The sequence below is a fragment of the Lynx rufus genome, unplaced genomic scaffold, assembly GCF_022079265.1.
Source record: "Lynx rufus isolate CCGP_SWC_20201006 ecotype Redwood Valley unplaced genomic scaffold, mLynRuf1.p SCAF_4, whole genome shotgun sequence".
Taxonomy (NCBI): Eukaryota; Metazoa; Chordata; class Mammalia; order Carnivora; family Felidae; genus Lynx; species Lynx rufus.
The window spans coordinates 84,721,481-84,793,569 of record NW_025814856.1 but is presented as its reverse complement, the minus strand read 5'-3'; positions in this window follow the sequence as shown (position 1 = coordinate 84,793,569).

The window sequence follows — 72,089 nt, the reverse complement described above, 5'->3', positions numbered from 1 at the left end:
ATAATTTCATTTTTTATCAGATGCATATCTAGTCCCAAGAACTGTATCAACAAGACTGCTTCCTTTCAGTTATCCATTATATTCTATGACTATGAATATTTTATTCATGCAAACTAAAATTCCTCATAGGAAATACGTTCAGAATTTTGATCCAGAAGCTGAAATGAATATTTTAATTTATTTTGAAAATCAAGTATGGATAAGTTACAGATGAAACAAACTCCTTAATGCTCTCTATTGACTTATTTTTTTCTTCTATCACTTTAAAACTAAACAATGTCTTTAATAGCTTGTATTTTTAACAGTGAGGGCCTATTTCTTTGGTAATACGGACAATTGAGTACTTTAGGCAATTGATCTTGAATTAGACTTGGTGAGAATGCCAAAAAAGATGCTATCTGAAGTCATATAGAATAGTAGCTGATCAAGAATCCCATAGTTGAACAGCATGTAGTACAATGAAATTGGTTTCCATTTGAAATATAATAACTGTGTTATAACTGTGAAATATTACCTTTCTATCCTTTCATTTACCTCATTACTAAAATGGGTATAACTATTAATTTATCTCAAGATTTTTTTTTTGAGATTTAGTACTTGGATGAAATTCTAACTTCAATTGGTTATGAGTCATTTGATATTAAATCCAAATTTCTACTCAATCTTCATTTAATGAGAGAAAAGCCATGTTAGAGACTAATGGTAATAAAATATACCTCAATGACTAAAATTTATAAAAGTAATCTGTAACATTTCATGCATTCTTTGGAAAAGCTGGGTAGTATTGAACTGTTACCTTTATGTATAGAAAATGGAGTGGTCATTAAACTGTCTAATCTTTGTTGATGAAACATGGCATTAGGACTGTAACATATCAAAGCAGAGAGTTATGTTTCCAATTCATATTTATATTGTGTAATAATGGAAGAAATATTGTTGTATATTAGACTTACAGTCCATTTCATTTCTGACAGTAGTTTGAAAGAATTTTTTATGAGAGAACATAATGAAGCCTTCTCTTTTGAAATCTTCTGACCTAGTTATTATTTCAAACATTACCAATTTATTCTCCTATTTTATCACTCTGTGTTAAGGTTCTAGACTCAATTTATTTATAGAACATTAGAATAAAAATATAAAGATTTTTCTATTACATTATATCCAAGAATAATTTGTTAAGAAATATTTCCAATACCTTTTCTAGTATCTAGAAACTAGATACTAGTTTTCAAGTATCGAGATACTAGAAAAGGTATTGTAAATTTTAAATTTGTAAATTTTAAATTGTAAATTGTAAATTTACCAAGGATTTTGATCATCACAGCTTATCAGAGGACCAACAGCCAGAAAAATAGAAGTGAATTAGATATTGTGAGATAAACACAGAATTTATTTTCATTAAATGTCTTATATTTAAAGCTTACTAAGCTCATAAAATGCAGGCAACATTTCTATAGTTTTCTATCTCTTTATAAAACAAAATGTGTCCTCGTAATTTTTTACTCATTATTAATTTTCATAAACCTTCAGTTTGAAGGTTTATAAATATCCTTTGCATTGTAGTCTAGTTGTGTGTCTTGATAGTACAGAGCGTATATTTTCCTTCAAACCATTTCTTTAAAAAAGTAAAGTGGAAAGTGTATATTTCTTTAAGCTAGAATAGCATCCACCTGAATGATATCTTTGCAGGTGAATTTGCTGTTAGGTTTGCTGTGCTCAATGCTCACTGGTCTAATCAGAGACTCAGGGTCTACACCCAGGGAGAAGCAACTGGCCAGAGGCCAGGACACTGCCTTCACCAGCAAGCTCTGCAGAAGGCAAGGCAAGTACAACTCTCTGAGACTGGGGATGTGCTTAGAAACTGCTAAAATCAGCTGAATGGTAAAACATCTCAGATGTGTTGGAGGAAAACAATAAACCATCAAGATAAACAAGACATCATTAGAGTGCTTGATGGGCATTTCTTGAATAAGATTTTGAGCTGTAAATACTGTGTGTCTACCTCTGCCCATAGGACACAAATGAATTCTGTAATTTGGTAACAAAGTGGAAGAATATTGCTTTATTCTCCACCTGGTTTCCTGGGGGGAAAATAATACTAATTCAAAGGGCAAATACTTTGTTAAACATATTTCTTTACCAGCAACCCAGCATAGTTTTCAACCTTTAAACTCACACATTGCTATTTTATTCTAATATCTTGAGGCTAGTGTTTGGGAAAAGGTGCTAATAAAAACAGGTTTTCCCTTACATTCTCCTGAATAATAAGCCGCCAGTTGGAACGCTTTTCCCCATAAGCCCAGTATGCTATAACAGGCAAATATTTGGAGACCCATTACAACTGAGCACACTAATTTAGTCCCCTTAATATATTCTGGTTTTGTTTCTCAGGATGTCCATGGTATATATTCAAAATAGTGCCTAGGGGCGCCTGGGTGGCGCAGTCGGTTAAGCGTCCGACTTCAGCCAGGTCACGATCTCACGGTCCGTGAGCTCGAGCCCCGCGTCGGGCTCTGGGCTGATGGCTCAGAGCCTGGAGCCTGTTTCCGATTCTGTGTCTCCCTCTCTCTCTGCCCCTCGCCCGTTCATGCTCTGTCTCTCTCTGTCCCAAAAATAAATAAACGTTGAAAAAAAAATTAAAAAAAAAATAGTGCCTATTTTAAAAATACATATATTTTAAAAAACAGTATCCGTTACCATATATATATCCCCCCCAAAAAAAACACAGTAAAGAAAAACAAACATTGCACAATTAAGTATTGTCACAGAATGGATCATATTAGTATCCCAGAGACATGAAATAGCTGTGAGGAATTGTATTGAAAATCCACTTGAGGTGATGGTATGGAACGAGTTTTTCTTGTCTTGCAAGTTTTAAAATAATATTTGAAAATTAAATAGAAAAAAAAGATAGTCTTTAATTTTTTTTTTTCAACGGTTTTTATTTATTTTTTTGGGACAGAGCATGAACGGGGGAGGGGCAGAGAGAGAGGGAGACACAGAATCGGAAACAGGCTCCAGGCTCCGAGCCATCAGCCCAGAGCCCGACGCGGGGCTCGAACTCCCGGACCGCGAGATCGTGACCTGGCTGAAGTCGGACGCTTAACCGACTGCGCCACCCAGGCGCCCCAAAAAAGATAGTCTTTAAAGAAATTCTTCTAAAGTTATGGAATTTCAGAGTTTAAAATGAGTGGATCATAGAGTTTTATGTGTGTTTGTGTACCAACTTCTCACATTTCATAGTATACACTTATAGAAAAAATAATGCAGAGAAGCAAAGGAGTGAGGGCACAAAAATATAGGTGTCAGAACAATGATCCTAATCTCAACTATTTGGTTTTCTCTATACCACACGCTTTAATGAGGAAAATTTAGATTTTCTTTTTTTCCTTTTTGAGATTAATACATGAGTTTTGTACAGTATTAAACTGGCAAAATATGTGAAAATTGGACAGAGCATTCCTTCAGTCATTCCCTTCTTAAGGCAAGTATGTAGATAAGATTGAAATAACATATAATAACATCTATTGAGATACAGTTGGACCATGCATTGATTAATTGATAACATTTGATGAGCTGGCATTTCTCTTGATGAATAACGTAAACATAAAAAATAAAACATATTTCCCACTGTTCTCAGTTCTAGATACTTTTCAATTTTTCAATATATTGCATAACATAACAATATATTGCATCTTATTTCAAAAATAATTTTGATGTATGATTTTTTTATATTAATAGTAAGTACTTTAATCAAAATAATGGCGTTATGCATTCATAGAGTACAGCAGACATCATAAAGAAAAATAGTAGCAATCCTTGCACCCTTGCCATTATTTCCTCCTTCTTCCACTGCACATAGATAAAATCTTTTAGTCATTTCTCACCCTGCATTATTTGTATACATTTCACCAATTTCTTGCTTTATGGAAGGTAAATGTTAGCTGTGAACTCTCCTTCACAGAAGCCAAGAAATTTATCATTTAACTTATGTTCCATCTCTCATTATCCCCTTCTCCCAATATGTTGATAATTTGATAATTATTTAAATTATTTTATTTCTTAGTTGTGTAACTTTATATAATTTGCTTACATGTTTTCTTCATATGCCATCAATTACCATCAAGCTCCCATCTAGATCAGATAAGGATACCTTGTTCTTAATCTTTTTACTTATACTTCTCATGATACCTGCCACCTCTCTTATCAGCACCTTAGCTTGATAGGGTCACAAATAATATATATTATATTCTGTCTTATGCGCTCAAGGTGGAATAAAACTAAAAATACTTTATTTGTATTATGATTTTGTAACATTATTAACTGCAATACTAGTTGTATTTTAATGTTTTTATTTATTTAATTTAATTTTATTATTTTTTTTAGAGAAAGAGAGACACAGCGTGAGCAGGGGAGGAGCAGAGAGAGAGGGAGACACAGAATCTGAAGCAGGCTCCAGGCTCTGAGCTGTCAGTACAGAGCCCTAGGCCAGGCTCCAACCACAAACCCGTGAGACCATGACCTGAACCAAAGTGAGAAGCTTAACCAACTGAGCCATCCAGGTGCCCCAATCCTAGTTGTATTTTAAAATAATGTTTGCTTTCCTAGTGCTTTCTCCTTTTTCCCTCTTGTGCCTTTCTTTTCTGTGGAGCTTTTCCTTTTCCTCTCTACCTCTTTCGTACTTCTCATCTTATTTTGTCCATACTTGGTCCCTTATCTTCCCCCAAACCATCCCCTATCTAAAAGCCAAGAAAGAGAGGGGCACCTGGGTGATTCAGTTGGTTAAGCGTCCGACTTCACCTCAGGTCATGATCTCGTGGTCCGTGAGTTCGAGCCCTGTGTCAGGCTCTGTGCTGACAGCTCAGGGCCTGGAACTGCTTCAGTTTCTGTGTCTCCCTCTCTTTCTGCCCCTCCCCTGCTAGCTCTCTCTCTCTCTCTCTCTCTCTCAAAAATAAACATTAAAACAAATTAAACCAAGAAAGAGAAATGAAATTTAAGTTATGAAACTTTTAAGTATGATTATTCAGATAGCAAAGTAAAAACAGCTGACTGTTTTCTATATCTAGTATAAAAGGTTATACATTTTAAAAAATCTCTACCATTGACAACACCTCTCACCCATCCCACAGTCATGCCATGTTTTGATAAAGAAGTTTTATGTGGACAAAAACCTTCCATCATTAATATGTTTTGATTGGGTGTGTCTATCCATTCATTTAAAACCCTGTACACAAGTACCCCAGTACAGGAAGGAATACTGAAAGGCTCCTTCCTTCTCACAAGAAGGTAAGTTACATAATTCAATAGGAAGATTATTTTGAAAGTTCTGTGTCAAACAGTTTAAGAGGGAGATTCTGGATCACAATCAGATATGGTGACAGTGTGAACGGCAACCTGACGTGAGCTGGTAGCTATGGGCATGGAACTGGACAGTGGAGTCAATTCAAGCTCCCTTAGTACGACTTCTTTGCTCACTCTCAGATCTGCAATGGTTCTCTGTCTCTCTGAAATTTTTCCCAGTGTCCAGCCCTAGCATAATTATCCCTCTTCCTTGTCACTTTTTCTGTTTCCCTCTCTTGGAAATCTTATCAGAAAATTGGATGATTCTTCTCCCTAGAATCCTCACAGAAAGGAACTTACAAAGAATAAGTTCAAATCTTATGAAATGAGGTGGTGGGTGACAGGCGCAGTGGTCCCTATCAAAATGCATTTCGTAGTGAATCTTAAATTAAAAGCATACCTTTTATTTTCTCTTCAATGTTTCTTCTTTTTGGTTTCTTATTTTACTGGGCATAATTTAACATGAATTCTTGATGTTACATTCTAGTTCATGCCAGCTACATTATTCTAAGTTTCTGATTCAGCACTGTTTATTTTCACATCTTGAAGATATTTCTAAATGCTTTAAAGATAGTATTTGATGCACTGGCTGATTGAGTCAGTGCATGATTTTTTTTTCTCACATTAACTTAAATGCACTTTGTATATCATTAAAATAAATTATTCATATGACTTATATTTGTACTTTATAAGACTATTCAGCTTACTCATGAAAAAATACTATCAAAGAAATCTATAGTAGTTTGATTATAGGAAAAAAGATCATTTCAAATGTATCGTTAAAAATCACCTATTAGCAATTTTGATCTCTTATTTTAAGAAATATATGAGGCAAAATATTCTCAGAATAAGAACATAAATGAAAGAGCACATAGGTGGGTCAGTTGGTTGAGCGTCAAGACTCTTGATTTCAGCTCAGGTCATGATCTCACTGTTTGTGGGAGCAAGCCGCATATCAGGCTCTGTGTAGACAGCATGGAGCCTGCTTGGGATTTTCTGTCTCCCTCCCTCTCTCCCCCTCTCCCACTCATGTGTGCTCTCTCTCTCTCTCAAAATAAATGAAATAAATATTTTTAAAAGGAACATAAATGAAAGAGAATTTACAAGTTAGCATCCTTTATATCTGCATTTATTGAAGATTGCAATGATGCCTTATGGGTTGAATAGTGGTTCTCCAAAAGATATGTTCCCTCAGAACCTCAGAATGTGACCTTATTCGAATAAGGTTTTTTGCAGATTTAATTAAGGTAAATATTTTTTTTTAACGTTTATTTATTTTTGAGACAGAGAGAGACAGAGCATGAACGGGGGAGGGACAGAGAGAGAGAGGGAGACACAGAATCGGAAGCAGGCTCCAGGCTCTGAGCCATCAGCCCAGAGCCCGATGCGGGGCTGGAACTCATGGACCACCAGATCGTGACCTGAGCTGAAGTCGGACACTTAACTCACAGAGGCAACCAGGCGCCGCTAATTAAGGTAAAGATCTTGAGATGAGATAGTCCTGGATTAGGATGGGTCCTAAATCCAATGGCAGGTGTCCTTAGAAAAGAAGACACAAAGGAATGCAAAGGGGAAGGCCACATGAGAAGAAGGAGGTAGAGACTGTAGTGATAACACCTACCAGCCAACAAATGCCAGAGATTGCTGCCAGTCACCACAAACTAAGAGAGACTCATGGAAGGCATTCTCCCTCAGACCCTCCAGAAGGAAGCAACACTTTGACTATGGACTTCTGTCCTCCAGAATTGTCAGAGAGTAAATTTCTGTTGATTTAAGCCACAAAATTTGTGATGATTTTTTATGGAAGCCCTAGGAAACTAACATATGCTTTTTGATTATTTATTACCTTATATTAATAGCAGCAATTTAAATTTTTAAATTTATTTTAGAATTCTTAAACAGAATTATTGCTTAACAGAAATTTTCACTCTAACTCTGGTTAGAGTGAATATTGACAAAAGCATATCGTTGTGCAATCACCTCCATGGACAAGACACAAAGTAGTTCCACCATTGCTCACTATAAACACAAAGCACAACAAAACACTCTCATGCCACTCTTTTGAAGGCAAATCTCTTTATCCATAATACTTGCCAATTATAGATCTATTCCCCTTCACAACAATTTTGCCTTTTCCAGAATGTCATGTAAATGGACTTATGCAGTCTGTAGCATTTTGGGTTTAGCTTTTTTCACTAAGAATACTACATTTGAGATTCATCTATACTGGTGAGCATTTCAGCAATTTATCCTTTTTTTTTTTTAATTTTATTCCTAAGACAAATGTGCCACAGTTGTTATTCATTACTTAGTTGAGAGACAGTTATTTGCAGTTTTTGGTGATTATGAATAAAACCTGTATAAATATCCATTTTTTATAAATATAATTTTTTATTTCACTTATAAATATCTAGGTCATATGATACATATATGTGCAACTTTGTTAGAAATTAAAAAATGGTTTTCCATAGTGGCCATATCATTTTATATTTATATCAGCAGGATGTGAAAGTTGTTTTTTTTTTTTTTTTAATTTTTTTTTCAATGTTTATTTATTTTTGGGACAGAGAGAGACAGAGCATGAACGGGGGAGGGGCAGAGAGAGAGGGAGACACAGAATCGGAAACAGGCTCCAGGCTCTGAGCCATCAGCCCAGAGCCCGATGGGGGGCTCGAACTCACCGACGGCGAGATCGTGACGTGAGCCGAAGTCGGACGCTTAGCCGACTGCGCCACCCAGGCACCCCAGGATGTGAAAGTTTTGGTTGCTTTATCTCCCCATCAGCACTTGATTGTCATAAGAGATATAAATATAGGCTTGTACACACACGTACAATAACAACTACAACATCAGATTAAGGGCCCATTCTACATTCTATTCCAATATGACCTCATCTTAAATAATTAAATCTGCAATGATCCTATTTCCAAATAAAGTCACATGCTCAGGTAGTGGGGTTAGGACTTCAATGTGTCTCTTTTGGAGGGACATAAATCAATACATAACAAGTATGAACACTGATAATTTGCTTCTAAAACCTGAGCATGACACTCTTAATTACTACATTTCATTGCCTCTATCTCCTTAAATTATACCAACAAATACTCTTCTTTACTAATGACCTAAAGTATGGTTACTGGGTCAAATTTGACTTTTTGTTTATTAACATTATGTAAAAGACAAGGGTGAAAACAATGTCATCCAAATACAAACTCCCTGATGATTTTGTTTGATGAGAGAATAAAATTAGTAGAAGTTATTCTTTCAAAGCTCATATAACTGAAGACAATACCTTTTTGGTTCTCAATTGTTCATCCAGGGCAGCTCTCCCCCTCTTTTGCAAAAACTTTTACTTCTATATATCTATAACACTCTACCCTTCCTAATTACTATCATTTACTTTTGTCCAACTTACCCAATTATTCACCTTCAGTTACTGAATACATTGACATCAAATCCCTACTTTTCCTGTTTGTTCCAACTCCTACTCACAGCCTGGTTGATTTCAAAATCCATGTAGAAAATTTAAAAAAAAAAGTAGCTTTGACTTTATCATCATTAATAATCTTCAACTATAGTCCATGTTTACTACAAACTTCATAGTTATACCCTAAGATGTCACCCTAAAGTCTTTTATCAGCCAAATCCCACTTTCTGACACAATCTTTTATGGTCTTGCTTTCTTATTCAACTATTTATTAATTGAGTAGTTGTGAATTTCCACAGGGCCTTCACTTTATTGGCCTTTTTTCTCCTTTTCATTTTGCTGGGTCCTTAGTTTACTTCCTGTTGACTTAGAGGTTAAGGTCATGATTCCATTACCCATCATTTTAATCATTCTTTTGGAAATCTCCTAACCCCTGTTTCATTATTTGTTTTTAATACACATACACATCTTCTGGTAAAATCCCAGTTTTAAATAAAATCTGTCTTATTTTTTATATGATTTCACACATATCACTCTATGTGAGAGAATAGAAGTCATACATGGGGAAAATGAATTTTATAGTGATTATTCACCTAAACTAGGCTCCCAATATATTTTGCCTTGATATTTTAAAATATTTACTCTACTTTTCCTGTTTCTAAAGGACTATCCACATTAACTCATTTTCTAAAAATTATGGGTAAATATTTTGAAAGCATATTAACTAAACTATAGAATTTTAAAATACAGTGGTGAGTACTCAGGTCAATTTTTGTTTGGAGGTTTTTAACTGATGAAAGAGCAATATCAGAGCACCAAAGTCTTTTAGGGCACCAGACAATATATAAAACTTAAGTTTTGGTTCATCTGCTATACTGGAGGAAGTACAAACTCAGGTACTGACCAATGTGGAGAGTCTTAAAGAGAACTTCCTTATATTATCCTGGGGCATAAAGGTTACAATCCCAGGAAAAGACCAAACCAGGCCTAGACATGACTACTAAGTACCCTAACCCCAAAAGATAGTAGGAAAGTCTGTTTGAAACTAAACAATGCAGGGGAAGTAAAAGGAAAGGAAAAATATTTTGCAGACATTATGGCCATAGAACAATGGTGCAATGGGTTTTCACCCTAGCTATGTACTTTGAGATATTTAAGGAATTCAATCAATGAACGTGTTTTACCATCATCTCCAATAGTGAGTTCCCCTTAGGCATCAGGCAGAAACAAATTTAATTCCTTTCTGGGAAAAGGCATAGTTACTTTTGGCCTCAGGTTACCTCTAACTTTCTTGGGCATCAACTACAATCAGTTAAAGATTAATAGGTAATTAAAGAAAGAAGATGCATGAGAAAGAACCAGAAAAATCAAGAGGAAGCAACATGAAACTCGCTGAGATAATCAAATTATTAAAACGCATATTTTAGGGGCGCCTGGGTGGCGCAGTCGGTTAAGCGTCCGACTTCAGCCAGGTCACGATCTCGCGGTCCGTGAGTTCGAGCCCCACGTCAGGCTCTGGGCTGATGGCTCGGAGCCTGGAGCCTGTTTCCGATTCTGTGTCTCCCTCTCTCTCTGCCCCTCCCCCGTTCATGCTCTGTCTCTCTCTGTCCCAAAAATAAAATAAACGTTGAAAAAAAAAATTAAAAAAAAAAAACGCATATTTTAAAATAACCTTGGTCACCTTATCTAAATAAACAAATAACATTGTAAGTTGCTCTAGAAGCCTTAAATAAAAAGGATAGGCTCAAGAAAGTCAACCACATATCATACTGTGAAAACCAAAAGGCTTTTATTTCTAGCAGTTGGAGAACAGACTGAGTAGAAAATCTTAATTCTGAGAAAGCTTCAAAACTTCAAGTCTCAACTGTGACTCCTCTTATGTTAAAGCCATGACTCTAGTTGGGAAACTATGGGACCCTGATAACCAGAATGAGAATATTGGAGTGCATATGTCTGGGAAACTTGAAACCCCACATCCCCCTGAATACTTCAGGCCAGATGGAGTAGCCCACTTCTCTGCCTTCCCAGAGGCAGGCAGCACCCCACCTTCTGCCCTGAGATGTACTTAATTTTGCTGAGAATATATAGAAGAAATAAAAGCTAAATAGGGTTGTATATTAAAGAGGGCATTACATATGTTGGCAGGAGAAATTAAGTACTGTAGCAAATCAGATGCTGCATCCAGAGAGAGGTCTATGTCATGTGAGCCAGAAAGAGCTTGACAGTGCTCTTCTGAAGTTGACAGAAACCAAGATGCTATTCTTATCTTTTTTAAAATTTTTTCCCTTTTTCCCTTTTTATCTCCACCAAATTGGAAAAAATAAAAAGTTCTAAATCCTTAGGAAGTGAGTCATTTACATCCAAATTTATCTTACCTGAAAAGCTAACAGATTTGAGGCCTTCCCTTCCTTTCAGGACTATGTCTGGTTATATCCAGGAAAGTGCAAAGATTTCATTTTGTTTTCAGTGATTTTTGGAACAACAACAAAAAAGACATAAAACGGCTAAATATTATATTGCATGATAACAGTATATGAGAGGACCACTAAAGAAAGGATGAAATGATGATGTTTATACTTTTTAAAATTCGTGGCAATTTTGTCTAAAACTAACTTTAAATGAAATATAATTATATAGAGGGGGAAAAGTCATAATAGTTCAAATCAATCTCTTGAAACAAACTGATCACCCAAATCAAAAATTCTACTTTCATCTCAATAGAGGTTGATTGCATTCTGGTGTTAGAATTATTGACACAACCAAAATAACTACAAAAACTGTGTGTGATTTCTAGTTAAAACAAATAGAAATAGCTCTTTGACTTTGTAGGAGTTATTCAAAGTCTTTGGAAATCAATTTGCCCAACTATAAATGACTATTTTGGCAAAATAATTTATAAAATCCTTTCCAGCTTGAATATTTCATGTATTTTTGATGTTTGGAGTCCAATGTATTTTATTATCAAATTCAAAAGAAAAAAAGTAAATCATTAACATTATAGTTAAAAAATAATTCAGAAACCCTTTTTGGCCTTTTCATGATCTATGATATAAAGTTCAAACTCACTTGAACCTCCCATATTGTGTAGTTCCAAGACATTATTGCCTCCTCTAAGCTTCATGTGGTCTATAAAGTAGTCAAAGATGTAGTTGATATGTATTACATCCTATAGTGTTTCTTCTTTTGACTTTCCTCTATTTTATTCTCTTATTTTCCCCCCACTTTTTTTTGGATGGCTTTAATCCCATATTCATCTGAATGTTGAATTTTTCTTTATAAAAGTTTAGATCCAGTGTCAACTCCTTTGTTAAACCTTGCTTAGTCACCCAGCAAAAATGATATTTCTTTACTTAATGCTTACTAATCTGAATTTTAATCTACAATATAACTCATTACATTGTCCTATGATTTTGTTGTATGTGTTTGTGTTTTGCCTTCTCTAGGAGAAAATTCCTTTATCATGTCTTAGGCATGCAATATCCACCTGATGTCAGCCCCATCATTCCCCAAAGGGTAAGAATTAAAGAATATTCTCAGATTTCACAGTGATCTTTAGGAAGGAAAGAAAAGCTAAGAAAGATTATTACAGTTTCATCTAATGCATACTCATGACCTAAATTGTAGGCCAGGTACAGGATTGACAGATCTAATTTAGTCTTAGGTTGTATTGCATGATCAACTCTTCAAATGCTTCTAGATGGTTCACCATTGGAAGGCTCACCACTAGCCATAGTTCTGATCTAGAACTCTGGCCATATTCCTCCGGATGTCTTGACAAAGTCATTTCTTAAGAACAATAGGTTAATTATTGTGAAATGAACTTCACCAACTTAAGATAGCATGATAATAAAAAACAATAAGATGCTTGAAATAGAGGGCACCTGGGTGGCTCAGTCAGTTGGGCATCCAACTTTGGCTGAGGTCATGATCTCATAGTTCATGGGTTCGAGTCCTGCATCGGGCTCTGTGCTGACAACTCAGAGCCTGGAGCCTGCTTCAGATTCTGTGTGTGTGTCTCTCTCTGCCCCTCCTCTGATCATTCTCTCTCTCTCTCTCAAAAATAAATAAACATTAAAAAATGCTTAAAATAGAATTTGTAAAAAGAAAATTCTGGGTTCCATTAAAGACAAAAGAGAATTCTAGGACTTGAGCAATCCAAAGCAAAGGCTTTATAAACTATAAGACATACACAATTGTTTATTACTTTGTATAGTTGTTCTTTTTATCCCTTAATATTTAGAATTAATATTTAAAATAGGAGAACATCAAACCTAAAAAGCACCAGAAAGATACTTTGCATATATAATTACTATGAAAATAACTGGAAAAACTATAGATTGTTTGCTTTATATTTGACTACATAACTATTTGAAACAAAAAAAAATGTTAAGAACTAATACAATGATGAATCCTGTGAGAAAGAAGTATATTAATTTTTGCTATTTCCTTTTGATATTAAAAATGAGGGTGACTTTTGTTTCTTATTTATAAAAGTTCTTTGCTTCAAATAGTAATTACATAATTTACTTGTGACTAATACAAATTGTTAAACCATTATGGTTAATAATATATGTTAATTAAGAAGAAGCATTAGTTTTAAGCTTAATTTCTACTAAACAGTTTAGTTGTTTATGTAGATACATTTCTCCATAGATTTATTAACATTATTACTTCCCTATTAAATCTTACAATATACCCAAACACCATTTTATCATACAGCATTATTTTAAATACAGGTAGTGAAAGTTAATGCTATATATAATGATATAATTCAGTTCTTACCCATTTAAATGTGTTGACATTTAGGGAGCCTGGGTGGCTCAGTCAGTTAAACATCTGACTTTGGCTCAAGTCATGATCTCACGCTTGGTGAGTTCGAGCCCTGCATCAGGTTCTGTGCTGACAGCTTGGAGCCTGTAGCTTGCTTTGGATTCTGTGTCTCCCTCTCTCTCTGCCCCTCCCACATTCTCTCTCTCTCTCTCTCTCTCTCTCATTCTCTCTCTCAAAAACTAAACATTAAAAAATTATAAACAAATAACTGTGCTGACATTTACACTAAGTTACATTTTTTTCTTATACGGAGATGGAAAACAGCAGGGAAATCTGTTTAAGCAAATTTTTTACTATCATCTTGTAGAATTTTGTACAATTTTGTTGTACAAATAGTGTTATAAATTAAAAATAAATCTAATTTATTTTTTATGCATATCTAGAAAGACCTATTCTTAGAAATCATCTGGTCTCAGTGGTGTGCAAGGATCTCTTTTAGATGTTAGGATGCAAGCTAATAAAAGGCTCATCATGTAATTGGAAATATGGGCTATAAATTTAAAGAAAACATAAATATTACAAAATACATTTTTATAGATACTGTTAATAAAATTATTTATATAATTATTATTTCTATAATAGGGACTATAAAAACTGTATTTTTAAAGTTGGATCTTGAACTCCTTCAGAATGGGTTAGATTTGTGTAAACAAATGAGTAGGGGGGGCCTTTTAGGCAAATAAACCACACATTGGAATGTAAACAGTGGTTCAATGGATAGCAAAACAACTCAAGTACAGGGTGTGTATAGGTGTTTAGTGAGAATTACCTTTGAAAGGGAGAATGTAATACTTTGACATTTCATTAATGCTATCATTCAGTGATTTTTTCCTATGCCTTGTGAGTAGAGAAATAAAGCTCCACAAAGCTTCTCAAACTTTAATGAGCACTCCAATCACCTGGGAATCCTGCTAAAACACAAAGTTCACAAGTTCTCAAGTACAGCCTGAGATTTCACCTTTCTAACGAGTTTCCAAATGATGCCAATACTGCCAATTCCCAGAGCACTCGTTGAATAACAATGTTGAATGGACAGCTGCAGAGCCTGGAAATACGCTAATTTGAAGTCTAATGCTGGAATCCTGATACATGGCAAAGAAGGTTAGTGGTAGTAAGAAAGATTACAGAATGTCAGAAATGTTGCAATGTTACAATGGAGGACAACATAATTATATGTCAGTTATACTTCAATTATTTTTTTTAGAGATCCAAAAAATAAAAAATAAATAAATACTCCAAAAAATTAGTACATTAAGAGATTTGTCTACACATGGGAGGATCATTGAAAAAGATGAATTCATTTGTTTTTCTGTTTATAGGATTGAAAGCATAATGCTAATTTCAAAACAAATGTAAATTCTGAAGTGTAATATGGTCTGGAGAGAACAAGTATCCTTTTAGACTTTACACTCACATTAATGGTGAAACATTGGTGGACATGTGCACACACCATGCCAAGTGAAGCTACGAAGCTGTGAAGTAACCTGCACACTTCTGTTTTGAGATGATAGTTTCAGTCATGGAAGCAGTTGAAATCATCCAGGAAGAATAAGCCACAGAAATGGAAGAATGAACACATAGGGCTAGATAAACTCAAAGGAAGAGAAGCAGTCTGAGATGTAGGTAAGAAGTCATGGAAGTTAGGAGGCCTTGGTACTTTGTACTTTGGGGCCAGAATGTTATCAGTGAACTGAGATCTGTAGGGCAAATACCTTCTTTTAGTAATGATGAGACTATAGAAAACTGAGAAATGTCCAAGTTTAATTGAAATCTTCTGAGCTACATGTCTTAAAAGGTATTTTCGGGGCGCCTGGGTGGCGCAGTCGGTTAAGCGTCCGACTTCAGCCAGGTCACGATCTCGCGGTCCGTGAGTTCGAGCCCCGCGTCGGGCTCTGGGCTGATGGCTCAGAGCCTGGAGCCTGATTCCGATTCTGTGTCTCCCTCTCTCTCTGCCCCTCCCCCATTCATGCTCTGTCTCTCTCTGTCCCAAAAATAAATAAACGTTGAAAAAAAAAATTTTTTTTAAAAAAAAAAGGTATTTTCATTTACCTAGAATATTTTCAGTATCTATAAAATTTTGTTGCTAACTATAAAAATATTCCTCTTACTTAGCCTTTCTTGTGTAACCTACTTGAAGGTATTCTCTCCATCTTGTTATCTGTACTATAATTTGAAACTTTCACACTTCTATATCATGACAAATAGATGAGGCTGGTCAAAGGATTAAGTGTTCAGTACTGTGTGTTTGCTTCCTTAAGGATGAAACTTGGGGAATTCTCTCAGAGTTTTACATCCTTTGCTCATATATGAATCTGAACTAATACTAGGGTGAACTTACATATATTTTCTTATTCAATGATGATGTAGAATTCAGCTGAGATATTCAATTATTTCTTTAATAATATTACCTCATACACATAAGAGACATTATAAATCCTTCTTCTAATATATATTTTTTTAATTTTTTAAAGACTCAGAAAGCATATGTGAGCAGGGGAGTGGGGCAGAGGGAGAGAGAGAATCCCAAGCAGGCTCCATGATCAGTGCAGAGCCCAGCATGGGGCTCCATCCCATGACCCTAGGATCATGACCTGAGTAGGAATCAAGAGTCAGATGCTCAACAGACTGAGTCACAGGCACTCCAAAGTCCTTTTTTAAAGTCAATTTAAAAAAAAAAAAAAGCATTTTTAGGGGCACATGTGTGGTCCAGTTGGTCAACTGTCTGACTCTTGATTTCATCTCAGGTCATGATCTCATGGTTCCTGGTTTTGAGATCCACATCAGGCTCTCTGCTGTCAGTGTAGAGTCCTTTTAGGATCCTCTGTCTCCCTCTCTGCCCCTCTCTCAGTTGCTCATGAGCTCTCTCTCTCAAAAATAAACATTTTTTTAAAAAGTATCTTTAGATCCTTTGTATTGCTTCTCTAACATTTTATTTTCCAATCACCTTTCATCATCATATTAATTTGAATAAATCATGTGTTTGAATATTACTAACACCTATATTTTAACTTTAAAGACTAGTGTAGTATTAAACCGAGAAGAGTACAGAGTCCAGTAAATAAATTGTGCCCTAATCCAAAAGCAGCAAGGAAATTAAATCATAATTTGTATATGTTGTTCCTATTTCTACTTTTTTTTTTTCCTGGCTAGTCTTGTATTACTTATCATTTATACTTCAATTTTTTTTTAATTTTCTGATGATAAAATCTACCCAGTAATGCTTACATACTTAAGCACTATAAACACTTAAGACAAAAGACATGCATATCACTTTAAAAATTATTCACAGGTTTGTATAACAGTTCTCAGTATGATAGTGTCTTAAAATGTACGAATTCTATATTACCTAATTAGGTAATGATGAGGTGAATTAAAGGCTTTAGTGTTGCTTAAATAGCCTTTCCTTCTGAGTCATGTTGTTGATACCTAGTGGGTTTGAATCAGTTAGTATTTTTGGAGAAGAGACCTGAAAATAAAGCACAGCTGGCCCATGTTCATGATGCAGTTAATTAAATAATACAATAAAAGCAGCATTGAGAAGTACAGAGTCAAAGAAGAAAAGAGTCTAAAGTTGTCAGTGAAAAGAAACTGAAGAGAGATAAAAATCAAGTAGTAGGTAATGGAACTAAAGGCAGAGTACAAACACAGAGCAAATAGAATTGCAAGAATAAGTTGAAAACAGAGATAAGCAGAGTTCTAAGACCTTCGTGCTTATAATATAGGGGCTATTTATACAGGACAACTGCAGTGTTGATTATTAGCAGAGTATTGGAGATATTAAGGGTGCTGGGTTGGTTCAAACTTGATATTATTTTTGTTATCAAATAAAAGAACATGTTTAATATGAATTTTTGTTGGTTGTCATTTGGCAAAATTATTACAAATTCAGTTGAAAGAAATAAATGGAAGGGTGCCTGTGTGGCTCAGTCAGTTGAGTGTCTGTCTCTTAGTGATTATGGCTCAGGTCATTACCCCAGGGTTGTGGGATCCAGCCCCATATTGGCTCTGTGCTGAATGTAGAATCTGCTTAAAATTCAATCTCTCCCTCTCCCTCTCTCTCTCTCTCCCTTTCCCTTCTCCCTCACTTGCACTCTCTCTCTTCTCAAAAAAAAAAAAAAAATATATATATATATATGTATATATATATAAATGGAGATTATTGTTATGAAAATTTAAATAAGATTAAATAGTGAAACTGTATATTGGGAGGGTTAATAATCATCACAATGGAGACCAACAGACTGATAGACCTGGAGCAGATTTCTGGCTCTGCTATTTGTTAACTTCTAGCAATGGCATCAAATTCTGAGGGACAATGCATGAATTAAATAATATAATGAATGAACTACATTGGTTTATAGCTACATTGTTCTTTCTTTGCTCATTTGTTTATTTGTTTGCTTGGTTTTTGTCAATTTGGCTGGGCCCAGTGCCCACATGTGTGGTCAAACATTACTCTGGATGTTTCTATGAGGGTGTTTTGGATGAAATTAACATTTAAATCAGCAGACTTTAAATTAACATTTAAATCAACATTTAAAGCAGATTGCCTTTAAAATGTGGGTGGGCCTCATTCAATCAGATGATGGCTTGAATAGAACAAAGAGTGACCTCCCAGGAGCAAGAAGAAATTCTGTAGCTGACAGCCTTGGGACTTGCACTGCAACATCAGCTCTTTTCTGGGTTTTCAGGGACTTGCACTGCAACATCAGCTCTTTTCTGGGTTTTCAGGCTGATGTCTGTTGAACTTGAAATACAATATGAGCCCTTTCCTGTATCTTCAACCTACTGGCTTATTCTGTAGCCTGGGTTTGCCAGCCTCCATAATTGATTGAGCCAATTTCTTTAAATAAGAGTTCGATTCATAGTTGGATATAATGGTATTTATTTAATTCTGTGAAAAGTTATTTTTGAGCACACATAGGATTTTCATAAAAAGACTTTAAAAATTTTTGTACCTTAAGGTGATAATGACTCTTGTACACTCATGTAAAAGAGATGGTGGGTCATGAATTGGAGTCTTTCACGGGGCCTTTTGGAGGAGAAAGCAGATGGATAAGTACAGCGGTACCACAAGGAATGGAAAAATATAATAAGGAATATGACAAAGAAAAGGAAGTCTGTTTTTGATGTATTTAAAGTGTCAGATCAGAAAGGCATCTTATCTTCATTTACTTCAGCTCCCCATTTTACAATAAGGAAACCGAAATTGATAGTACTAGATTTATCCAAAGTCACATTGCTAGTTAGTGACAGAAATCAGAGCTCATAACTCATGTTCCAGGGTCTATACAACTACTGCTAAAAAGTGAATTTGATAGGGCATATGTCAATATTGCACAATATCAATATTTTCTTAGCATAAATAAAACTTCTTTTATTAAAAATTTTTTTAAACTTTTTTTGAGAGTGTTGTGCATGCGCACACACACACACACACAAACACATAGGAGCAAGTGGGGTAGGGGCAAAGGGGGAAGGAGAAAGAAAGGGAGAGAGAGAAAGAGAGGGAGAGAATTTCAAGCAGGCTCCACACATAGCATGGAACCCACCCAACAGAGGGCTCAATCCAATGACCCTGGGATCATGGTCTGAGCTGAAATCAAGAGTCAGACACTTAACCAACTAAGCCACCCAGGAGCCCTATGAAAAAAAATTTTTAAACTCATTAATACCTTAATAAGGTATGCGAATTTTCACTTCACCAAGACATGAATAGAATAAACATCCTCTTCCTTTTCCTATGATAAAAGATAAACTATGTAATTTTAACGATATTAAAAATATAATTCCATGAGATCATCCACTTCACTTTTCTAGCATTCTAGCATGATATTTTATAGTTCATGTTAATGTCCAAATCAAGAATACCATCTAAAAATCTTTTCCATTCGATTACAATGCAAATTCTTTAACAGCAGTAACCTTGTTCGTCTTCTAACTACTGTGTTACTAATCCTGGGGATAGCCTGGAACTGAGTAAGTTGTCAATAAGTATTGTTTAAATGGACAAATGAATTAATAGCCATAAGTTCAATGCCATAAAGAAACAGAGAAATGAGTAAAACACATTCTTAGAGATGTGGAACTATCACTTAACAGAAAATAGCAATTTTATATTTCAAAACCAGTTAAAAGCATTTCCATCAATTTATAAAAATAGTTGTTTTAGACAAACCCTTACAATTAAATCTTAGTGTGCTGGTTTACTGTGAGGGTGGTAAACTTACAAACTGAGCAGTCTGGCTGTTTCTTTTATAGAAACTTAAAATTCCGATAAAGTTAATGTAAAAAGTAAATCTATTCTACAAGATCTGCACTTTATATAGCATAGCCTTTTGGAAGAAAACAGTGCAATGTATAAAATGTTATCCAGTTTAATTTTGTTTTAGTACAGAAAATATGTTTTGGATAAAGGAAGTTATGTTTATGCTTTTTCAGTGATTAAATGTCAAATTAAAGACACAAACCTCCTTCCATCCAAAACAATAAGTAAAATCTGCTAAACATTCCTCTATGACCTCTAAATAGCAATGTCATTGGCTCTATTTTCAATTCTTGAAACTCAAGACCGGAAAGAAATAAGAGAGAAAATTCATTTTCACAAAACAACCCAATCGTTAGAAATATAGTATAGTACAATTGCCTAACCTATGAAAATACTCTATGAATCAAAGAAATTGTGACTATTTAAATGAAGAAGTGTTATTGACAATAAAGATATTATCTCTTATGAGTTTTAATCCCTGATAGGGAGTTTAAATTTGATGCTCCTTTATATAAAATCTCATGTGACTAATGTCCCCTCTAGGTCCTCTACTATGATTTTGAATATTTTTAGAACTTGATCATTGTAATAAGCCCTGGGATTTTAAAGACTCAGGGTAAGTCAATGACATTTTAAGCATCATCTGCTCTTTTTTTCTTCATGTTGCCAGTGCCTTTTCAAGCATGTTTTATCTTTTCGGAGTTCTGTAATAAACTACCAAATAAAATCCATAGAATTCAATAACCAATGTACCAAATATTTTTAACAAGTTAATGAAGGCAAAAGTAGCATTAACTCAAAATAATTTTTCTTCAGTGAGGGATAAATTATTTAAATTGCATTTTAATCATTTCCAGAAAAGTTGGCATACTAGCTGTGAATGAACAGAGCCATGGAAAATGAATGTAATACTATCAACAATTCATGGCAAATGACACCTCATTTATGCTCCCAGGTTAATCAATATGTTATTCATAATGCACTGATGTGTAAGACAGAATACATATGATTTTAACCATAGAAACACTTCAAGATGTGGTTAGGTGTTAAAAGTTCACTACAAGATTGTTTACTTCTGAATCTTTATGCATAACTTTCAAAGTGAGTATACCTAAGTATTTAATGTATTTTTTGAATGCTGCAATATAAAAATAAGCAATCTTGCTCAGTATAAGTCAAGATTTCTGTGGGAAATACAAGAGGAATAGTAGATTCAACATTTACAGAAATTAAGGTAGTGGAGTTCAAAGAAAATGAGAATCAAATATAGATGAGTGCAAGTCCCAGAAGACACAGGAAAAAAAAGGGAATATAAAGAATGATGAAAAATGGAAGAAAAATAAAAAGAAGTATCACAAGAGGTTTATCAAAGAAGGAAGTCAAAGGATACTTTTAAAGGTTATTTTTTATTTCATTCATTCATTCATATATATTGATGTCTACCATGGGCCAGTCATTTTTCCAGACACTAGAGGCAAAACAGTAAACAAACACAAAACCCTTGTTCTTATCAAGCTATCAAGCTTACAGTCTAATGGGGGGGGGGGAGACACAGTAAACAAATACGTAATATGTTGTTTCTCCCTGTTTTTCTCTTATCTCACCAAATATTCTTTCTCCTCTTTTTGTTACTTGTTGCATTGTCTTGTTTTACTCATCACTTCTAAGTAGTTGTATCTCATCATACCTCTTCTCTGCTCTTCTCACTCTCTGCTCTTCCATCATCATGATTTTAATTAATACCAATTTACCTATGATTCCCACATCTACACCCATATTAGATATTAATTCTAACACCTAGCCCCTTGTATATTGTCGCAGACTATGAGTCTAGACTTCTCTCTTGTCCAGTAAGAGAGTGGACACAGAATCAAATAGGACAGAGGCTAATGTCTGGGAGGCGACAAGAGTCCCAAACAGGAGTTTCATCTCTGTATTTACTGAGCTCACAAGATATTACCCACTTGGTAAATGTGAAGAACACAAGATCTTACATAAGTGAATGTGGAGAAAACAATCAGAGAGTAATCATTAACTTGTGTGTGTAAGAAGCACAGGGTCTGTGGGGCAAGTGGAATTTGTGATCAAGGCACATTGGCGCCAGATGGAAAGTAATTTCCTGCAGATGATATAACAAGTTACTCGTGACCCCATTACAATATCTCGCTAGCTAATCTCCAGCGTTTTTGCCCATGGTGGTAGCTTTCCACCCTAAGATTTTCCTAACTCTGTATGTAAGTAGAACCTATTTCCCCACAGTACACAACTTCCTCTGGGACATTTCTATTCCTAGGCCACAGCTGTCTTCCTCCTTGTTCCCATAATATTCTGTGAATATTGTTATAAATTCACTTGTGATATTTGTTAGTAATATGAATATGTTGATGTATATAGCCCATGCAAAAATTGTGAGCCACTTGACTTAACAGAATGTGTTCTGTCATCTTTATATTTGCAATATCTAATAGAGCATTTGTAATATAGTATGTACATGAATTCATCATAAAATAATGACAATTTTCTACATGACTTTTCAAATCAGATATATCATAGATTTTAAAATTTTTTTCTTTTAACTTAAAAGTACAATATTTTAAATAGATTCAAATCCAACAATTCTAGCTCAACCTAATAGAGAGATGACTTCAAGGGAGGGAGTTTTATCTCCAGAGGAGTCTCTTTGTCCTAGAACTCCAATAAACAGCATGGAAATCTTCATTATATAGATATTTGTTCCCTTATTCCTATTAGTTTTGGTGCTCTTCAAAGAATCTGTTTAATGCAAAAACATTTGTATGTAATCATTGGAGACTTAAAAAAACACATTTGGATGATCAAAGTAAGAACTTTAGGGTAATTTTAATTATGATTAATTACCTTACAGGAGGTTGTGCTATTCAAAGCATTTTCACATTTGTTATGCTATTTAATACCTACAAAATTTATTGCAAAATTCTTTTTAATATGCTTGAATAATTTAAACTATTTCCTGTCAAAATATTGAGACTTTAGTAAAAAAAGAAAATATTAAAACTATTACATGTTGGTTTTGGGAAGCCTGGCTGGCTTAGTTGGTGGAATAAGCAACATTTGATCTCGGGGTTGTAAATTCGAGCCCCATGTTGGGTATAGAGATTACTTAAAAAAATAAAATCTTAAAAAATATTATTACATGCTGGTTTCTAACCAACACAATACACTAAAAACTTACATTTTTAAATATATTTTTCCTCTTTTCCATAATACACAGCATACTTAACAGGTTTAACTTATTCTTATTATCCTTTAGTGTCTAGTACAATATATTATTATTTCTTAATCTGTGTTTGCTCTACGATCCCCATAATGATGTATGAATAACAATATCTCTTTTGCTCCAAAGAAAATTTGTCTTTAATTTTCTTCATATTTTTTCTGATGACAAAAAAAATGTATATTGTAGAAAATTAAAAAGAAAAATACAAATGAGGAAATAATGACAAAAACCTCACTATTATGTCATTATTATTACTATTCTTAAGTATATATTTCCACTCATTTTTATGCACAAAGAATATAAACTTTATTTAATCTTTGTAAGTAAATATACTTTATTTTAAAAAGGGGAATGATGATGTGTTTCTTATTTTATAATCTGCTTTTTAATTTATCCATATGTTGAGAACATAACGTTAGTAAATATTTTTATAGAACATAATGACAACAAATAGCTCCAAAAATATTGCTTTATCATATTTAACAATGCTTATAAATGTCCTAATGCATATGTCTTTGTGTGCATCTCATTTTTTATCTTCAGATCCGTTACTAGATGATGTATTATTGAGCCAATTGCGATAAGCATTTTTAAGCTATTAACATTCTGCCAGTCAGGGTCTCACTAGGAAAATATAAAAAGAAGACTAAAGGAGTTGAGGTCATACCTTTCCAGTGAATGTTCATATGCCATTTTGTTCATGTGCTATTGAAAGTATAGTAGTCCCCCCTTATCCATTGGAGATCCAATAGATGCTTGAAGCCATGGACAATACAGAACCCTCTATATATTATGTTTTCTCCCATACATTCATACCTCTGATAAAGTTTAATTTATAAATTAGGCCCAATAGGAGATTAACAATTACTAGTAATACAATCAGACAATTTTAACAATGTACTGTAATAAAAATTTTATGTGATCTCCCTTTCTCAAAATATCTTGTCCTGATATCAAAATCACTGTTCTGATAATGATGATGAGAATATGAGATGATAAAATGGCTACATGATGAAATAAAGTGAGGTAAATGACATAGGAATTGTGACTTAGTATTAGGCAACCATCAACATTTTCTGATGGTTGGTATGTCAGAAGGAGAGCCATTTGCTTTTGGGCTACAGGTGACCTCAGGTACCAAACTCACAGAAAGAAAAACTGGGGATAAGGGGGGAACTACTGTACATGTTTCCAGATTTGTGAAATTCTAACTTCTTGAATCCCACTTTTAGAATAGTCCTTATCATGCTGTGTTACATTTGCTTTTGCTAGGGTAAGCCCCTTGAAGCAAGAGATTCTCTTCTTATTCTGAACATCATTTCTTAACACATAGCTTGGTACATCATAAGCATTATAAAATGTATACTGAAAAAAGTTCCTGGACCAGTAAATGTAATATAAGCCAAATACTAAAATGACTGTAGAAACAGCAACAATAGTAATAGTGTTTCCTTCCGTATATTTTTATTACATGAACACTTCTAAAACTCCATGAAAAAGTATAACTAGCGTATATAAAGTGGTTCCAATTCCCAATAGTGATAGGAAAGCTTAAATATATCTAAACTTAATTTTTCTGGCTTTAGTGTCTTGCATCTCATCTGGAATTTACATAGAAACATTTCTTTTTTAAGAGTTGATATTTTTCTATGTATAGCCTATGTTCAACACTTTATTTAAAAAGTAGAATAAAATCATTTTAATTTTAATTAGTCATCCAATGCCTTACTCATTGCAAATGTTTCAGATCGGATTATAGTTTCCAAAACAGTAAGTGTCTTCCTCCACCTTGGAAAAATGCCTACTCTCTGAGTCATTCTGATTTATGTTTCATCTCATTTGTGATCAATATGGAACATCAAGTCCTTTCTCTCAATGGAAAGATTTTTATTGGTTAATTCTCATTATAAAGTTAACATGATTTTACTTAAAAACTTATTTTTGGTATTGGATACAAATAAAAAGGAATAAAGCTTTTGTATTTCCTACCTTTTTCTATTTTTCAAAGTGCAACTCAAATTCAAGATTCTCCACAAAAATACCCCCAAATCATATTTATATCTCTCTTAATTGTGTGCCTTTGGCAGTAGTAATTTGTGCACTTATTGGAAGTTTAACATATGTTGTTATGCATTATTATTTGTTTCATAGATAGACCCCTCAGAGAGTATTATTTAATTTAACCTCCTGTGCAGAAATGAATCAACATAACGGACTGGAGACAGCTATCATTAGAAGAGCTTGCTTGCAAGATTTGCCCTTGGCTGATATCTGGGAATTTGGCACTTGTCTCATACCCTTACTTATAAGAATGGCTTACTGTGCCTAGATGGTTTATACAAACATTATGATTTATAGTGCGTATCTACTTTCTATCCAAAGGTCTGGAATTTAAGTACATGGTAGACAGAGGGTTGACTCCATGACTAGCCTCCAACAGAAAAATTAGGTGCTAAGTCATTACTGGACTTCTTTGGACGGAACAATTGCATATGCTCCTGCATTTTATTACTGGATTAAAAAAAGTATGCTCAAATGAGGAGAGGAAGCATAGGAAAGCAAGTGCATGAATTTCTCTGGAGTCTATGTCTCTTTACTTTGGTGATCCTATTGTGTGTCTTTTCACTGTAATAAATCTCAAACATATGTACAACTATATGCTGAATCTTGTGAGTCACGCTAGCAAATCTCCAATTATTAAAATGGTTTTGGGGACCCCCAACACACTTCATTACTACTAAGTCAATCTGTTACTTATGGATGCTATCAGAAGACATGAGACTCCTGGGTCAGAGACAAAGAGTGTTTTACTAGCAGCACAGAGGACAGCATGATATCATGTTTGTATCATTTCCTCTTGACCTGCAAGTTCCACAGGGGTAATGCAGAGGGTCTTGGTGGGTGCTGCATACAGTGGGTTGGCATTGCAGCTGATAAGCACTAATCTTGGAAAATCTGCCTCTTTTATAGTCTCCTTGACTTTTGTTCTGGAGGTAAATATTATCTCATCTTTCAAGGTTGCTCAATGCAAACATACCAAGATATGGCCTGGGTAAAGAGTGGTTAGGACTTGAATTCTTGGAATATCCAGCAAGAACATACGAGATGCTTACAGCTCATGGAAAATTACTTTGACCAATAATACCCCTGCACATTTCACAAAATTGTAAACATCTCAAACACAGTAAACATGCTTTCAAATTTCTTTCATGCCATCAACACCAATTATACACTTTTGAATACTAAATAAAAACTCAATGACTCTCCTATTAGTTTCCTGTGGCTATTATAACAAATTACCAGGCATTTGGTAACTTAAAATATGCTTTCATACTTCTGGAGACCAGAAGATGAATATCAGTATCAGTGAGCCAAAATGGGGGCATCAGTAGCTCCAAGCTCCCTTTGAAAGCTCTAGAAAATAATTTATTCCTCACCTCTTCCAGCTTCTGGTGGCTACCAGCATCCTTTGCAGTTGCTATCACATCATCCAATCCCTGCCTCTGGGGTGACATTGCCTTTTTCTCTTGTATCTGTGTAGTGAAATCCTCTGCTCCCCTCTTAAAAGAATATATTTAGGAATTGCTTTTATAGCCCATCCTTATAATCCAGGTTAATCTCCTCATCTCAAATTCCTTAAAATAACCACATCTGTAAAGTCCTTTTCTTGTCATGTAAGGGTAACAATCACAGGTTCTAAAGATTTGGACATGAATATCTTTAAATGTCCTACTTAAACAAGAATATTGTAAAAGTTATATTATAGGGGCACCTAGGTGGCTCAATTGGTTGGGCATCTGACTTCAGCTCAGGTCATGATCTCACGGTTCATAGGTTCGAACCTGGCATCGGGCTCTGTGCTGACAGCTCAGAGCCTGGAGCAGGCTTCAGATTCTGTCTTCCTGTCTTCAGTCTTCCTGTCTCTCTGCCCCTCTCCTGCTCATGATCTGCCTGTCTCTCAAAAATAAATAAATGTTAAAAAAAATTTAAAGTTATATTACAAAGATAATTTCAATGGGTAATTTCAAGGAGATCACTAAAAAGTAGAGAAAGACATTATGCAGTTATATAGTTGTAAATAAGTAAATTCTTTTACTACTTCCCTTATATGTTGCCAGAGCACATATAAACCAAAATACATATTTTAGTTAAAAGAGATAAATCTAAATTCTGCAATAGAAAGCACAAGTATTTTGTAAACTTTTAACAAAATTAGCAGTGCAGTCTTATAGAGATTGAAAATAAAATTTCCTGAAACATAAAATATTTGTTTCTGTGGACTCACACAGAATATGGAATGCTCATTAAGATAGTCAACATTATTCATTCTTCCTTATCATAAGTCAAAAAACAATAAGCAACACAGTTTTCTAATATGTAGCTTGGGAGAACACTGCTGTGATGGATAGGAATACACTAGAAGGGAAAATACGGGGTGATTTATCGACTTCCAGAAATTTACAACCTGTTAATTAGGGAATTCAGCAAACACTAGTCTTCTCAATACCTGTGTTTCAGACCAGGCAAGATCCTCTACAGTGTAGAAACAAAGGAGGAAATGGGCATCAAAAAGGTCTCTAACTTAAGGAAATGTCTGCCTCCTTCCCTTCTTAGGAATACATCTCATACATATATAAGTATTTTTAAATTAAATAGTTCCAGACACAAATTAGAATTAGCAATTTAGTTTACCCTCATATCTGAGTTTTAAATTCTCTATGTGGTTTTTCACACATTGGTTTAAAACAACACTGTTAAGCTATTTCTGGCTCATTTACATTTCTTAATTGGTAAGAAATAAACTTATCTATTGATCACTTCCTTTGCTTATGAAGTCAGAATTTAATCTTTTAGTACAAATAAAAATGTAACTAAATCAGGTGTGGCTAGATTTCTGCAATTTAAGTGATAGATGTCAACATTATGACCTCTTCCTTTGACAAAACTTTCTGTAGAGTCCATGTGATGCAATAAGGCTCAAGAGCAGTGTCAAGATTCAAGGTATTAGTGAAGTGTTAACTCTGGGACCAAATCTAGCTCCCCTTCTGTTTTTGTAAATAAGATATAAGTAAATACAGACATGCTCATCAATTCACATATAGTTTTGGCATGCTTTTACTCTACAATAGCAGACATGAAAAGCTGCAAGAGATGCTATATGATTCACAGAACCGAAAACTATGTATTACCTCTCCCTTTTAGGACAAGTTACCTAACCTCTGGCCTGGAAGAATGAAAAGATATGCCTAGTCTGTTTATTAAATATAAAATAGACAAAAAATGGAGAATTGACTGAAATACAGAATCAGACTGAAAAGGATACTAAAAGGTTAGAATACTAGATTTAAAATAACAAGGTTAAATGTAAAATAGATAAATGCAAAGCCATGAATTAAAAATCACAAATTTAATGGCACAAATAAAACAAAAGTTTGTTTGGTCCTTAACTTCTTATAGGTAAAATGAGTCAATATGATGTAGCAAATAAAACTTATAGGACAATTGTATGAATTAATAGACATTTCTAGATTAAAAGAAGTAAATGTTTCTAGATGAATACAACTATTAATAAAACTATCTAATAATTATTGGGTGTGTAGTATGTCATACTTTTATTTATCTTTTAAGATTTTTTAATGTTTATTTTTGAGAGAGAGAGAGAGAGAGAGAGGGAGAGAGACAGCACATGAGTGGGGGAGGGGCTGAGAGAGAGAGAGGCACAGAATCTGAGCAGGCTTCAGGCTCTGAGATGTCAGCACAGAGCCAGATGCAGGGCTTGAGCTCACCAACTGTGAGATCATGAGTGGAGGTCCAACACTTAACCAACAGAGCCACCCAGGCACCCCTGTCATATACTTTTAAAAGCTGCATAGAGATATATGTATATGTGCATGTGTATGTATGTGAAATAAATTCTTTGATGATTAATTTAGGCAGATACTAAATCCCTATCTTATATATGAGAAAATTGGAGTGTATAGAGTTTCTTGCCTTATATTACACAACTAATAAGCTCCAGAAACAGAACTCTTACTTAAGATGTCTACCACCAGAACCCACACTCTTAACTCCTAGTCAGTTTGGGCTTCTGTGACAAAAATAGCAGACTGAGTAGTTTATACAATAATTATATCTCACAGTTCTGGAGACTGGAAGTCCAAGGTCAAGGTGCTTGCAGATCCAGTGTCTGATAAAGGACTGCTTCTTGGGTTGTAAATAACTACCTTCTTGCTATATCTCCCATGGCCAGAGATCAAGCTCTAGTCTTTTCCTCTTCTTATTAAGATAGTAATTTCATCATGGGGGCTCCATTCTCATGATCTCATCTAACCCTAATTACCTCCCAAAGGCCCCACCCCCTAATACCACACCATTGAGGTTAGGGTTTCAACAAATGAATTTTGGGGGAGGAGGGGGACAAACATGCAGTCCATAGCACCAGAGAACAAAATAGTTAGAGGGTCGTAAAAACTATATCCAAATTTTTGAAAAGCTCTAATGTGTAAGAGATATACATTTATTGTGAGTGTTTCAGAAATTAAATAAGAATAAGATAAAGACAGTAAGATAAAAGACAACACTAAAGACAATAGAGTTGACTTTTGTCAAAATATAAAGAAAACTTTTGCTAACATTTGGAAGAACTGTCATAAATGGAATAAGTCACATTTAATTTCTAAACTCATAGTGAGTGATTTTCTCTAGGAATTGCGAGATGATCACTTGGTGGGGGGATATTCTGGTGGAGACTTTTGTTTGAGGTGAAAGAATCCCAAATGTGTTCTAACTAAACCTATGCATTTGTTATTAGAGAAGAAATCAGTGGGTATGCTCTGGCATCTTATTTTGATATCATGTTGCCACATAAGAAAATGACTTGCCTGGAGCAGAACAGAGTTCAAGATTAGTTTAAGAGCACACTGAAAATACACTTCACATTTCACAGGGAGTTTTAGCTAGCACCCTAGAGCACAGTTAATGAATTATATTTTTGATCTCTCTGCAATTTTTTCAATTAGGCTTAAACATGAGAACTATAGAAAGGTGAAACATTTTGTTCTATACAGTGCAAAGTGGCAAGGACGCATTAGCAAAGTAAGCTTTTCCATGATGTTCCATCAATGTTACCCAATTTTCTTTGAGGGATTAAAAGAGAATTCTTATTCTGTGACCAATCTTGAGTCTCACAAGATTTTCTGTGCTCCAGCACAGAGATAGATATTTCAAGTAGGCTTTCCAACCTTTGGCTATTCAACACACTGAATACTAGACCAAAACGTGAAAAAGGAAAATATAAAGAGAGATGCTCATTATAAACCTAACTAAAGTGCAAAATTCTAGATAAAATGATTAACTTTGGCCACCAAACAGTATGTAGTCACAGAGATACACATTTAAAATATAGTAACAAGAATATGTATGGGATAAATGCTTATGTATGGGCACAAAAGATATAGTGTAATATTAGTAATCTTGGTGATTTATCTTAGTGACTATTTCATTTTTTAAAGAATAAATTTTCAGTCTTAACCACCTATTTAAATAAAAACCATATGCACTTAGTAACTATACCTCCCTAATTATTTTTAATTATATATAAAATCCATTTCAAGGGTCTTTGGGCTCTTGGGAAATTAGTCTACATTTCTAGCATCTCAATGATAAGCTATATTTGCTGAAGAAAGCACATTCATACATAAGGCAATTTCCTTCAACAGAGATATTTAAATTCCATGAATGAGGAATATGCCTTTGAATATGCCTTTGAATACATGAAGAAAAGACTAAAATACAAAAGTCCAGCCCAACTAGAAACAAAACAAGTAAACACTGCAAAATAAACTTTAAGAGAAAGAATTCATTCACCTTATTCCCCATCGTATTCTTGGTGCCTATGACAGCAGAGGACACATAATAAGCTCAGTAATAGCTAAGGTAAATTTTTTAAAAAATGAATGAAGAAAAGTTATAGAAAATATCCCTTTATTTCCTTCACAGATTTGTTTATCCAGAGAAATGAAGCAGAACTCAGAAATAATACTTCATACATGTCATTTTATAGGAGACAAAATTATAATCAAATAGGATATTCTAGGACATTTTCTCAAAAGAAACAATAAAAAATTCCAGCCAAATTGAAATGCCCTAATTTATTGGCCCAAATCCAGGTCAGGTAAAATGATTTGATGTTAGGAACACATCTGCTGAACATTTGTGTCAGATTTTAGAAAAGAATTTTAGAGTCTTTCCTATGCTAGAATTCCCAAATTCACCTGCAGTAAAACAAAACAAAAACAAATAAAAGAAAAATAACTTTCTCCCTTTCCTTAGAACACTGACCTTTTGCCTTGGTACCTATTCCTTATAAAGCCAGCAGTACCAAATTATAATTTATTATTGAAATGGTGGGTTTAACATTTTCCTAAATGATACTGTTAAATTTCAAAGTTTCTGAACTTTCAGAAAGGAGGTCTTACAGAAATGTAAAATTCTGAAGTACTACAGAATGGAATGATAAAAACCAGAGTCAACTCCAAGCTGAGCGTGATGCTTTGTGTTTAAAACAGAGAAAAGCAAGTGCCCCTATGCATCAGTACTCCTGTATCCCTTGGATAAATTCCTAGCAGTGCTATTGCTGGGTCATAGGGTAGGTCTATTTTTAATTTTCTGAGGAACCTCCACACTGCTTTCCAGAGCGGCTGCACCAATTTGCATTCCCACCAACAGTGCAAGAGGGTTCCCGTTTCTCCACATCCTCTCCAGCATCTATAGTCTCCTGATTTGTTCATTTTGGCCACTCTGACTGGCGTGAGGTGATACCTGAGTGTGGTTTTGATTTGTATTTCCCTGATAAGGAGCGACGCTGAACATCTTTTCATGTGCCTGTTGGCCATCTGGATGTCTTCTTTAGAGAAGTGTCTATTCATGTTTTCTGCCCATTTCTTCACTGGGTTATTTGTTTTTCATGTGTGGAGTTTGGTGAGCTCTTTATAGATTTTGGATTCTAGCCCTTTGTCCGATATGTCATTTGCAAATATCTTTTCCCATTCCGTTGGTTGCCTTTTAGTTTTGTTGGTTGTTTCCTTTGCTGTGCAGAAGCTTTTTATCTTCATAAGGTCCCAGTAATTCACTTTTGCTTTTAATTCCCTTGCCTTTGGGGATGTGTCGAGTAAGAGATTGCTACGGCTGAGGTCAGAGAGGTCTTTTCCTGCTTTCTCCTCTAAGGTTCTGATGGTTTCCTGTTCAGCAGCACTCTCAACAATAGCCAAATTATGGAAAGAGCCTAAATGTCCATCAACTGATGAATGGATAAAGAAATTGTGGTATATATACACAATGGAATACTATGTGGCAATGAGAAAAAATGAAATATGGCCTTTTGTAGCAACGTGGATGGAACTGGAGAGTGTGATGCTAAGTGAAATAAGCCATACAGAGAAAGACAGATACCATATGGTTTCACTCTTATGTGGATCCTGAGAAACTTAACAGGAACCCATGGGGGAGGGGAAGGAAAAAAAAAAAAAAAAGAGGTTAGAGTGGGAGAGAGCCAAAGCATAAGAGACTGTTAAAAACTGAGAACAAACTGAGGGTTGATGGGGGGTGGGAGGGAGGGGAGGGTGGGTGATGGGTATTGAGGGGGGCACCTTTTGGGATGAGCACTGGGTGTTGTATGGAAACCAATTTGTCAATAAATTTCATATATAAAAAAAATAATAAAACAGAGAAAAGCATATTAATGAAATTTTCATTAATTCTAGCTGAGTCTTGTTTAGTGGCTATAAGGGAAATAGAGTTAAACTGAAGTCTGGGAGTACTTCCAATCCAGGTATGAAAGTGTATTGCTTTCCTAGGAATCAGAATGGAGCTGAAGTAAAAAGTCACAAGCTGGGTCTTAAAAAGTGACTTCCTACTAACAAAAAAAGAGGAAAGAATCCAAATGGTTTGGTATAGTGATGGGACTAGTTTTCTAACAGGCAAAGAAAATGGAAAATATTAGTAATAAAATCATTGCACTTCAAATAAGCTGAAGAAATATAAGTAAGAGTTTGTAATTCTGTGCTGTCCACCAGAGTCTGAGTACGCCCTAGTCAAGACAACGTGAGGGTTGTTGCCGTACCTTCATTAACTCATTCAACACATATTTTTCCTTTTCTTTGAAATAGAATAAACTTCACAAGAAGCTGTAAAAATAGTACAGAGAGTTTCCACAATGATAGTATCCTTTTTTAAAAATGATGTTTGCATAACCACATATAGTGTCATAAAAAGGAAATTGACATTAGTAAAATACTATTAACTAAAGCACAGACATGCTGATTTCACCAGGTTTTACATGAACTCCTGATTTTGGGGGGTGGGAAGGGATTGGTGTATGTCTCTATAAAAGTTTATCATGTTTAGAGGTTAAACATCATCACAATCAGGACATGGGACTGTTTCTACACACAAAGAAACTAACTCCTACCTGGTAACCCTTAATAATCATACCTTTTTCCAACCCTAAGCTCTGATAACCACTTATTTGTCCTCAATCCCTGAATTTTGTCACTTTGAGAATGCTATACAAATGGAATTTTATAGTATGTGATTTTTTGGTTTTGTTTGAAATTGTTTTGTCCTGTCTGTACTGTTTTTTTTTTTCTTTTTCAAATCAGCACAATGCTCTTGAGATCCATTCAAGTTGTTGCATGTATCAAAAGTTCATGTCTTTTTGTTGCTGAGTAATATTATACCCTATGGATATATCATAGTTCATCTATCCATGCTGTTGAAGGACATTTGGGTTATTTCCAGATTTTAGCTGTTACAAATAAAGCAGTCATGAACATTCATTTATTGTACTTATTCATTCTTAGCTCTATAAGAAACTGCCCATGAGCAATGTATGAAGAGTTATAGTTGTTCTGTATCCACACCAGTCAGTATGTATTTACTGAGAACTAACTACATGCAAGACAAAATACTAGCGTCCAAATTTTAAGTAAATAAGACTTGTCCTTGATTTTATAACTTAGTGAAGGAGTCAGACTTTATCAAATTGAACAGCTTGTTAAATGGGAAATGTAGAAATGTCCCTCATTCCCAAGGTTATACTGTTATACTTCCAACATGTAATATATTCTACAGCAAATTACTTGAGTGCAAACTTAAAATTAAAACTAAATAAATAATGATTAGAAAGCACTGAGTAAGAGCAAATCCCACATTTTACGGATGACAGAACTGTGGATTGAGAAACTGGTGCCTTCTTCATGGTCATGAAACTAGACATGACAGAACTTCAGATTCGAACCCCAGGTCTCTTGCTGTTATTTTCATATTTTCTCACTATATCACACTCTTTATTTATATGAATATGTTATTTATATGAATAATACTCTTGTTATTCTATGAAATAACTGCTGTTATTTCATAAGTATTATACTTAAAAATATTTCCATGCTTTAAGAAAATCTGGTATTCTACAAACCTGTCATTTTCCATTGCCAAGAAAGGGTTAGAGTAGGTTAAAATAAAAATAACATCTGCCACAATGAAATCAATTAAGAAAATAATATGGTAATTTGTTGTTAAATAGGTGATGGGGATTAAGGAGGGCACTTGCTGTGATGAGCACTGGATGATGTACATAAGTGTTGAATCACTTTACTATGCACCTGAAACTAATATTACACTGTATGTTAACTAACTGGAGTTTAAATAAAAACTTATAAAAAAGAACATGAGAGACCATAAGTTGATATGGAGTGATTTCCAGACTATATTGTAAAATTAAAAAAAAAAAAAAAAGCAAACAGCAGAAAGGTTCTGAGTACACACAGCATGTTAGTGTGCCAAAATGGCATAGGAATCAGCTTGAAGTGTGTTCCCTCTAGCCAAATCTGGAAAATTGCAACTTGCAATTAAATAAAGACAGTAATGAGTTATAACTCATTGAATAAAATAAAAACCCATGAATGTATACCATAAAAATATGTAAACAGATAAGTTAAGGAAAACAGAAACACTCTTCCTTACAGTAAAACTACCACTTATAAGTACGGGAAGACAATACAGTTAGAAAATTACCATTTTGTACCATCACAGTAAAAATGGATGTGGGGAAGAAACAAATAGTTGCTAAATTTAGACTTGAACAATTTGATAAGGAACAAGATACTTATATAGCCTCAAATCATCTCCTTCAAAACCACATATTAATTGCAAAAAGGAAAATAGTAACTTTATAATAAATAAACCAGTCAACACCTTGGAAACAAACAAGTGACCAAAAGTATCATTATCACTAAGAGTAAACAAAAAATCATGTGTATCTAGATATGACACCTGAGAACAAAACATTGTTTATGTAGTTTTCCAGCTCAAAACATAAGCTGAATCTAAATATGAGGAAACACCAGCAAAAACAATCTGAGGAAAACTCAAATAAACTACCAGGCCTCTTTTATTAAAAACAACAACAAAAAAGTCGATGTCCTGGGAGATGAAGAAAAGATGAAAAATGATTCTGTATTATCTCTCTCAGGATTAAAGGAAATATAAAAGATACATCAAATAAATGTTTTATGCAATCTGGATGTGATCCCATGGGGTAAAAATAGATGTAAAGAATATTATAAGGACAAGTTAGAAAATGGAATGTAAAATGTACATAATAATATTTCACCAAGGTTAAATTCCATGAATTTGATCACTTTATATGATTATATAAGAGAAGCTCCCTGTTCTTACAAAATTCATATTAAGATATTAAATGCTAAATGGGGCATGATGTATGTAACCTTATTTCAAATTGTTAAAAAAAACTATATGTAGAAAAATGATGAAGCAAATAAAACAAAATGCTAAAAACTGGTAAATCTGAGTAAAGAGTATTTGGCATACCTGCTTATTTTTTATTTGATGCTGAAGATTTTGGGTAAAAATTACAATGACTCTTGAAATTATTATTTTTCTTTAAAGAGGTTTGATTTTCTTTGACAAGAGATAATGTTATCAACAGTGTATCAACCTTCCCATTGTTGATTCTTTTGAGTGCTGATTTAAAGCTCTGTAAACTATTGTAAATCAGTTTTGTTGTTACTTTTAGTTTAAAGTCCTTACTCCTAAAGTATGTTCTTTATACATAAACTGTGGCTTCTGGGTTGAACAAAAGACTTGAGACGTTTGAGGAGATGCTTCCAACTTTGCAGGGCTTGACCTTCAGATTCTGTCTCCCCCAGACTATGTGGCTGATGAAATTTCTGCTTAGTTCTTTTGCTTCAAGTTACTATTTATGGCTGTGCTTTACTTTTAATTTAAATGTTTTTTTTTCCTTTTCTTTTCTTTGGAGTCTCGTCTTTCACATGCCAGGATTATGAGTCGACCAACAGCTTGAGGGAAAGTGGTCTGCAGATTTTTTTTTTACTCACTATTATATAGTCCCCTCATTTCAAGAATTTTGCTTCTCAAGTCCCATTCAATTTGGCAGCTTTAAACTCCTGCCATTGTCTTTCAGCTCAGTGAGACTGCTACTCTTTGTTGGGGTTCCATTCCACCATGTAGTTAATTGGCAAATATCTTCAAGGAAAAGCCTGGGTAAATGTGGAACTCATGGTATGTATTTCCATTCTCTCAAAAATTATAGATGTTCAAATCCTGCCTGAGTTGTTTCCTATCCAATGCTTTCAAGTTGTTGTTTTATATGTTTTGTCTAGTATGTATGTATGTATGTATGTATGTATTTATGACAAGATTTGTCTGAAAGAAGTTACTTCCTGGTAGTCAGAACTAAAATTTTGAAAATCGTTATTTGAGTTTACACTTACTATTCTTTTTTAGAGACTCACTCATAATACAGAGGGAGTAACTAGCAGATGTATAATTTAAATTCATATCTTTTGCTAACAAGTCCATTTTTTTTCAATTATACCTCAAGGATTATAAGTATTTATCATAAAAGTACTTTCAGTATACAGAATCTACTGTGTATAAAATGTAATAATCTATGTTATTTATGTTAGACTTGTTAACCTTCACATACGCTGCATACATGTTTGTGTGTTCATATATGTATATATGTATTTTTTTCTTTCAAGCATAATACAGCTCAGCATATGTAAAATTTATTTCCAAACATCCTATCCTAAGGTGCTATTATTTGTGTAAGTATGCATTTACTAGACTTGATTGATACTCTCATTCAGGAGAGGATGTAGTGTAGAAAAGAACTTAAATACTTAACTCAATACCAAAATTGCTAGGATGAGTCATTAACTCTAATGAAGAGCATTTTTTCTTTGCTTTTTATAATTTATCCACTCATGTAATAAATAATCGTCATAATAAAACTATAAAAATGATAATGATGATTTGGGCACTTGTATAATTTCACACTTCCATAAGGACTAAAGCATATCCTATCCATGATCAGTTGTTTAAATTATATGTCTTAAAATGGCACTGGTGTTTTAAAAAAGAAAATGTATTTTTGGAGAACTTAATCCTAAAAATAAATCTGCCTCATTTAGAAAGCTTGAATCTTCATTCTCCTGCTCATTTAGCTTAATGAATGCCATTAGCATGGGCTGTTGATCATAATGGATAAGATATGAGTTGCTTTCTCTCTCACTTATGTTTTCTACCCCCAGGAAAAAAATTCTTCATGCAAGTTGGGTTTTTATAAACTTAGTCCTTCTTTATCACAGGGTAAGGATGATGAGACAAAAAATTCATTTGGAGTTAACTTTGACAAGATCATAGCCAGATTTAAATCCTTCTTTCCAAAATATTCACTGTAGAAATCCAGGCATATTGAAAAATGTGTATGAATTATGCTTTAGAAGAGTTTGGAAGATTAAAAATATTTATATATTTATCAATATATTAAATATTATTTATAATATAATTATATAATCTTCCAAATTGATATAGATATGTACACATATATGTAAGTATATGCATATGTATGTGTATGTGTGTATGAGAGTGTGTGTGTATTTATGTATGTATGCAAGTATACTACCAAGATATTATAACTTCAAAGCTTAACTCCTCTTATTCTCAAGAAGGATAAGTTCTCTCTAGGGAATAAAATACTCTCTTCAGGGAACTTTAAGGAGAATTGATAGTTAATTCATGGCAATACGCCAATGGAAGAGGGGTGGAGGACTAGATGGCCAAAGTTAAAACATATGCACTTTTAAGTGACTTTCTTTTAATATTAGTTTCCTTAAAAAGCTTTTTTTTTTGAGGAACAAACTTATTGGTAGAAATTCCAAGCCTGGAAGCTGGTACAATAGTAGCATGGAAATGGTACACATTTGTCTTGAAAAGGAGCATCAAATCAAAGTGTATCTTTCTGATAAAATGTGGCTAACAATTTTTGATGTTTTTTTCACTGCAGAGAAATTCTTTAAAAGATGATTCAGAAGTACTTTAAGGGAGAGAAGTGGGGAAGTTGTCAACCTGTTAGCAATGCCAAAAAAAAAAAAGAAGAAACCGTGAGGGGTTTATAAATAATTACTATCATGCATAACCAGGAAAACAGAAAAGCAAATAAATGAGACAATCATAAAAACAACTACAAGAAGACTTTAATATGAATCTTAACAGTAAAGGTGAAGTCTGAATGCGGAAGACTGAATGAACAGAACAGAGGATAGGAAGATGAAACAAAAACAGTAGAATATAGTTCAAAACAGAGTTACCAAGAACAATAGGAATAGATCTATTATAAAAATAAAAGGGGGGGAAGTAAATGTAGCATAAATGCAAATTTAGACAAACAAGGAATCTGAGCTGTATCTAAGCCCATCAAAGCTTTTATGAGATAAGCAGTAACTGGATGCTGAAATATTTGCTGTCCCCTGAATAGCAGGTACAACCAGAACAGCTATTTTTCTCAAGTTATGAAACAAATATTCCAGCTGGAGAGATCATTAAAGGCTTGCTGACTGTCATTTTGAATTTACTTGATCGTTTAGTAAGTCTAGTTGGGATACTGTGTCTAAATAAAAAAGACACCCATTCCTTGGGAATTGCTATTACAACCTACCCCTGTGGCCTCCTAGAGCCAATTTGGTAGGGGATTACAGATAATAGCATAAAACTCTAGACCCATCATGTCTGGATTCAAATACTAGCCTTGTCACTCACTCCTCCTGTCATTTTGGTAAATACAATAAACTTAGTTTGATTAGGAAGTGGGGCCTTTGGGAGTAGATTAGGTCCTAAATGAGACTGATTTACTTATAAAAGAGACCTCAGAGAGCTCCTTTGTTCCTTCTGCCGCATGATAATACAGCAAGAAGTAGGCCATCTATGAATCAGGAAACGGGCCCTCACTAGACACCAAATCTGCTGGTGACTTGATCTTGGATTTCCCAACCTCTAGAAATATGAGAGAGAAATTTTTACTGTTTATAAGCTACCTAGTCTGTTATAGAATACCCAAATGACTAAGACAATAGGTAACAATAATTCTTTGTGCCTCAGTGTCCTCATCTACAAAAAAGGAGCAATAATACTGTCTTGTAAGGTTGTTAAGGGGATTAAATGAGTAACATAAAGAGCTTAGAACAGTGCATGTCATATGCTAGGTATTTGTACTTGTTAAAGGAGAAATGAAAATTAATGTACCAAATAGAAGTATTCTCTCATTCATGTAATAGATATTTATTGAGCATCTGCTATTTGCCAGGCATCGTTCTGGCACTTTAGAATCTTTCTCAACAAAACAGACAAAAATCCTTATGTTCTTGAAAATGACATTTTATGAGATGCTCGCTAGTACAAATGTTCTAGGTAGAGTGATGACAACGATATTTTGTTAGGCTTTATTCCTGCCTGTTGGGCTCTATTATCAACCCTGACAAGTAGGTCCTATTTCTATCCCCATTTCACAGATAAAGAAGCTGAGTTACAGAAATGTTACCTAAAATATCCAATACCTTCATTTTTCTAAATACCTCTCTGCCCTCTAATTTATCTACTTTTATCAATTACTTATTTATTCACCTACTCATTCATTCATTCGTGTATGTATTCAACATATAGCTGTTACTATTTTCTGGCAGATGCTGAGTTCAAAGCCAGAGATTCTGGCTTCAGAATTCCTGCTCTTAACTGATTGGTTTTGCTGCCTCAACTAACAATTCGTTAAAGCTGGAAAAAATTCATCCATGTTGAGCTTATTGTAAAGTTTTAAATTCCCATTCAATTTCCAATTCAAGGACATAACCTATCTAATGATAGATTTTGAAATAGTTCAGTAAATTGATATTATCTAAGTAGTTTTCTTTATTCTCTAGCATAACACATCCAAACAGTCACAATACCATGTCAACTTTACTTTATAAATATTTCTTGAACACATTGTTTCTTCCCTATTTCCAATCCGATTACCTTAGCTCGTGCTCTCATTACTCTGAGGTCAAGAGAAATATGTTTAGCTTACATCAGTTTCTTACCAGTTTCACTCTCTCTATACTTCCTCCATATTATTCCTCAAAATCACGTATCTGATCATGTTTATCTCATACTTACAACTCTTAATGAGCTCTTCAGCATGTATTAAATCCCAGACTCATTACATGGGTACACAAACCCTTTCATTATTTGGGTCTCACCCGGTTCTCTAACAGGGCTATTGGCTTGGAATGATATTGGTCCTTTAATATATTACCAGACGTTTCCTGTGTTACCCAGGGTTCTCCAGAGTAAAAATACATATATTCATACTTTTTAATTATATTTATTATTATAGACTTATAATTATGTAATTAGTATATAATTTATAATATATAATTTACATATATACTTACATATATCTCCTATTAGTTCTGTTTCTAATACTTATGTTTCTAAGTACCTATCTTTCCTCCAATTTATCTAATATTATTTATTATTTATTTCTTCACCTATTCATTTGTTCTATATATAATGAGCCTCATGAGATTATGGAGGCTAAGAAGTCCCACAGTTGGCCATCTACAAACTGCAGATCCAGAAAAGCTGGCGGTGTCCTTTGAAGGTCTGAGAACAAGAGAACTGGTGATGTAGATTCCAGTCCCAGGCTGCATAACTGAGAACCAGGAGCACTAAGAGCAGGAGATGATCAATGTTCCAGCTCCATAGTCAAAGAGATAGCAAATCTTCCTTTCCTCCAGTCTTTTTTCTATTAAGGCCCTCAATGAATTGGATTATGCCCACCTTCACTGGGGAGGACAATCTGCTTCACTCAGTTTACCAATTTAAATGCTTAACCTTGTCCAGAAACCCTTTATACTCAGAAATAATGTTTAACTAGATACCTTGGCATTGTGTGATCTACTCACATAGACATATAAAATTAACTATCACATTATCTCCAGTAAACCTTTCTTGGTCAACCCCTTTAAACATCCCCCACCAAGAGTTAGTACTACTTTCTCTGTGTTATATTGCCAACTTGAATTTTTCCTAATTACTAAGTATTTAATATTTATTTGTTTATACATATGTCTCCTTTACTAGCCTGAAGTCCTATTGAGAAAGTTTTGTGCCTTACTCATTATTCTGTCCTTAGGCTAAGCACAACACTTGTCACAGACTAGTTATTCAATAAATACTTGTTAAATTAAATTAAATAATGCCAAGTCAAGCATTAAGGGAAGTTGACATTCTATTATCCAACTGTTCCATTAGCCATTTGCTCCTTTTTACTTATCTGATAATTACACATAATAAAAAATAAGTTGGTGTCAAAAAAACAACCAAAAAAAAAAGCACTACTTTTCCTGTGAAAGGATTTAATTGCTTTGTTTTCTCAGAATGACATTATAACAAATGGGTATTTTGTAGATCTTCCCATCTGGCAGTTTTCAGACAAATAAATTAGAGTAGCAACTGTACAAACTGAAATCTCACCATCTTTGCCCATCTCACATTTATTTGAAAATTTTAATAACCAGATGCAATTTATGTCATAAATAGTTTTTAGGAAAGTATGTATGATACTAAATATTGTCATCCCTATGACTTCACATCTTGTGATGAATGCAATCAGAAAATCACCTGATAGTATATAATCAGAGGGTATTTAATGCAAGGAACTGGTTACATAGGTAATGAAAGAACTGAGACACAAAACAGGAAATTTTTAAAGTGGCTCAAAGATTAAGAAGCAGACAATTAACATCCCTTGGCCTGAGTGACAAAGGGAAGACATAGTACCACCAGAGTTTGGGGGTCAAAATCAGCTGGGAAAAGTTGGAACCATGGAGAGATTTTCTGGGGGCACATGGAGGCTTGGAAAAAGAACAGCTATAGTCAAAGACACCACTTTGATAGAGATGGAGGCACATATCCTGGATTCTCCCTTTCACTCACTGTCTACTTTCCTGCCAATGCCTGACACTGACCAAACCCAGATGGAAACCAGCCAACATGGAGCCTGAGAAATGCAGCCTGCAGTAATCTCCTTCCTGTGATACACAATAGGACATAGCAATTCTGAGAAACAATCTCAGGGCAAAGCTGTTCAGGAATATGGTTTTCTAAGGGATATTATTCCATTTTTATGTTAAATTTTAAACCTTAAACCACATATGGCAGAAGTGATTTCATTAGGAGAAGTTTCAACAACCTAAGTGGTGGGGAAGAAGTCTAAGTGGTGGGAAAAAGGGTGGAGGAAGGAAACAACAGTGAGAATAAGGAATGGAGTAGGACAGTAGTACCTTGGACAGAAACCTGGGGAGGCAACAGTGCCAGAAGCCTAGGGAGAACAGGATGAAAAGAGTAATGAGGACAACTGAAAGCCACCTAATCTACTTTAAGGTGTGAAGAACAGTTTCTAGGTTCTTCTCAGACATGATTTCTGTTTGGGCTTGGTGGCAACATCAGGTATTCTCTTTAGTAAGGAAAATATAACAACAAAGGGTTGAAGGAAAACTGGAATGCTTATATTAAAGCTGTATTTGCACAGCAAAATGCAGATTCCATTTATTTTAGTTTGAGGTAGAGGGTATTGATGGAGATTGAACAAGGTCAAGAATCTTCTTCAATAAACTCTGGACCCTGCTTCAATCTCTGATTTTTATGTCTTTGCATATATAACGCCATCTACATTGATGTATTTTTCCTCATTTGAATCAGACAGCCTTATTTTTTAATTTATCTCTTAACTATCTTGCATATATTACTCCTTTTTTAGAAAGTAAAAAAAATTCAACATTATTTATCAAATAGCATTAATTATTAATGCCTCTAGGCAATGCAGTATAGAGAACAAGGCTTTCTTTCTTAAAAATAGTAAAAATGACATTTAAAAAACTTTTCTTAACTGAAGTTTTATGGTCTTTCTTTGATTTATACCCCCATGTAGGTAAATTTAATTTAAAGGTTAGGCATGGTAAAAATGGAAAATATTTGCTAATATGTAGCATCTTGACCATGAAGATGAAGTTTAATCGAATACATGTTCATATTTGTATTAATGGAAGCACATGGAAATGTAAATATAGAAAACAATATAAATATTATCTTGCTTAGGTTGACAATAGTATTGTAAAGAGATTTCTTGTCAAGTTTGTTGTTATTATTGAGGATATGAGAGGCTGGGATCTAGATAGGTAATTCTCATGTGAAATTTTCTAAGGTTTCAAAATAACTTCTAAATACTCCTCCAATTGTAAACATATTAAAATTAATAAGATTCCTTTTTTAAATGTAAATAACATATGGGAATATGGAGTCATTTTGCTATTCACACATTATGTAATAATTCTCTTCATGAAAGGTCTTTGGGTTGTAAGTTTATTTAGCAGCCTCAAGTAATATAAGATTTATTATAGGGTTATCCACAAAGAGAAATTCAGAAAATGAACAACTGGGACACACAAAAGAAGATCCTAGTATAGGCAAATGGACATATATTTTTTCTACTCTCCATTATTACTTATCATTTGTCTTACGTAGTACTTTCTGTTTTTCTCGGTACCTCTTATGTTTATCTATCAGAATTGCTGCTTCCTAATCTTATTCATATTCAGAGTTTCCTGAATTTTGGGCCTAATCACCATGATCCTTCTCACATCCTTTTAGTTTCAACAATTTCTAATTGTGCCATTCTCTTGTTATCTTCTCAGACAAAAATCAATCCATATAGTTTATCGTTTCTCTCCAGACCACTCAGGCCACTGTCAGGGCTGTAGATTGATGGCTCTTGGGTTAGATATCTATCCATGACCCAATCAGTTGTGGTCAGAAACAAGTGTCCCAGAATGAGAGAAAATTGCCTATATAAACTAGGTTTTACAGCAGTTTTGGTTGGAGGAGTGGTGGTTGGAGGAGTGTGCTAGTTGAGGTGGTTAAATAACAGTGTGATTCCTTAACAAAGACAAAATTTTCCCTTAGCCCCATCCCATTACAAATTTAGCCACGGAAGAAAGAGAGGTGGATTTCTGCTTTTAAAACTTCAGTATCATATATTTTAGTCAAGAGGAATATCTCTAATTTTGCAAATGAGGAAAGTGAGGACCAGAGTGGTTAAAGTGACATGTGCCCTGTTACATAATAAGTTACTGGCAATCTGTAACTAATACCTGGGAGTTCTGTTTCTCATAGCACACTAAGCTATTTTTAACTCTTTATTCACTTGAGACTGAAGATGAACAGAAAAACAACAACAATAACACTATTTTTTGCCTGTGAATGAGCAGTCCTTGCACTGAGCCTATTTAGCATAATTCTGCAGACTGGGGCTGACCACAGTGTTGGAGAAGGCATTCATGGGGAGGCTTGAAGCTTCTGAACAGCTTGTAACCATTTTGGTTTTCAAGGTACTGACACCCACGAAACAGATTTCTTGCTGAAGGCTTTGTTTTCTTTCTAGATACAGAATATGAAAACAAAGAGAAAATTTGGCTGCAGCCAAATACTAGCCACTTTGTTTACCTAAGACATTCTGCATAACCTAGATTCTATTTTTGAGTTATAGTCATACCAAAGACACCACTACTTAGAAAGTTGCTCACATATTTCAAAGAGTGAAAACCTACATAGAGATGGTAAGAACTTTTTTTCTGAAATCAAAATCTTTAATTTTTTAAAAGTAATTAAATACAGTGCTGAGAACAGCTTGATCAAAGCTATTGATGGTACATTGATAAAAGTGAGAAGCCGTGAAAAAGCCAGAGTATCTCCTGTGTTTCCTACACTTCACATACCACCCAAAAGACTATACACTAAAATATATGTATTTGATATATTTGTCTTTCAGGTAACTCCTGAGACATAAGAAAGGTAGGTTTTTTAAAGATCTACCTAACAGGAAAAGGGAATATGTTAGAAAAATATTTAATGGAAGAAATGAAAGAGGGAAGGGAATGGGAAGGGCAAAGAGAAGAAGAAAGGAAAAAAGGTAGGCAAAATATTGTTTCAGAAAGTTTCAAGAAATAGGTAATAGCAATGTTGGCCAAGTATAACTTGGACACTATGTGGTTTAATAGAATTCATTCCATCTTTTACATATATGAACTTTCTCCAAAGCAATTTTATTTTTAAAAAAAATTTTTTTTTCAACCTTTATTTATTATTTTTGGGACAGAGAGAGACAGAGCATGAACGGGGGAGGGGTAGAGAGAGAGGGAGACACAGAATCGGAAACAGGCTCCAGGCTCTGAGCCATCAGCCCAGAGCCCGACGCGGGGCTCGAACTCACGGACCGCGAGATCGTGACCTGGCTGAAGTCGGACGCTTAACCGACTGCGCCACCCAGGCGCCCCTCCAAAGCAATTTTAAATGAAACAAATGTATACAAGATCTATACATCATTTAGTACTTTAGAGCATACTTCCTGTTCAAATGCATGATATTATATAGTTATGTTTTTGATTCTCTGAGAATGAGGAAAAGAAATGCAAGAGGAGAAAGTGTAATAACATTTCAGAAGAAAATAGTAGCTACTTAGCTCAGTTATGTTTATATTGACCACCATTTATTATATCATGTCAAAATATCATGGGGTAGACATTTTCCATGGGAAAAAAATGGAAGAAAAATCATGAGTTATGTACCAGCTCCCTATGGCAAGGCCCATTTTGTCATGAGTATGATGCTAGTTAAACATTACAAAGGTTCTATAATTATGCCTCTTGTTTTAGAAGTGGGACAGATGCTCTGTAGCCAGAGAATCCAAATTATAACTTTAATCAACTTAGGAATTCTGAATGTGAGATCCTAAGAAATCTCCCCCCCACACACACAAAAAAACTAGCTAGCCTCCTACTAGACAGTATTGCATCTATAAGGTAAGTTAAGACCATGACCCAATTATTCAAGAAATTAATAAAAAAAAAAAGGATCTCTCATCTCTGGACTACTGGCTGATTTTATTCATAGCATCATTTTCCCTAGCATTTGTGTGGTGTGTGTGTGTGTGTGTGTGCACACGCGCGTGTGTGCGCGTTTGTGCATCTTTAGAAAAGGAGCCAAGCTCTAAACCAGATGAGTTAATGGTTCACTATTGAATATGGATGATCTTTTCCATGCAACAAAAGAACATTCATCTAAATGTTAATAAAAAATAACCTACTTGTATTGAGAATAACACTTCCAAACATACTTAAGTTTGCCCTATATATAAGATACTAAGAAAATAAAATTCTTTACTATTTTTCTTATGAACAAATGTGAAACAAATTTAAAAGACTGGTAGTTGGGTTCACTCTATAAATAATGGCAAAATAATTTATTGTACATTGTAGTTACATTCTTGCCAATATTTAAACATACTTCATAATTATTTTTGTAAATGAATGAATCAATAGCATAGGCATTCACTCACATTCAACTCAATTGTATTCCCTTTCCAAATCTAACTACATTATATCTGTCCTTACTTAGTTGTTAACATTTGTTCTTCTCCTCATTTTTCTCTTGTACTTTCCCCTTCTTCTCCTCCTCCTCCTTCAAGTTTGTTTTAAATTCTGGCTTTGCACATATAATTATCCTATTGCAAACACTTATCAATGACTCATTATTATTCTGTTAGTAAATCCACACAATTTTAGCAGGATTAGGACAAAAAGACAAAAGTAATGTCATGATGAAATGATATTGTTAATAAATCAATTTTCTTAATTGTCTTGGTTGATATAGGCTACAATCAAATTCCAACTTTTGGAAGCATTTTTGAATCAGAAAGTGAATTTTACTGATGTGTGAACAACCTATTTATAGATAATTTTAGAATGCATCAAGTGTTCATGATGCAAATGTAGAACATCTCAGTCATTTATAATTACTTATCAGTGTTTTTAAAAATTTCAAACCTTAATTGAAACAACACAAAATTCTGTATTTTCATTGTCTCAGATTGGGGAAATGAACAAGATGGTGTTGTGATTAAGAGTAAAGAATTCTACATAAGCCTTAAATAGACTTTTTGGGTTTTTTTTCTGTAAATTATCAAACTCTCTTTTTCAAATGGACCATGGCATTTGCCCTTTTACATTTATGATAGATGCTATACAATTAAAATTATCATGACAACCAAAATGTGAATGCAAGAGGACTACCAAAAGTAATTGCAATAAAATAAGCCCGGCATTTGTCAAGTACAAGAATGGAAAGTATTTGATCTCAGTATCTGATCTTTTTTTTAAACCTTTACTTAACATGTAAACTTGTTTTACTATTAAACAGATTTCTTTTTTTTTTTTTTATTCAAGGTCCATGCAATTATATTATTCTGGATACAGTTTTGTTTTCATTTCTCTGTGAGAATAAGTTAGGATGACTTTATAAAAATGAATTGCAGCAAATATTACTTGTTATACTTAATCTACTTCATATTATTCACCTTAATTCATAATTGTTGATACCTTTAAAAGTCAATGTTTTCTTGGACTACCAAATGAGATAATTAAGTGCATGAGTATTATTTGCTTTCATTCTATATGTTTTTGGGGACTCTTATAAATAGGCATTCTTAAATATCCTTCTATATTTATGAATGCCTATTTATTATGATTATTATTATTTTGTTTAGTTCTTTTATCTTATGTAGTATAGGGGGATTTTGCATTTCAGCTTTATTTACTCTAAGTACGTGTTAGCATTTTATGCCTTTCTCTTTAATGTCTAAAAGTCATTCATATTGCCAATTAGAATTTAAAGTTAAATAATTGAATGACCCCAGATTTTTCCCTTTCTCTCACTTTTTAATAACAACAATAATTATGTTTCACAAGCTTATGTATATTTATATTTATAGACAAAGAATCTTAGAGCCTAATGTCATAAAAGTTTTGATCATTTAGTTTCTCTGGTCAGATTTGCTGATTAATAGACTTTCTAGTCTGTATTTAATAAAGTTATGGAACATACCATAAGTGAGTACAAAAGGAATATGAAGGATGCTTTGGAAGTCAGCAATAGAGAAAGTCAGTGTGGAAAATTCTCTAAGCTTAGAGTAACGCCTTAGGGTTGTAATACCAGCTCTGTTACTACTTACTAACTAGTGGTCAATCTGATCCAGTTCTAAAGCTAGTTTGAATAATCAGTCTAATCCTACATATTTTCATAATTGCTGTGATACTAATTTTAAATAAATTCTTAAAATCTATTTTGTTCAATCAAAAAGCTATGCAACTATGAAGTTATATTATTACTATAATCAATACTATTAAACAGCATAAAAAAGCTAGGAAAACTAGAAATAAGAATAGTAAAATATGTCCAATAAAGTAAACTGCCATAGAGAACACCCAGGAAAAAAAAAGAGTCACTTGTTAATGAAGACTAAGAGGTATCTTTGTCATTATTTGAATACAAACCAAAATAATGAAGAATATGGGTCATTATTAACATAAGTATAGCTGTTAAGATAAGAATACTTTTTTTTCTTGGGATGCCTGGGTGGCTTAGTTGGTTAGGTGTCTGACTTTCACTAGGGTCATGATCCCACAGTCCGTGGGTTCTAGCCCTGCATCTCATCGGGCTCAGTGCTGACAGCTCCCAGCTTGATGTCTGCTTCAAGTTCTGTGTCTCCCTCTCTCTCTGCCCCTCCCCCACTCACCCTCTGTCTCTCTTCCTCTCTCCTTCAAAAAAAAAAAATAAACATTAAAAAAAAGAATACCTTTTTTCTCTTGGAAAACAAATAATAGTTCTGGTAAGCTAATCTTAAAAAAATAAAATGTTATGGGAATTTTGATCCATAGACAGGAAAAACTTTCTATGACCAAAGTAAAAGCAAATTTCTGAAAATTCCAGTGATTTCAGGAAGTTAACATGGACTTCACCTTTCCACATCTGACAATGACAATTATGATCTGTAAGCCCTCATGGCACAGCTTAGCCATCCTTTCAAACTTCTGTGGAAAAGTACAAGATATTAGTTGCAATCTCTACAATTAATTTCAAAAAGGTCTGTAAATACAATTCACAAGGTTTTCTGTCTTTCTTATGTAGACAAATGCAGAGATTTTATGCAAGGTTAAAAAAAAAATCTACTTAATACTCTGTTGCAGTTCTTAGGTTCAACATTTTTCAGACCATAAGGTTTTTGATGTTCTGTTTTAGGAGCTTCTAATCGAACAAGTATATTTTTCTACCTTAGCATCTGTTTTCGAATTTAACAAAGAGAGAAGCTAAACTTCCCAGAAAAAAGACACACACACACACACACACACACACACACACACACACACACACGTGGGATTAATAGACAAAACAGAACTTTTGGGAGTATCCAACTGGGAGCACCAGTGTGATATCACTAGAGGGCTGGATTAAGGCAATTTTTCTGCACTAATGGGTAGCTGCCATTTCATGGGTGGAATATCTGTTATAAGCTTTGGGACCTATGGGTGGGTAGTAACACTGATTAATTTACCAATTCCTATTCTCTGCATGCTGCTAGAAACTGCATTTTTGTTTCCCATTCCAGTAAACATTTAATATTAAGAATTACAGTGTTTCATTGTCAAAATAAGGGGAAACTGGCCTTGGGCCACATTTGTAAATCTACATTCAAGTACGCCATCAATCACATCTTACCCAAATGCCAGCGTGCAGCTGGGTATTACAGATGTTCAGTAGAATCACTTGTCTTCTTTCCACCAAAACAGACCTAGGGAAGAAATTTAAAACAAAACAAAAGAAAAAATTAAAAAAAAATAAACAGAAGAAACTAATTTCATATTAAGATTCCACTTCCTTTTTCTGCCAAATAAAAATTCTAGTTGTTGACTGATATATGAATCTGTTATTTACAAACTGACTACTATTTGTATACATTTAAGCATATTTAGAGTTCTGTTTCTCTCCATATTTCCATTCCATTACTTTTTCATTTATTCTAGATATTCACATGACTAACCATGGGATAGCTGTTACTTTGAAACTACTCTACAGTACAACTACATTGCCTTTTACTTTGGCGAGTGTTTTTTGCTCGAATGGGTTAGAATATTTAGAGCACTGGTTTTAGTGTATTGGCTTGACATGAAATGACACTAAAATGATATCCCTGAGGCCTTATGTTCATTCAACCAAGTTAAATAAAGTTCTTGTTCTTAAAATGAAGAAAATGTGGCTATATATGATATTCTATGAAGCTTACATAGAACCATTTTAACTACTTTGGCTAACACGTACATTCTTTTAACTTCACTCAATGTTTACCTATTAATTAACATATGTAAGTATTTTTTTAATGTCATCTTTAGGTTCAAGAAAGAATGGTAAATATTTTCATCTTTCTTTTAGGAATTTTAAATCAATTTAATACTTTAATCAAATATTATACTTCTGACATTAGATGAACCACATTATAGCTTACATTTGCCTAAAACTCTTACATAAATATTATTTAAAACATAGCAGAAGTGATTAACAATAAATATATTTATAATCTTACATGTACAAATCTGAAAATGAACATGTATGATAAAATATCTATAAATAGTTGAACTTGATTATTAACAAATCACATATAGCCACACTTGGCTTTTTAAAATTTATTAATTTTTCAGATTAAAAGGAGTAAAAAATAATTAAAGTCCATGTTAATAAAAAAAACAAGATTTCATGGTGAAATATTTCACAAATATATTTGTTATTTTAACTTCCTACCATTTTTGATCACCTGTTATTTCTCCACCAGCAAAATTCATAAGATGGCCAGGGATTACATCACTTCTCACAATAGCCTGACAAATATTGCAGATATTTTAGAAGCTGGTGATATGAATTGAGAAAAAAAGACAAGGAACTATTCTTAGCAAAGTTTTCAAAGTTAATGTCTTTTGCTATGAATATTTTTTAAACTTAGATACCAGAGAATTTATTATCAAGAATACAAATATAAAAAATGCATATTCATTTGTTTAATGAGGTCACTATTCAAAGTCTTCTGCCTACTTGCGCCAACTGAAATTTAGCACATACTTTTTTTTTTTTTTACTATTTTGTTTTAAAATGAAGCAACACTGCTGACAAGTCCTGTGTTTAATTTTCTAATGTGTACAAAAGCCTGCTATTTAAATGGCAGATTCACCAGCCGGAAGCTGGCTCTAAACATGTCAGATATATCGGCATAAGCGGGGTTCAGGTGCCATCATATGTCCCTGCCAGCGGGTTGGAAGCCAGCTCAGAGCCCGAGTCAGAGCCAGGACTCACATCAGAGTCATCAGGCAGTGTGAGCAATCATCATAGCAGGAACAGGTTTCAGACACAGAGTCAGTCGATGGCCTATCACTGGCAAGCTTTAGCAGTATGTGCATGGTGGATGGTGAGAAACACAAAGCAAGTGGTCACTGGTCAATCAACGTTGATTTCTTTGTGTTTTCTGTACCTTTCTCATAAACTCTGACCAATCACAGAGGATGAAACATGGAATCATAAGAGTCTGTGAACTGCCTACCATTGAAAAAATGATACACCATAACAAAAATTGCTTCCAGATGAAGAAAAAAACAGAGATATTTTTATAATACCACAGCTTGCTTCTGATTTTCTGTGCACTCTGATTTTGCACTTTAAACTGATGTTATCTAAATTTCGATTCTTTTCTTGGTACCTTAAAATCCATATTATAATTTCATTCACAGTTCCTGTGTTATTTAGTGTATTCTATAGATTAAAGATTTATCATTTCAGTACTATAGTTTGGCTCTTTTCATTATAGAATTTGATTTTAGACATTCTAAATATGTTTTAACCTTAAATGATGCTTCATTTAAATTTTTTATTATGTTTATTATTTTTGGAGAGAGAGAGAGAGCACGTGCAAGTTGGGGAGGGGCGGAGAGAGAGGGAGGCACAGAATCCAAAGCAGGCTCCAGGCTCTGAGCTATCAGACCAGAGCCCGACATGAGGCTCAAACCCACAAGCCATGAGATTATGGCCTGAGCCAAAGTCAGATGCTTAACCAACTGAGCCACCCAGGCACCCCAAATGATACTTTATTTTAAATTGAGAGCATTTAAACTACATTAAAGAGTTAAAATGGAATTCCAAATCCCCAAGCCAGTTTATAATTGTACTTGTATATTGATACCTGAAGTGTCTTATGTTTATTCATATTAGATGATTATCTTTTAAAGTCTCCTTTGTAATAAGGATATACTGGAAACTCATTGTAGCAATAATGTGAGGCACTCAATTTTACAGGACAATCTCAGAAACTGAAACTGTCTTTGGATGAAAGCCTTTGTCCATGTGAGTAACTAAATTCACTTGAAAATGTTTTAAGATAAACTCACTACACCTCACATTTTGTGTTTAGGTTATGGTTTGTATTAAAGTTCAACTTTCATATGTAAACTTGTAACGATTTAGTTTTTGATCTGAACTACCTAGTGTGCAACGTTTCTGGGTAGTTTTAGTGCCCTTTTCTATAGTGGTTATTAAATAGCTGTGAGCAACACATAGCAGAATAAGAGCATGTAAGTAAAGCACATTTATATCTAAAAAGAAATGAAACCTAAGCTACTTCAAACTGAGGAAACTCCAAGTGAAACATCTAAAAATAAAACTGATTAGTGAGGGGTGCCTGGGTGGCTGAGTCGGTTAGGTGATGGACTTTGGCTCAGGTCTCACAGCTCGTGGGTTCCAGCCAGGAGTCAGGCTCTGTGATGACAGCTTGGAGCCTGGAGTCTGCTTCAGATTCTGTGCCTCCCTTTCTCTCTGCCTCTCCCCACTTGCACTCTCTCTCTCTCTCTCTCTCAAAAATAAATAAAACATTAAAAAATTTTTTAAATGATTAGTGAGAGAGTGGGGCCTAATCTTATAAAACCAAGGACATCTGGAAAACTACCTATTTCACAATAAATATAAATATGTGTTCCTCAGAAAAAAACAAAATTTTACTTAAGTGTATGTTATGATTTTCTAATAAAATCCACAAAAATTAATAATACTCAATTGTTATAAAATATATCTGGGTTTATTTGAATGTTTGCTTCAAATATGATCTAAAGGAGAACTAAATACTGTTTAATAAAATAAAACAAGTATCAAAATTTTCCTTTTTATAACAGGCTTCAATTCAATTTTCTTTTGTATTCTGATCACCCCCTATCACTTTGTGAATGTCACAAATAATTGGTGTTTTTTTTATTAAAAATTTTTTTAACGCTTATTTATTATTGAGACACAGAGTGCAAACAGAGGAGGGGCAGAGAGAGAGCAAGACACAGAATCAGAAGTAGGCTCCGGGCTCTGGGCTTTCAGCACAGAGCCCGATGTGGGGCTCGAACTCACAAACCGCAAGATCATGACCTGAGCCGAAGTCGGATGCTCAACCGACTGAGCCACCCAGGTGCTCAATAATTGGTGTTTTTAATGCGAGTGAAAAAGAGATATAGACACACAAGCTGATATCAAAAAAAGAGATTCAAAATGAAACCATAACAAACATATGAAGCAAGAAGGGAAAAACGCATACATGTATGCATGCATCTTTCTCCAGGTACTCTAAGAATTTTTCAATGTTTTTACCTCTTTTAATCCTCAAAACAGTCTAACACAATAAACATTATTTTCCCCACTTCACAGGTGAATTGAGACTTTGATAATAAATAATCTGAGGTCAGAATGTCAGTGACAGATAAATACTGCAATTTAATTCTAAACTCAGTTGCCTTCAAAGACTGTTCTTTCCCCTTTATACCTCAAATGTTTTTGTAACAGCAAGTTTTTGCATATCAAGCTTAATCAATCAACAGTATTTATTGATGCCCCTAGTTTTCCATATACTGACTGCATCACTCCCTTTTAATAGTCCAAGCTGCTGTACTCGCGATTCCTGACCAGGCTGTGCACAGTAACAGACTGAAAATGGGAAAGGAGAGCTGTGTCCGGCAAAGTGCTCACTCAACTAAGATTAATGGCCTACTGCACCAATTCTAACATGCCAATCAGAAGCTGATGATTGCAACTAAACTCTTTTGCCCCTTGACACACCTTTAAGATTCCCTGGCCAAATTATAAGGAAGACCAGCAATGGTCCCTCTCTTTTTCTCACAAATTATAGCTGCTCTATAGTAAATGCTCAGATTTCCATTATCTGTAGAGTTCCAGTTGATGAGCATAACAATTCTCTACTATGAAAATGTGAGAACCACTGACCATGAAACAACACATTATTTAACTTATTTCACTTGCTCAACTCCTTTTTATACTTCCTAAGTATCCGTAATGACGCTAAAATTTTGCCAGTGGACCTAGATCCTAGATCACAATCGCGTGGGATACATATTAAATTGCAGAATCCTTGAATGCCTCCAGAACTAATGTATTACGATCTCTAGGTGTGGTGCCTAGGAATCTGCTTTCCTTAAATATACTTCTTTGAGGATTTTTTACATACATTAATATTACATGCACTGTAAGTTTATTTGCATATTAGTATTTCAGACAAATCAACAAAATTACAGACAAACCAACCACACCGCCAATATACTACAGGATCTAAAATTAAGTTGGGAGACAATGACAGAGATCAAAGATGAGGGGCAACAGTAGTTGACTTTAGGTAGCTAAGACACCTTTGGTGAAGGGATTTCCAGGAAGACAGTAGCACAAAGCACTCAATGTAAACATTTTCAGGAAAACTAAGTAGTAAGAGTTTAGTGGATAGTTTTATGTATGTTCTGAGTTTTCAGATTTTTCTTATTTTTGTAAATATTATATACAAATATCATTTTAAATATATAAAAATTCATATAGCTATAATATATTTAGACATCATAAAACAGTAAAACAAGTATCTAAACTGGCCTATTTTGTAATGGTCTGTGCAATCAGATAAAAACTTCAAATAACTAACTGTTTATGAAAATGATATAATTTGGTCAAAATTCTTACTGGCTGTACTAGGAAGTCTTCTCAAATTAGAACAAATTTATCTCTCTTGTTCAACATCAGTTACTTGCAAATTGATGTGAGTTGAGCAATTTTAACTAAACTGTGAGATTCTAAGGTGATGCCACTGTAATTTAAACCTCAATTAGTACTTCAAAACAAAATTATGAAATCACTCATTTAATTATCAGCATTTGCTTGCAGTCTCTAATAGAGGGATTACAAAAGACTTATTAAAGAAGAATGGTATCAATTTTAACTAGCATTGTGAGCCAGGACAGTCTGCAATATAGAAAAATTCCATTTTGCTTTTCTTTATTTCTCTCTAATCTGCTACCTATAAAAATGCCTATTTCAGTAGTTTTTGTTTTTATATTTACTGTAGTTAATGAGCCCATTGCATTCTCTGTAAAACATTATCTGAAAATGTTGGTTGAGAAAATAAAACTGCAGTGCTTAAAACCAACCAAAGAATATCTTTTTCCTCAGGCATATGGTTATATTATCTTTATTATTACCAGAACATCAAAATTCTCTGTGTCACAAGAAGTAATTCTGCTTTACTTTTATTTCGTTTAGTAATCAAAACTCTCAAGATTATGCTGTTTGCTTTTTTACTTTCACATTTTTTTAATTTCAGGTAAACAGAGGAGACTTTCTTAAATGGTTTATTTAATAGACATTATTAATCTCATAGGATGTGCAATTTTTTTAAACAAAATCTAATTAAATGCATTTCCTGGAGAAGCTACTACCGCATTGGTCTTTTGTCAGTATCTGCACAGACATCTTACTGGGCTTCATTTATTGATGCCTAAATCTTTAATTTGAGTTAAATCTCTGACTTAACAAAGATAAATACTAATTCAGAATCCATCAGAATATAAAAATAATTTAAACTCTTCATTTATTGTGCATTACTTAATTAAGAACCATTGTGTTACCCATAGAGTTTTTATCAGAAGAAAACATTGTATGATTTTGAAATTTTTGCTACAAACATAAATGAACTCACAAAGTGTGTGTTTTAAGTATATTATACAGATTTTCACTAATTAGACAAGTTCCATTCTTATGTGAATTTTCTTCACCTTTGAAGAAAATATTGGATTTTTCTCTAAATGATATTATATTTGTTCATAAATGCCACTTAGATTAGCCGATCAAGGAATTAAAATTCATACATGCATAATAAAATCTGTTCAACCTAAGTGATTTTATACATACTGATATTGTTTATGTGATCCCAGTTTTGAGAAAATTTGAGAGCTACCAAGAAGCTATAGAAGACTAGTAAAAATTGGCGAAGGGTTAGGAAAGGAAACCAGAAATTCAAATCTCCAACATTTTAGCAAATCACTCCCCACTCTGGATCAAACAAGTGAAGCCTGGTGATTAGGCATTTGGGAATTGAATGTCTCATCCACCAGATGTCAGTATGACAAATCAAAATGATGGAGCCAGAAAGGCTAAGAGGAATTAGAAATGGAAACAGAGCCCTCAGCAAACTGGACTGAATTCCTCAGCTAGTCCTAACTTAACAAGGAACTTGGATTTGCACTGAAAGCCAGCAGTCTTTCATGGCTATGAAGAGTCCATGGTAAATAATGTCAGAAGCCTAATTTCCCATTGTGTATTCCAAAGGCTAAAGTTACATAGAAAGTTTTTAACAGACCTAACAAGTGCAGAACAAACTTTCATTGGAACCTCTAGTGGCTTAGGATCAGCTCTGAGACACAATAGCTATAGGGATTGACAGGTGCTGTCACTTCACCATGACATAACAGCATTTAAAGGGTGATGTTTTTCTGGAACAGAGGTTCACTTTCTTAAAATGCATAGCAAACACAGTATTCATTCACTTTGCTGTCTCATTCAAATCTTAGGGAATAACCCAATCCCAGTTACATTATAATGTTTGCCAGAAAATTGCTTTTCTTTATTAATTTTGTTCAATGTTCAGAACTTCACCAGACTTTATTAAGTACTTGCTAGGTTCTTGCCCCTAAGCTGGTATATCTCTTTCTCTCTGCCTGTATCTGCATTTCCCTCTGTAATTGATTGATTCATCAAATGATGAATAGATAAATAAAATGTAGTTTATAGATAGCTGTATGGATAGAAAAGCTTGTTTTTTTTAAACAAGTCCAGTATTTGGAATTCTTTAGGATATAAATTTATATCTTATTATGTCGGCTGATTCTCCCCGATGAAGGCTTAATTCTTTATATTTTTGTAATCTTTGGCTGAACCTTATTGTTGATTTTAGTTTGGGGGAATCTTATGAGTGGAAGAACCTGGGATTCACTGCTTGAACCTGGAATCTTCAAAGTGACAAAGTTTTGCCAGGTTAGTGGTGTCCCCACAACTCCTCTCTAAGGAAAAGCATCTCCAATAAATTATCTGACTCTTTCTCCATCTCCATCCATCTCTAGAACATAGAATAGCTACATATAAAATAATGCAGATAGGGGTTGGCAAACTTTAGCCTATATACCAGCCAGATATTTGTTTAAATAAAATTTTAGTGGAACACAGCTACTCTAATTTGTTTATGTATTTCATTACAACATAAGTTGAATAGTTGCAACAGAGACTGTACAGCCCACATCCTTCAAATATCTACTATCTGGTCCTTTAAGAAGAATTTGTTAAACACTGAAATAAAGAATAGAAACAACACACTAAGCCAGCAGCAAAAGGCTATCAGGAATGTTCATGAAGGATATTAAAAATAAACAAATAAAACCACTAAAATGAAGAAAATAATAATTTTAAACTTAAAATTATCTTGGGTGGATAAACATACACACACACACACACACACACACACACACACACACTAAACACCCTGGAGAGACACTGACAATAGAAAATTGGAAGACAGACACAACACAGGTAAACAAAAAGAAAAAAATATGAATGAAATTTGAAAGATATGGAAGATAAATAACAGGTGTGAAGTTTAATGGAGAGAATAATGGAAATGGAAGGAAGAAGATACTTAAAAGCCAATGGCTTGGTAAAAAGAATTGGTGCCAGGGATGCTTGGGTGGTTCAAATGGCTAAGTGTCCCACTCTCGATTTTGGCTCAGGTTATAATCTCACACTTTGTGATTTCGAGCTCCACATTGGGCTCTGTGATGACAGTGAGGAGCCTGCTTGGAATTCTCTCTCTCCCTCTCTCTCTCTGTCCCTCCCTTGCTCACACACTCTCTCTCTCTGTCTCTTTCTCAAAATAAATAAAAAAATAAAAAAAGAATTGGTGCCAGACCTGAACCTAGAGAAATAAGATGCTAATAAACACAGTAAAAATTGCATGTTTATTTTATTTATTTTTAAATGTTTGTTTATTTATTTATTTATGAAGTGCGGAGGGGCAGAGTCTCCCTCTCTGGGAGGAAGAGAAATACAAGTAGACTCCACGTCATCAGCTCAGAGCCCAACATGGGGCTCGAACTCAGAAACTGTGAGATCATGACCTGAGCCAAAATCTGGAGTCATATGCTTAACTCACTGAGCCACCCCGGCGGCCCCCAAAAGTTGCACATTAGTCACGTGATATGGTGGCTGCAGTGCACTAAAACTAAAGAAAAATGAATAAATGAATAAATAAGTAAATGAATGAATAACAAGTGATAAAAGACTAATTATTGCAAAGTAAAAAAAAAAGAAAAAAGAAGAAAAAATTAGACCAAGGAAAGACTTCTCAAAAGTCTTCCCAAAAGATCAGAATAATATCTCTAGAATATTAAAAAGAAATATTCATCAATCAAAACTTTTTACCCAATAAAATCAGTCTTTCAAGAGTGAATAAACTTTAAAATAAAAAGTATTCCAAGGAATAGATAGGTTCACTGTAAGTGCTCATTAGGAAAAATATTAGGTATACATTAATAAACTAATCTCAAATATATTAATAAGATTAATGAAACAATAGCAGAATTTTGAAAAATCATCATAGTGAGATATTTCAACATACCTCTTTTAATTATTGATAAGTTAGTTAGTAAAAAATTAGTAAAGACAGAAAGGATGAACCACACAGTTAACAAGCATGCTTCATGCTGTAAGATTCTGCCCCCAAATACAAGTTGTTCTCAAGCATGTATAAACATCAAAGCCTTTGTATTATACAGATAATCTAAAAGCACAAAAATAAAAAAAGTGCAAAATGTTAGTTTTTTCACATGATATTATTGTCTACATAGAATGCTCAATCAAATAAATGGACAAATTATTAGAAATAAAAACAGAATTTTCCAAAGTGAAAGGCAGTAAGACCATATTAAAATACCAATTGCATAAAAATGAATCAACTTCATAGTTTGTGAACTTCATCAGTTTAACCTCTCTGGGCTTCTAGTTCCTTATTGATGGAAATACAAAAATTAATCATAACTATTAGGGGTGTTAGAACATCAAATGAGCTAATATGTATAAAACTCCTAGAATAGCTTCAGGCATATTATAATTTCTAAATAGGTATTAGATAAATAATGTAGTATTTATAATATTTTAGATTAAAATAAATATTTAAGCTATTGTACACATTTCATTATCCTCCAATTTAATTAAGAACCAGAGTTTCTAACACATTTATAAGGGTTTTTTTGTTTTTTTTTTTTACAGGTTGATTTCAATGAAGGCCACCCTTATAATAAGCATCCCCATTTGAGTATTTTTTCACAAATACTGATAGTATCAATAAGATAAAAGTCAGTTTATGTAGTTTGCAAACTTTCTGAGACAAAATAGTACATAATATGATGCTGGGAATAAAATATCTTTTCAGCAAAATTTTAAGGTCTTCTGAATGTTCCTAAAATATTTTCTGTTTGGGAAAACCCAAAAGACCTTGCTGAGGATTTTGTAACAATTATAGAAAACTGGACAAAATTTGCTTTCTCCCCAAACCTATAATTGTGCTCTGGCCACTAAGATAATCTTATAGCAAATCTCCTTTTAATGTTAAATATATTTTCCCATAAATATGAAAAAAATTGTAAAATCTTTTGTATTCATTCTCAATATTCATAAAGAGGATGGTGAACTAGACAAAATCAAGATACCAGGAAATAAAAAAAGAGTGCAACCTATGGTAAAAAAAAAATACATACTTTCAGAAGAAAAACATGATCAGAAAATTAATGACTTCAATATTATGAAGTAAAAAGAGCACTGGAGACTTGGTAAAAAGTAATGTATAGAGTAGAAGATAATACATTTCCTAAGAAATCAGAAGAAAAGGATTAATAGAAAGAAAACTAAGATGAATAAGATTTGGTGAACCAATTAACTTACAATAATTACAACTCAAAAGGAAGCAAACAGAGCAAATAGAGAAGAGCCCATAGTGGAAGAAACAAAGGGATATTTAGGAAACTCAAGGATGGGCATATTGATATAAGGAAAATAAAATAGAGCAATATTAAGACATAGCTTAGTGTCTAAGACTAACGCGATTTTTTTAATTTTAAGAAAAAATTAACTTGCAAAAAAGATTTCAGATTATCAATTTCATCTGTAAAACATTTAAAATAAGGCTAATCTAAAATTTTCATTCACCACTACATTCCAGAGGATAATGATCAATCTACACAGAGGTTTCTTGACAAGTGATTTGAATCAGCCTGGGTATCATTACTGTGCCAAAGGAAAAGAGACATACCTTTAGCTACATAAGAGCTTCAAAATAAATACTAGATGACAATGAAGCCAATGAATATTAATTATATCAACAGTATATCAATATCGATTATACCAATATTTTAAGTTTTTTTTTATTATCTACTTCATTAATTTCTGCTTTATGTTTTTTAGGGAAAGACATCTGATTTCTTTGAGTATAATATCTTACTTTTCGGGCGCCTGGGTGGCGCAGTCGGTTAAGCGTCCGACTTCAGCCAGGTCACGATCTCGCGGTCCGGGAGTTCGAGCCCCGCGTCAGGCTCTGGGCTGATGGCTCGGAGCCTGGAGCCTGTTTCCGATTCTGTGTCTCCCTCTCTCTCTCTGCCCCTCCCCCGTTCATGCTCTGTCTCTCTCTGTCCCAAAAATAAATAAACGTTGAAAAAAAAATTAAAAAAAAAATATCTTACTTTTCTATATACTTTGAATTGTTAAGTTGCTCATTTATATTTAATATTTTAAAGTATGTATATGTTTTCTTTTTTACATGTACTATTCACATATTGATGTATAATTGATGAATGCTTGCCCAAAAAATAGTTGAAACCTTAGCAAGAATGTCTCATAGAACAGAAAGACAAAAATAATTAACTCAGCATTTAGTACAAGGAAGTAGAAAACAAACAAAATAATCATAGAGAAATAGAAACAATGAAGGTAAGTACAGAAATTTAAAAACCATAAACTATAAAACTAATAAAAACTGAAAGACATTTCTGTAGTAAACAGAATTCAGTAAGAAAACAAATTAGGTGGGATAAATCAAGCTAACAAAAAAATAAAGAAATACAAATACAGAAAAGTAGATATTATATATGCTAATCAATAGATAAATTATCTTAACAAAAACTAGAGAACACTGTGTGAAGTCATACTTACTTGAAAAAATCAATTATATGAAAGAACTTTTAGGAAAATAAATGATTCTTATATAACTATATATATATATATATATATATATATGTATATGACAAAGATAATAATCAAGGAAGAAAATAAAATGTTTTAAAACACATTTTAAAATATACTCTTAGAGTATTCACCTTAACAATGTTTTAAAGATATCAAAGAAAAAAAAAACACATCCCAAATAAAACAAAAATTTTCTGTTATGTAAAAGAGGGAAAGTGAACTAATTCATTCCACAATGTTATGAAATCTATAATAACACTGTAATCAAGATGTTTTTACTAGTATCAAATGTGTGACCTGACATAAACAAGTAGAAATCTGGCAAAATACAGAAAACAACAGTTTTTAGATATTGAAAAAAAAAAAGTGATGCAGGACTCTGACTATGAGAGAAGAAACTAGTAAGATAATGTTGACAATTGCCTTAAATGTCTGAGAAAAGTTTTAGACAGTGCAATGACATGTGGGTTGAGAGCAACTCAAATAGAGCACAGCCTCCTAGCTGAGTTGTTGAATCAAAGATCAGAGTTCAAGAAGGCTATCACAGAATTTTTGGTGCAGAGTACCAGGTCAGAGCTCAGGGAGTCTACAGCAGACAGAATTTTGAATGCAAACTGCTACATCAGAATTCAGGGAAACTAAAGCAAAGAGAATGTTTGGTGCAGAATATCAGAAAAGGAGCCATAAGAAGAAAGAGCTCCTGAAATCTGCATAGGATTCCCCTTGAGTGAACAATAAGGAGTACATGTGTAGTGATTCTTCTTTATGCTGAGTAAAGAATTACTAGGAGGCTATAAACCAAATGTTCCCAGACCAAACATAGGGCTAAGGGACCTTTCAGTTTTGACTCACAGAATAAAGAGACCACATTGGACATCATGGAAGTTCAGTAGAGTCCACAGAATGTCTAATAGAGCTAACCTAATTTAGAGCTAAATTAAAAGCTACTCTAAATCCACCCTGAACAGTAATGGAAAAGAATTGAGTCTTCTGCCTACAGTTAGCCATGTGTGTGAGACACCTTGGAAATGGGTCTTCTGTCTCCAAACAAACTTTAAATGACTGCAATCCTGGCCAATATCTGTTGGGAATTCCATGAGAGACAATGAGTCGGATTCCTGATCCACAAAAATAGAGATATAAGAAATATTTATTGTTGTTTTAGCTACAGAAATTTGGGCTAAACTTCAAAAATACAATAGATAATTAAAACACCAAGATAAATCCAGCTATCTTCACTGTTGAGTGCCCAATCTGCAACACCAAAAGCCAATGCTAAATCCCAATTTGTATCATCCCGTGAGTGGACTAATCATCTACCTTGGGGATGGTTGGACCCCTCTCATGGATAGAAGGTAATTCTTTGTCCTCTTAAGAAATACAAAATCTAGGGGCGCCTGGGTGGCGCAGTCGGTTGGGCGTCCGACTTCAGCCAGGTCACGATCTCGCGGTCCCTGAGTTCGAGGCCCGCGTCGGGCTCTGGGCTGATGGCTCAGAGCCTGGAGCCTGTTTCCAATTCTGTGTTTCCCTCTCTCTCTGCCCCTCCCCCGTTCATGCTCTGTCTCTCTCTGTCCCAAAAATAAACGTTGAAAAAAAAATTAAAAAAAAAAAAGAAATACAAAATCTAGGGGCGCCTTGGTGGCTAAGTGGTTTAAGCATACAACTTCGCTTCAGGTTATGATCTCACAGTTCATGAGTTCAAGTCCCACATTGGGCTTTGCACTGACAGTGAGAAGCCTGCCTGGGATTGTCTCTCCTTCTCTCTCTGCCCCTCCCTCCTCCCAAAATAAATAAAGAAACTTTAAAAAAAAAGAAATACAAAATCTCGGTATAGGTTTATTTTTCCTGCCTGAAGGACATGTGTAAATACTACCATTAGTCAACCCATAAAATACTTACTCCATCACTGAGGCATCCCCACAATATGCTCTTTCACCTCCCTATACAGTTCATGACAAAAAGAGTGGTATTGACCTCACATATAAAGAGACTGGTCTTTTATCATTACTCATAGAGAAGTAGCCACTCTGATAAAACAGTAAAAATCATCTGCTGAAGTCTCCTGTATGTTCCCAGCTGGGAAATGACACACTATGAGGTTGGGGTGCAAATTTACAGGATGTGATATATACTTTAAATCCACAACCAATGTATATTGACACTCCCCTATATAAGTAGGGTACAGAAGTCAGGACCGAGATGGGTGTGAACTTACAATTATACAGGTTTCCCTCACTATCTGAAAGTAAAGTGGAACTACGAAACATTTTATAAGCCAACAAAGTGTAAAGCCAAGAAGCAATTACCATTAATTTATTAATGAAAGGGTGCCACTCTCCCTGCTTGGAATGTGTGCTACCTCTATAACAGCTCACTGCAAAACAAACGTTGAAGGCCATTTTCACTTTTTGCCTTTTTTCATGAAAGTGAAATCTTTGGATTTCTTTCACTAGCGAAAGCAGGTACTTGCTAATGTAAGTCTTTCATAAAAACAAAGTGGCACTAACACAAATTTTTGAAAAGTGAAGATACCTGTACAGAATACCTGTATTTAATAACTCACTGAAGAAAAAAAAAACTTGTTTCACTCTCCCACAACCTTGGAATGATGGATTTAGAAGTTATAGTGGACAAGAGAGGAATGTTTCCAAAGTAGACACAATCAAGTTTCTAATGAATTGGAAACTGAGCCTGCCCCATGTCCAGTTTGCTCTCATCATGTCTACAAAACAAGTTCGAGAAGGGGTGTTGTTGAACTAGGAGTTGATGACTGATCATGACTACCAGGGACATCTCTCATTCATTTTTGCAATAGACCTGGGCCATGGAAAACCAACACAGACTGTCCTCCCAAGATTCACATCTGTGGGAATGAAGGTTTGGGTCATCCCACAACAAACAAACAAAACAAAACAAAAAAAATCTTGTTTAACACACTAGGGGGGAAACTTGCTGGCAGAGAAAAAGGAAACATGGAAGGTATACTGTTGACCTGAAATTCAAAACATTTCTCATTCCACCCTTTTTTGTGAACCTTTTCAAATCTTATGGGAATTTGTGAGCAGAGAAAGATATGGGGAATGCAGTAGCTATGTTTTATGTTACTCAGTGCTTCTTTTCTTACACTTCCCAACCTATGTGCAGAATACCTTCATGGAGAATATGAAAACTAGTATTTTAAATTTCATGTGAGATTATGTCCAGACTTATTCTGACACTTCATAATTATATGGAGGATGATGAGATTTTGTGCATTTGCTATGTTAGGGAAGTGCAATTCTTATACAGGCAAAGGACAAGAGTGCATATTGAGGGGCAAAATGGCTGTTCTATAGTCTGCATTTTGTTCTACTTTCTGTACCAAGAGGCCCACATATATGGAATTTGCTTTCAGTTGTTTTTGGCCAATGGGAAACTGCATGGAATATCTAAGGGAGAGAATAAAGTGAGATGACAATATTTCTTCCCCTGGTGCCTGCCTTTCAAGGTCACCTTGAACCGGCCATCATTGTGACCAAATGTCACTACCTCCTTAAAATGGCCAACTCTACACAATTTTCTCCAAGTTCTACTATCAGCTTCCTTTCTTATCCTATCTGGACTAGGAGCTTTAGCTGTTGCTTCCATGTTACTGCTGATTCTTCCAAAATTTCATATTTGTAATTATTTCCTTTAAATAAGCCTATTTTAATCCTATTTGCCATCTTATTGGGATTCTAACTCATATGTACACTAGGTTAGCTCTTAATAGCTAGAAATATTCAAGTTAAAGATAAGTCTACCTGGAGTGTGAAATTAATAAAAGGCATGGGCCATGTATAAGTTTGTAATTATACGACAACAAATATCTACTAGATCTTCAAATATTTTTCCTGATAAATAGAGTTGTGTTTTGTTTTGTTTTGTTTTGTTTTTTAATATGAAATTTATTGTCACACTGGTTTCCATACAACACCCAGTGCTCATCCCAACAGGTGCCCTCCTCAATACCCATCACCCACCCACCCCTCCATCCCATCCCCCATAAACCCTCAGTTTGTTCTCTGCTTTTAGGAGTCTCTTACGTTTTGGCTCCCTCCCTCTCTAACCAATTTTTTTTCCTTACCCCTCCAATGGTCTTCTGTTAAGTTTCTCAGGATCCCCATAAGAGTGAAAACGTATGGAATCTATCCTTCTCTGTATGACTTATTTCACTTAGCATAACACTCTCCAGTTCCATCCATGTTGCTACCAAGGGCCATATTTCATTTTTTCTCATTGCCACGTAGTATTCCATTGTGTATATAAACCACAATTTCTTTCTCTATTCATCAGTTGATGGACATTTAGGCTCCTTCCATAATTTGGCTATTGTTGAGAATGCTGCTATAAACATTGGGGTACAAGTGCCCCTATGCATCAGTACTCCTGTATCCCTTGGGTAAGTTCCTAGCAGTGCTATTGCTGGGTCATAGGGTAGGTCTGTTTTTAATTTTTTGAGGAACCTCCACACTGTTTTCCAGAGTGGCTGCACCAATTTGCATTCCCACCAACAGTGCGAGAGGGTTCCCGTTTCTCCACATCCTCTCCAGCATCTATAATCTCCTGATTTGTTCATTTTGGCCACTCTGACTGGTGTGAGGTCATATCTGAGTGTGGTTTTGATTTGTATTTCCCTGATGAGGAGCAACGTTGAGCATCTTTTCATGTGCCTGTTGGCCATCCGGATGTCTTCTTTAGAGAAGTGTCTATTCATGTTTTCTGCCCATTTCTTCACTGCATTATTTGTTTTTTGGGTGTGGAGTTTGGTGAGCTCTTTATAGATTTTGGATTCTAGCCCTTTATCTGATATGTCATTTGCAAATATCTTTTCCCATTCCGTTGGTTGCCTTTTAGTTTTGTTGGTTGTTTCCTTTGCTGTGCAGAAGCTTTTTATCTTCATGAGTTCCCAGTAGTTCATTTTTGCTTTTAATTCCCTTGCCTTTGGGGATGTGTCAAGTAAGAAATTGCTGCGGCTGAGGTCAGACAGGTTTTTCCCTGCTTTCTCCTCTAGGGTTTTGATGGTTTCCTGTCTCACATTCAGGTCCTTTATCCATTTTGAGTTTATTTTTGTGAATGGTGTGAGAAAGTGGTCTAGTTTCAACCTTCTGCATGTTGCTGTCCAGTTCTCCCAGCACCATTTGTTAAAGAGATTGTCTTTTTTCTGTTGGATATTCTTTCCTGCTTTGTCAAAGATGAGTTGGCCATACGTTTGTGGGTCTAGTTCTGGGGTTTCTATTCTATTCCATTGGTCTATGTGTCTGTTTTTGTGCCAATACCATGTTGTCTTGATGATTACAGCTTTGTAGTAGAGGCTAAAGTCTGGGATTGTGATGCCCCCTGCTTTGGTCTTCTTCTTCAAAATTACTTTGGTTTATTCGGAGTCTTTGGTGGCTCCATACAAATTTTAGGATTGCTAGTTCTAGCTTCGAGAAGAATGCTGGTGCAATTTTGATTGGGATTGCATTGAATGTGTAGATAGCTTTGGGTAGTACTGACATTTTGACAATATTTATTCTTCCGATCAATGAGCATGGATTGTTTTTCCATTTCTTTATATCTTCTTCAATTTCCTTCATAAGCTTTCTATAGTTTACAGCATACAGATCTTTTACATCATTGGTTAGATTTATTCCTAGGTATTTTATGCTTCTTGGTGCAATTGTGAATGGGATCAGCTTCTTTATTTGTCTTTCTGTTGCTTCATTATTACTGTATAAGAATGAAACTGATTTCTATACATTGATTTTGTATCCTGCGACTTTGCTGAATTCATGTATCAGTTCTAGCAGACTTTTGGTGCAGTCTATTGGGCTTTCCATGTACAATATCATGTCATCTGCAGAAAGTGAAAGCTTGACTTCATCTTTGCCAATTTTGATGCCTTTGATTTCCTTTTGTTGTCTGATTGCTGATGCTAGCACTTCCAACACTATGTTAAACAACAGCAGTGAGAGTGGACATCCCTGTTGTGTTCCTGATCTCATGGAGAAAGCTCTCAGTTTTTCTGCATTGAGAATGATATTAGCTGTGGGCTCTTTATAAATGGTTTTTATGATGTTTAAGTATCTTCCTTCTATCCCGACTTTCTCGAGGGTTTTTATTAAGAAAGGATGCTGAATTTTGTCAAATGCTTTTTCTGCATCGATTGACAGGATCATATGGTTCTTATCTTTTCTTTTATTAATGTGATGTATCACATTGATTGGTTTGCAAATGTTGAACCAGCCCTGAAGCCCAGGAATGAATCCCACTTGATCATGGTGAATAATTCTTGTATGTTGTTGAATTCGATTTGCTAGTATCTTATTGAGAATTTTTGCATCCATATTCATCAGGGATATTGGCCTGTAGTTCTCTTTTTTTACTGGGTCTCTGTCTGGTTTAGAAGTCAAAGTAATGCTGGCTTCATAGAATGAGTCTGGAAGTTTTCCTTCCCTTTGTATTTTTGGGAACAGCTTGAGAAGGATAGGTATTATCTCTGCTTTAAATGTCTGGTAGAATTCCCCAGGGAAGCCATCTGGTCCTGGACTCTTATTTGTTGGGAGATTTTTGATAACCGATTCAATTTGTCCACTGGTTATGGATCTGTTCAAGTTTTCTATTTCTTCCTGTTTGAGTTTTGGAAGAGTGTGGGTGTTTAGGAATTTGTCCATTTCTTCCGGGTTGTCCAGTTTGTTGGCATATAATTTTTCATGGTATTCCCTGATAATTGCTTGTATTTCTGAGGGATTGGTTGTAATAATTCCATTTTCATTCATGATTTTATCTATTTGGGTCATCTCCCTTTTCTTTTTGAGAAGCCTGGCTAGAGGTTTATCAATTTTGTTTATTTTTTCAAAAAACCAACTCTTGGTTTCATTGATCTGCTCTACAGTTTTTTTTAGATTCTATATTGTTTATCTCTGCTCTGATCTTTATTATTTGTCTTATGCTGCTGGGTTTGGGGTGTCTTTGCTGTTCTGCTTCTATTTCCTTTTGGTGTGCTGTTAGATTTTGTATTTGGGATTTTTCTTGTTTCTTGAGATAGGCCTGGATTGCAATGTATTTTCCTCTCAGGACTGCCTTTGCTGCATCCCAAAGCGTTTGGATTGTTGTATTTTCATTTTCATTTGTTTCCATATATTTCTAAATTTCTTCTCTAATTGCCTGGGTGACCCATTCATTCTTTAGTAGGGTGTTCTTTAACCCCCATGCTTTTGGAGGTTTTCCAGACTTTTTCCTGTGGTTGATTTCAAGCTTCATCACATTGTGGTCTGAAAGTATGCATGGTATGAAGTCAATTCTTTTATACTTATGAAGGGCTGTTTTGTGACCCAGTATGTGATCTATCTTGGAAAAGGTTCTATGTGCACTCAAGAACAAAGTATATTCTGTTGCTTTGGGATGCAGAGTTCTAAATATATCTGTCAAGTCCATCTGATCCAATGTATCATTCAGGGCCCTTGTTTCTTTATTGATCCCATGTCTAGATGATCTATCCAATGTTGTGTCCCCTGCAATTACCACATTTTTATCAATAAGGTTGCTTATGTTTGTGAGTAATTGTTTTATATATTTGGGGGCTCCCATATTCGGCGCATAGACATTTATAATTGTTAACTCTTCCTGACGGATAGACCCTGTGATTATTATATAATGCCCTTCTTCATCTCTTATTACAGCCTTTAATTTAAAGTCTAGTTTGTCTGATATAACTATGGCTACTCCAGCTTTATTCTGACTTGCAGTAGCATGATAAATAGTTCTCCATCCCCTCACTCTCAATCTGAAGGTGTCCTCAGGTCTAAAATGAGTCTCTTGTAGACAGCAAATAGATGGGTCTTGTTTTTTTATCCATTCTGATGCACTGTATCTTTTGGTTGGCGCATTTAGTCCGTTTACATTCAGTGTTATGATCGAAAGATATGGGTTTAGAGTCATTGTGATGTTTGCAGGTTTCATGCTTGTAGCGATATCTCTGGTACTTTGTCTCACAGGATCCTTCTTAGGACCTCTTGTAGGGCTGTTTTAGTGGTGATGAATTCCTTCAGTTTTTGTTTGATTGGGAAGACCTTTATCTCTCCTGCTATTCTGAATGACAGATTTGCTGGATAAAGGATTCTTGGCTGCATTTTTTTTTCCTGTTCATCACATTGAAGATTTCCTGCCATTCCTTTCTGGCCTGCCAAGTTTTAGTAGACAGATCCGTCACGAGTCTCATTGGTCTCCCTTTACATGTTAGAGCATGTTTGTCCCTAGCTGCTTTCAGGATTTTCTCTTTATCCTTGTATTTTGCCAGTTTCACTATGATATGTTGTGCAGAGGATCAATTCAAGTTATGTCTGAAGAAGTTCTCTGTGCCTCTTGGATTTCAATGCCCTTTTCCTTCCCCAGTTCAGGGAAATTCTCAGCTATGATTTCTTCAAGTACACCTTCAGCACCTTTCCCTCTCTCTTCCTACTCTGGAATCCCAATTATGCATATATTATTTCATTTAATTATGTCACTTAGTTCTCTAATTCTCCCCTCATATTCCTGGATTTTTTAATATTTTTCTCAGCTTCTTTTTCCATAATTTTATCGTCTAATTTACCTATTCTCTCCTCTGCCTCTGCAATCCGAGCTGTGGTCACCTCCATTTTATTTTGCAGCTCATTTATAGCATTTTTTACCTCCTCCTGACTGTTTCTTAGTCCCTTGATCTCTATAGTAATAGATTCTCTTCTGTCCTCTATACTTTATTCAAGCCCAGCCACTAATATTATGCCTATTATTTTAAATTCATTTTCTGCTATATTGCTTAAATCGTTTTTGATAAGTTCGTTAGCTGTCGCTACTTCCTGGAGTTTCTTTAAGGGGAATTCTTCTGTTTTGTCATTTTGGATAGTTCCTGGAGTGGCGGGGAACTGCAGGAGTCTTCCCATGTGATGTCTGTAGTAACTTCCTTTGGTGGGCGGGGCTGCAGTCAGACCTGATGTCTGCCCCCAGCCCACCACTGGGGCCACAGTCCAACTGGTGTGTACCTTATCTTCCCTCTCCCAGGGGCAGGACTCACTGTGGAGTGGTGTGGCCTCTGTCTGGGCTACTTGCACACTGCCAGGCTTGTGGTGCTGCTTCGATGGGATCTGGTGTATTAGCTGGGGTGGATCCGCAAGGTGCACAGGGGCAGGAGAGGCTGGCCCAGCTCACTTTGCCTTTGGTGGTCCATTTCAGGAGGGGCCCTGTGGCACTGGGAGTGAGGCAGACCCGTTGGAGGGATGGATCTGCAGAAGCACAGCGTTGGGTGTTTGCATGGTGCAAGCAAGTTTGGTGATGGTAACTGGTTACCTTTGGGACTTTGGCTGGGGGATGGGCGAGGGAGATGGCACTTCCCAGCGCCTTTGTTCCCCTACAAAGCTGAGCTCTGTCCTCTGGGGCTCAACAACTCTTCCTCCTGCTCTCTGAGCAGAGCTGTTGACTTATACCATTCCAGATGTTAAATCCCGCTGGCTGTCAGAACACACTCCATTCGGCCCCTCCGCTTTTGCAAGCCAGACTCGAAGGCTCTGCCTTGCTCGGTGGGCTGGCTGCCCCTGCACCGCCCTGGCTCCCTCCTGCCAGTCTGTCTAGTGCTCACCGCCGCATCTCCGCCCTTCCTACCCTCTCCCGTGGGCCTCTCATCTACGCTTGGCTCCGGAGAGTACATTCTGCTAGTCTTCTGGTGGTTTTCTGGGTAAATTAGGCAGATGTGGGCAGAATCTAAGCGATCAGCAGGACGCGGTGAGCCCAGCATCCTCCTACGCTGGCATCTTCCCCAATCTCTTGTTTTATTTTTTAACTAGCACTTCCAATTCTAAGATATGATTATCAGTTATATACTAATACCTCCTGGAAACAGGAACAATTTTTTTCACATACAAACATTAAAAAAAAAAAAGGTGAGAAATAAAGAGCCAATCAGGCAAATAATTTATTGCTGAAATTGGCATCATAGAATTTCTTAATTACATTGTCTCTATTTCTATATAATAAATCCTAAAAATTCTCTCATCTAG